The sequence below is a fragment of the Hoplias malabaricus genome, chromosome 3 (genome assembly GCF_029633855.1).
Source record: "Hoplias malabaricus isolate fHopMal1 chromosome 3, fHopMal1.hap1, whole genome shotgun sequence".
Taxonomy (NCBI): Eukaryota; Metazoa; Chordata; class Actinopteri; order Characiformes; family Erythrinidae; genus Hoplias; species Hoplias malabaricus.
In genome coordinates, this window is record NC_089802.1 from 68,939,372 (window position 1) to 69,008,818 (window position 69,447).

General features: G+C 40.6%; 2 protein-coding genes across 2 annotated transcripts; one reads left to right on the forward strand and one right to left on the reverse strand.

Annotated features, from left to right (window-relative positions):
• The first annotated feature begins 18,279 nt into the window (after window positions 1-18,279).
• igfbp5a (insulin-like growth factor binding protein 5a) lies at window positions 18,280-30,236 on the forward strand. Its single transcript, XM_066665204.1, has 4 exons — window positions 18,280-18,907; window positions 24,135-24,340; window positions 24,566-24,685; window positions 25,453-30,236. Exons 1-4 carry the CDS (start codon window positions 18,544-18,546, stop codon window positions 25,588-25,590), a joined length of 828 nt encoding a protein of 275 aa, XP_066521301.1. The 5' UTR covers window positions 18,280-18,543; the 3' UTR covers window positions 25,591-30,236.
• A 4,735-nt stretch (window positions 30,237-34,971) lies between these two features.
• Window positions 34,972-57,520, reverse strand: igfbp2a (insulin-like growth factor binding protein 2a). The gene is made up of 4 exons (XM_066663539.1): window positions 57,063-57,520; window positions 43,847-44,022; window positions 37,228-37,368; window positions 34,972-36,522 (listed from the first exon to the last, which is right to left on the reverse strand). Exons 1-4 carry the CDS (start codon window positions 57,415-57,417, stop codon window positions 36,364-36,366), a joined length of 831 nt encoding a protein of 276 aa, XP_066519636.1. The 5' UTR covers window positions 57,418-57,520; the 3' UTR covers window positions 34,972-36,363.
• Between the last annotated feature and the right edge of the window lie 11,927 nt (window positions 57,521-69,447).

Sequence of the window (69,447 nt, forward strand, 5' to 3'; positions counted from 1 at the left end):
AAGTTGCATATTTTTTCCTTCTGTTCCACTACCAGGAAAACAAGGTCATACACAAATGCAGGTACAAGGTGACCACCATTTTGTCTTGAGGCCAACTTTTGCATACTGTGCAGAAGTTAGAGACCATTTCCAAATGGAGTTCAAAACTGGTATAAAATATATAATAATAATAATAATAATAATAATAATAATAATAAAGGGTAATGGGGATGTTAATGACCATGTAACAAAACATAGATAAACCAGAAGAAGTTTCCATTTTTAAACCCTATTTTAACCTATAATTTTTAAAGCTAGGACCAAGTTCAGTTCTGATATTAAGATCTGAAGTAATCCAGTGTTTTTTCTTTCTGTCCTTTAACTGTGAGAAGACTGTGGTGATGGTGGTAGTGGTAGGGGTTAGTATATAATATAACATAACAGAATTTGTATAAAAACATTCATTCACTTATTCATTCATTATCTGTAACCCTTATCCAGTTCAGGGTCGCGGTGGGTCCAGAGCCTACCTGGAATCATTGGGCGCAAGGCGGGAACACACCCTGGAGGGGGCGCCAGTCCTTCACAGGGCTATAAAAACATTGGTCATGTTTAATTAAATAGTACATTCATTCATTCAATTGTCATGTGTAACTACTTCATCCTGATCAGGGTCATGGTATTTGGTATTTCCAAAATCTACCTGGAATCATTGGACATTAGGAAAAAAGACACCCTTGCCGTAATGCCAGACCATCACAGACCATCACACACTCACACCTGCAGACGATTTCATACAAATTTCAGTGAATCAACCTACCAAAGTGTGCTTTTGGATTGTGGGAGGAAACTGGAGCACCAAGAAGAAACCCACACATACCCAGGGAGACTCCTCAGAGACAGTGACCCGAGACATGGATCAAATCTAGGACTCCAAGACCCTGGTGCTAGACTTCTGGATTTTAAATATTGGCCTAAAACCAAACAGACCTCTCTTTATGTTCTCCTTTGTGACACAAATAAGAGATTCAGAATTTTATTCCTACCATAACTGTGGAAGGGCTGATTGAAAGCTGGCCCAATTTTTCCATTTGTGCTCAGCTTTCTTAGGCTAGCTCAGGTTAACTGAGAGATGGAGAGGAGATAAGCGAGCTGGAGGTCTTGGAAATGCACCGGCAAATGAGAACCGTGAGAAAGTCATGGCGCACTGTTGTTTCACCAGCTCAAAAACATTACACAAGCCACATAACCAAAAGAATTATAGTGCATGAATTTGTCAGCATGTCATGACACACTACACCTTTATTGCCAGGCTAGGCCACAGAGCTGTTTGGGGTGTGAGTTGGTTTTAGAAACTAGGTGCATTTGTGTTACTGTTAAACCCAATTATAGGTTGCTATAATACAAGTTTGTAGACTCGCCTTATCATTAGTGAATTCTTGTACTTTAACAGCTTATGTAATCTCCGTAGAAAATCAGGAAATGAAGAACTCTGGAGCAGGCAGAGTTCATGATGTCAGTTTAAAAGGTCTAAAGCAACCAGTACTGGGCAGTGGGACTTCATCTGTACCTCTGAGTGGATTTAAATTACCCGTCAAAATTTGGACGCACCCACTCAGGGAGGGTTTCCTTTGTTTTGGGCCATTTTCCGTGTGTTGTAAATGTACTATACCTGTCAAAAATTTGGACATCTTCCCATTCAATAGCTTTTCTTTGTTTTTTATTATTTTCTTCATTGTAAATGAATATGGAAGACATTAAAACTATTAAGGAACACATATGGAATTGTGTTGTAAACAAAAAAAGTGTTAAACAAACCAGAATATGTTTTACACTTTAGATTCTTCAAAGTAGCCACCTTTTGCGTTAATGACAGCTTTGCGCACTCTCAGCGTTCTCTCAGTCAGCTTCATGAGGTCGTCACCTGCAGTGGTTTTCAGCGACCAGCTGTGGCCTCATCAAGAGTTAATTAAATTAGTAGAAGTGCTCTCCTTCTCAATGTGTTTGAAGCCACAACTTGAGTTGTGTAGAGGTAGGGGCTGGTAGACAGCTCTATGCAGTGAATAGTCCTATTCCACCAATGACTAATGAGATGACGTGTCCAAACTTTTGATGGGTACTGTTTGTTCAAGAACTAATCATTTTCACTAAGATCGTTTGCCATCATACCAGCACAGCAATGTTTTTGCTCCCCAGAAGAGCAGAATCTCTGGCAAATATATTGTCACTGTTCAAAGAAAAACAAGTATCTCTTAATTTTTGTTGATTTTTATCTTTTAATTTTGTTGATCATTTGAACTCAGCAGCAGTTCTTCACATTTTCTGAACATACCGTGATGAATGGACCAATAGAAATGTTACAAAATAACTTGGTATTATTAAAAATAATATTATTAATATATTTATTTTGCTTTAACATAGACTTCTAGTGAAAGTTAAGGAAGTTTTTCCTTCCCCTATAAAGTTACTATTTTGGAGATACATGTTTGCTTTGGAAAGTGATAATATACAGGCTACTTTTTTATTAGAGTATAAAAGAAATATTGGTCGACCAGGTGTCTACAAGCTTTTGTTCATGTGCATTGACAGCAACATTTTGAGATTTTCTTAGACTGTTTGAGAGAGACTGTGTGAGTTTAGACCAGAGCGAGAGAGAGAGCATTCCTCTGATTTTACAGAATGCTCCTGGGTATGCCGGCTCTTCCAGCACATAACAGAAAGGCCTATAAACTGTTATAACATGTGATTTACTCAGGGAAACGTCTGACATACAGAGAAATAAACAAATCTTTCCAAATGAGTGGTATACATTTACAAGAGTTCACAGTGACACATTTACTGCCATGATTGTGGGGCTGTTCATTTTTGTACTGATGAAGTAAAAACTGAAGTATTTGGCATGTGCACCATATGCAAAGTGCTGGGCGCCATCCTTGTTTCTGCAGACTGTTGGGGGGTCGAAAAGAAAGAGGAGACCTAGAAGAGATTCAGAAAAAAGAACGATGAATGGAGTTTGATGCGAGCAGGTTTGCTTTATTCTGAGGTTGTAGGGTGAATGAGTGTGTATGTGGTGGTGGTGGTGGTGGGGCGGGGGGTCACTAAGAAAGTGGGTCATGTTTCCTCCTGCCTTTGGCACTCAGCCTCTCCATGAAAATTGTACGACGGGTTGGCCTGAACTCTTAGCAGAAATACTCGACCTTGTCAGCTTTAACTGTTCACCTCTAATGCTGTTTTGCGGTCTTTTACTGTCTCTGCAGGGCTGGGGTTGGACACAAACGCAGTTTAGGATGACCCAGACGTTATTGTAATGTCTCCCCATGGGACGGAGTGAGAGATGCTGAGAAAAAGAAGAAAAAACACCAACTGGATACCCATTGAAGTCAAGTCTCCCCTGGGACCTGCTGCGGTTTTCATACACTGCGACCAACTTAAAAGGAGGATTGTGTTTCAGACGTCCTGTTTACAGTGTGTGTGTGTGTGTGTGTGTGTGTGTGTGTGTGTGTGTGCGCATGGGGGCTTGTTTTCATACATTTTCAGAACTTGAAAAACAGGCCTCAACCAAACACGGGTATAACCTCCAATGTCAGGATTTTCAAAACGTTTTTTGCATCTAGCCTTTCTTTCACACTAAACAAGTTCATTATATGGCTCAATGTGGATCCAGGTACATCGAGGTCAACCCACTGTGGACAGAATCATTCAGAATTATACACCAATCAGCTACAACATAAACACCATGGACTGGTGAATAACACTAAACACTCTTTACAAGAGTACCTGTCAAGGGGTGGGATATATTATGGCACTTTTCCACTGCATGGTACCTACACTATTCTGCTCTACTATACTCACTTTTTGGTCCTGGTACCTAGTTTGTTTTCTACTACCACAGCCCTGTTTTCCACTACAGCTGTTGTTTTCATCAGCCACAAATCCATGAGCATTTGTACCTTCTCCAAAGACCAAGTGGTAATTTTAGAGCTTCCGCTCTGAACTGGATAAAAACAAATGTGATCGCTACTGTAGCCTTAATATTTTACAAATTCCTAGTTTGTGTTGGATGTTGGCATTTCTTTGTTTAGAGTGATGATTCTTTCTGACTAATCAGTCTTCTGCAAGGTTTACATGTCATAATTTAAATCACAGTCACTGTGAATTTTGTACACGTTTAAACAAGTTTGCGTTGAGTTGAACTTCGACACTTAAATTTGAGTCCCCAACCAATAACACAGCTGCTCTGGCTGTGTGACCTCTGACACATTCTGTACAGTCTGCTCTGTCTGAGCCAACGTGGAGTACTGCTGCAGTTTCAAAACTGGAGATATTATAAAACATGTTGCGCAGACATTAAAAAAAGTGAGAGTAACAGTGAAGCAGAGGTAACAAACCACTTCTCAGAGAGCTTCTCATTTTCACCACAGCTGCAAGAATACCAGCGTTTTTTGGTATGAAACTGCTAAAACAAAATGGAGGACTGTTTACAGCACTGATTTCCAGCCCCACTCACAGCCACACCCAGTGTGACCAGGGCTTTAGCATGGAACCACGAGTGAGCCTTCTTTAAAATTTGCCTATTAGAGAAGCAGAAAGTGTAGTGTATAATGTTAAAGATAAAGGGGCTACAAAGAGTTATTTGAACAATGCCATAAGAACCACTTTTGATTCCATAAAGAACATATATATATATTTTTTTTGCTAGCAGGTTTAAATAGGCAAAGGACCTTAACATTGAGTGATGGATTTTTAACCCTTTAAAACTCTCACACAGCTTTTAAAGAAACATGGTTCTTTTATGGCATTGTTCAAAGAACCCTTTGTAGCACCTTCATTTTTGTAGTGTGTGTGTAGTGTGGTGCCATGCAGTGGAAAAGCACCATTAAGCAGCAAAGTGAACACTAAGTTCTTGATGTTGTTATTTTAGAAGCAGTAAAAAAAAAAAAAGGGGGAAAGTGTAAGGGTCTGAATGATTTTTTCACCTGGTCCAAATTGCGATGGCCAGAAAACTGGGTCAGAGCATGTGTACACTGGCAGGTTTTGTGTGGTGTTCCTGGTATGCAGTGGTTAGTATCTACTAAAAGTGGTCCAAGGAAGGACAACCGGTGAACCAACAACAGGGTCAGGGATGCCCAAAGTGAAAGCAGGCCAGGCTGGTGCAATTCCAAAGAACAATTTAATGGCTATTATAGAAACTCACCAGAACACACACATCATCACAGTTAGTTGTCGCTTTAATCACAGACCACCTTAATACATGTCCAAAACTCAGCGTCCAGAATTCTTGCACATTTATGAAAATCGGCCCACATTACTCCAAATCTCTATCAGTTCCACTGCTTACCGATCTCACAGTGCATTCAGTTTAAACTCCTCCTGTTCACATACAAATGGCCTCGTTATTTAGCACCTACACCCTTACTGCCCTGTCCTCTGGTGCTGGTATTCTTTCCATCCTTAAATTCATACTGATCTTGTATCATGGTCCCAAACCTATGGACCACATCTCATCTGAAAACACACCTTATTTCCTACATTCTTTTTTTCAGCTCCCTACTGTAAACCACTTAATGTTTTCCCCACCCCCTCCACCTCCTGTATTGATGTAAAGCGACCTTGAGTGTGAGAAAGGTGCTATATAAATGAAACCCATTTTTCTTCTTCTTCTTCTTCTTCTTCTTCTTATTATTATTATTATTATTATATAACATCATTAGTTGACCTCATAAATATGCAGTCACATCCACACAGAAATGTTCCAAAATCTAAAACCTTTTGGCCTATTGACAATATTATACCCACATCCTTCGACATTTTAGAGTATAGTTATGAAACCGATGTGTCAAACACGTGTCAAACATGAACAAATTAGGGATTTCACTTTCCACATAATCAGTTACCCATGTTCGTCCATGTAAATGACCCCTTGTCCCAAAAGCTGATAAAAACAAGTATGTGTGTGTGTGTGTGTGTGTGTGTGTGTGTGCATGTGCATGCAAGCCTGTGTGTGGAGCTCCTCTGAATGGTAAGAGGAGATGTCTGACCCAGTTAGAAAACCAGCATCACATATACAGTAAGTCTGCCTGCTGGCTTAATGTAACATAGAGTAGAGCCTATACGCCAATAGCACCTCTATACTGGTTTGCATTATCTCAGTATGCTAACGTCATCACATTCAGCGTGAACATATGCTGCTGCTGCTGCTCTGAAGAATAACAGCTTCTGTCCTGCATGTATAAGCTGCACACAATTTGCCATAGTACTCTCTATGAAGCCTGTATTCATAATGCTTAATGAAAAATGTTGTGTTAAATGTCATATTTTAACGTAAGGCATATACGTTGTTAGCACTACATGCATGGCATTTTATCAGCTCAGAGTATACAACTTCATAACACTAGGTATTATAATTCATTCATTGTCTGTAACTGCTTTTCCAGTTCTGGGTCACGGTGGGTCCGAAGCCTGGAATCACTGAGCGCAAGGCAAGAAAACACCCTGGAGTTGGCGCCAGTCCTTCGCAGGAAGACACACACTCACACATTCACTTGCATATAAGCACAAATTTGAGCACCCGGAGGAAACCCACGCGAACCCATGTGCTTCTTTTGGGTAATCCAAAAGTGTCCGTAGCTGTGAGTGAATGTGCGAGTGTGTGTCACCCTGTGAAGGACTGGCGCTCCCTCCAGGGTGTGTTCCTGCCTTGCGCCCAATGATTCCAGGTAGGCTCTAGACCCACCACGACCCTGAACTGGATAAAGTGGTTACAGAAAATGAATGACTTAATGAATGTAACGTTGTCACTAGAGTTTAATTTCATCAACTTGCTGTCTTGTGTTCTTTGCGTTTCCACGTCTACAGAATCTGGAATTTGTCACATTTCAATAGCACAGACACTGGGAAATATATCTTGTAATTTCAGACATCTGGAAAATATTTTTTTCATTATGTATTATAAACATATTTATCTATCATTGTGTAATAAGCGTAGAGATGTCTCTCAGTCTTGGTCTTAACTGGGATTTGATGACCCCATTTACACCTGGTCACTTCATGTGACTTGGATCTGTATTGAATCCTGATAAGATTTTAGCCACCCATATTTACACTTGGTGGTAAAATGACTCTTCAGTTAGTCAGGCTGAAATCGAATTGCTGTGTGGTTACTCAGCAACCAGCTGTTTATCCCTTCAGCCTGTTCCTGTGCTTTGCCAAAGGTGATTGCTGCCTTGAAAGTCATAGTAGTGTCCATTAAGCAATATTTTATTTTGTCCAGTCCCAGTCCAGATCATGTGCGTCCTCCATGATTCTCGTCCTTGCAGACACAGATCACGTGTCCCGTGACATACTGCATGGGGCGGAGTTTTGGTAGTCAAATGCGTCTTGGAGAAAACTATATAAATGCATTTCAGACCACTACCTAAAAAATTTTTTGAGAGCGTTTACGCTTGCATTTTTATGTGGCTTGGCCTTAATTGGATATAATCCTCCAGACGGATGAAGTGACTCAGTGTATACACAATCAATATGTCCTGGTATTGGTTTTGACTCGGCTCCACATGTCCTAGTCTTGACTCACAGTGATTAAACTCATTGTACACACTACAGTGCACTACTACTAGGTCTTTAGACAAATGTTATCATTAACTATAGAAGCAGCCTTTATAAAGTCTTACACTCTTGTTTTATGAAGTGTTATGCATGTATATATAACTAATTACAAACAATTTTGTGACATATTATAAGCCTCTAGGATTACCATATAATATCTTATAATTGCATTTATGAAACATCTTGAATATAGGGTTCAATGGATGTGCTACGTCAAATTTATTGAACCTTCGTAGGTTGGAGCCTCTATTTCTTCAGCATGTCAAACAGAAGCAGAGGTTCCTGCAGAATATTGCCAATCACGATAAGGAATTATGTACGCAGTATATATAAATGACATTCATGAAGTACTATAAACACAGGATTCCTAGAAAGTGTTGCCAGAATTGCTGTCAAGAAGAGTCTGGAATATTTTCACACATGCTGACTGTGCAGAATATGAACCCAGTTCTTAGTGTAAGCAGATTGGAGACTTATCTAAAACAATATGCGGAATACAGCATTGGCGGCTGTTATCGTTTGGAATTAGCAGAAACAACGGCTGTTTATTTGGACTTCAAAAGATGTCATCGTTTTCCACCACAAAGGGACGGATTCTGGGAAATATCTCCACAAAAGCACCATCACTCAACACATACACAATGTAGCAGCCAATGAGAAAACACACTGGCCAAAGAACAGCTTGACCCCTTCTGCTTCACATGAGCCCTGTTTTCTCTTCGTCTCTCTCTTGCTCGCTCTTACTCTCGCTCTCTCTCACACACACACACTCTTTTCTCCATGGCCTGTAAGAGGAGTTCAGTGAGGCATCGGAATCACGCATGGAGAGGATTTAAAGTGCTACAGCCTTCGAAAGGAAATGAATTATGAATGTCACTTTGTGCAGAGCGTTCCATGATGCCCTCGAGCCAAAACTTAGACAATCAACCACCAACAATTCTGGGTCAATTGAGTCTTTATTGTAATGTCGGTGTCCCCCTTCTACCTCTCTCTCTCTCTCTCTGCTTCATGACTTAGCACTCATTTTTGCCAGGACACTCTAGCTGAGAATCCCTCCTTGACAAATGGTGAGATCTGCACCTCTCAGACCTTTCGCCAAGGTTCTGCCAGTAACCGATCCGAGGTTGCGGTCATCCTCATGCCTCCTCCCGGGGATTCATCAAGCCTCCTCTGATTAGATTAGTCCAGTCATGTCTGGAGTTGGCCTGCAACACCGCAGAGTAGAACCCAGAACAGAGCTGGCATGCGTTCCTCTTTCACGCCGCCACAGCGATAGGCACCAGCCTTCCCTCCTTCTGAATCCTGGCAAGCGTAATTGGGGCTGTACGGTATGAAAATTGCTCAAAGCCCTGAGGGAGGACAGATCTGAGGTTAAGGTTTGTGTGTGGTATGAGGTGAAGGATAGGTTGAGGTTGTTACTGGACTCTCTTCACTGAATGAACTCAGTACTATGATCTTGTGTGAGGCCTGAAGCCCTATGGAACCCTGTATTGTCCTTATAGACAAGTCTGTCCCTTTGGCAGCCATTTTTACAACAGGTAGTTATTTCCAACCACTTAAGACCAAGCTTCTATATCTTTGAATAGAGTTATTTCTTTTTTTGTTGTTGAAAGGTGTGAATATGATCTTCATTCATTCATTCATAGTCTGTAACCTCTTATCCAGTTTAGGGTCGCGGTGGGTCCGGAGCCTACCTGGAATCATTGGGCACAAGGCAGGACCACACCCTAGAGGAGGCACCAGTCCTTCACAGGGCGACACACACACTCACACGTTCACCTATGGACAAATTTGATTTGCCAATTCACCTACCAATGTGCGTTTTTGGACCGTGGGAATAAACCGGAGCACCCGGAAGAAACTCCTCACAGACAGTATTTTGTGATGTCACTACATTTACAAATACATTCAAACCAAAGCATACACAATTTATAGCTTCACCTATTCTCATTGAAATTATAGAAAGCATTGAGACATGTTTTTCAGGAGGCACAAGGGCAGCCAATCAGAACGGTCAGCCTATCTGTCTTAAAATCACAGTTTGATTTCAGTTCTATTTCACTGTTAAAGCTAAAGAAAGATTAGGAAATACTCCCCCTAATGTTGGTTTTCATTCAAAACCTCCGCACCTATTTTTAAGTGGCAATGTATGTTTGAATAAGAAGCTGTCTGCAGCTTGCTCCTGTTTGACATTTTACTTTTCTGTACGTTTTTATTCACTGTTTGATTTACCACAGAAGCTCATTTGTAACTTGAGCTGTTAAGTTTTGTAACATTCTCAGTCTATGTTTACTTTCATGCCCTTAGTCCAATCCACACAAATTTATAACTGTAACAGTAAAAATAAGTCAATGTTGTCCATCTATGGAGCAGGAATAGAGCAACATCCTCATCTCTTCTCATGCTTTTCAGGCTTCAGAGGTCTCTCCACCGTCCACACACCTCCAGATGTTGTTTCTCTGCCATTCCTGAGCCAGCGACACAGTCAGAGAGCTTCTGAACCTTTACAGACTGAGACAACAGGCCTTTTTCCAGCGCACAAACAGAAAGGAGAATTAGCAAATGGTGAGAAAATCATTTTTGTAAAAGTGTATTGGATTAAAATCAATACGACAAAAGTACAACATTGGCTTTTTTTTTTAAATGTTTCTAAATGGAAATACAGGACTGCAAATGACCTTTAATTTGTATAAAACATGTGCTTGTTTAACATTTTTGTAAAAGCTTCTTTACAATCATAAGATTTTCAAAATAAAAAATTCCATTCAGTTCACTAAAGAACGCATATTCGTTCTTATATGGACCTTTTTGGACAATTTTATTTTCAGAAGTGTACTGCATTTCTGTCCTCACTCTTTTGTTTGTCAGAAGATAAAGTCAAATTTGGACAAGCATAAATGGCTAGAGCCCCGACTGTAGCATGTAAGGCTTTATTAAATGGTTATATTTCACATTCAGAGCTCATAAACCTGTCTTATGATACATAAAGTTAGAGTAACCCAGTCCTCATGTCTTTCATACCTGGGTACACTAATTTGATGTGGCCTGTGAAATATGGCAGGAGAGGTCAAGCGAAGACATAAACACTGGAACTGTTTCATGAAGGCCTCATCAATGCCAGGAGGCCATTTGGAAGAGGCCCAGATAAAAAGGATCTTATTAGGCTGCTATACATTAAGGGTCTCGTGTGACTAAGACACAGAAAACCAGCCCAAGCTCACATCTGATCCAGCACTAAATGCTTTTAGATGTGGAAGAAGTTTGCTGTTTCACTGAGTCCAATGTTGCTTCCCACATCCAAACACACCTCGCAGTAAATCACCGGTTTCTGCACAGACATGTTCAGCGCTCTCAGGGACTGCTAAATAAGACAAACCAAGACTTTGTGGAAAAAACGGCAGTGTGTTTTCTCTGTGCTCATTAGCCAGAAGTTTTTGGACACCTGCTCATCCAACATTTCTACTGTAATGAGGGGTATTAATAGGGCGCTTTTCCGCCTTTGCTAAAGGAACAGCTTCTTCCCTTCTGGGAAGACTTTAAACTTTAAAATATTGCTACGATGATTTAATGGCATTCAACCACATAAGAATGAGTGAGATCAGGTACTGGATGATTCGTTCTGGATCACAAACGTCACTCCAAATCACCCCAATGGTGTTGGCTTCAAATTCCTGTGCTTGGGTTTTTGTTTATACCCCTCTGGGAAATATTTGGCATAGATCAGTGACTTTAACTTTACCTGCAATGGCTGTGTGGCATTCTTTACTAGGTGCTTTTCACGCATGACTGAAGCTGTATGTCCACAATGGATGCACCTTAAAGGCACCAAAATAATTCTGGAGAACTACTGTTTTCACAGCAGAACAAACTCCCCACCTGTTTGATTTCATTCAGAATCTCTGCATCTTTTAAGGTGTAAAGGAATGTATGAGTAAGAAGCCAACTGTACCTTGTTTGTGGCTGATGTTGCACTTGTCTGTTTAGGGTTTATTCACTGTTTGAATTATCACTTAAATTTTTTTTATTTGAGCTGTTTAGTTTTGGGCGCAGCAGGTTAGTGTTGCAGTCACACAGCTCCAGGGGCTTGGAGGTTGTGGGTTTGATTCCCGCTCCGGGTGACTATCTGTGAGGAGTTGATGTGTTCTCCTCGTGTCTGCGTTGGTTTCCTTCGGGTGCTCCAGTTTCCTCCCACAGTCCAAAAACACACGTTGGTAGGTGGATTGGCGACTCAAAAGTGTCCGTAAGTCTGAGTGTGTGAGTGAATGTGTGGGAATGTGCCCCCTCCAGGGTGTATTCCCGTCTTGCGCCCAATGATTCCAGGTAGGCTCTGGACCCACCCCGACCCTGAACTGGATAAGCGGTTACAGATAATGAATGAATGAATGAATGTTTAGTTTTGTTGCACTTTTAGTGTGTGTTTACTTTCATAGAATGTTAGCTGTCAAATGTTACCCGCCTATGAAAAAAAGTTACCCACATATGTTGCAAAATTTGAACAACATCCTCAACCCTTTTCATGCTTTTTAAAGTTCAGTGGTCTCTCCACCATCCAAAAGCCTCCAGGTGTCGTGTTTTGATCATGGCCCACCCAGCGACACACAGAGAGAAAGCCTGAGCAATTTTGAACAATTTTTTGCTGTTTTTCCACTGCATGGTACCTGGTCTACCTGAAACGAATGGGCTCTACTCGCTTGGTCCGTGTTGGGTTCCCCACCTCAAAATGTACCCAGTGATGTCGCAAAACCCCATCTTTGACAGGAACCGCTGGCTTTAGAAACCGCAGCATCGGCATCGGTAATGTTAAGCATTGTTTACTTGTTGTGTATTCACGTGTAGGATAAAATTGTGTTCACAGCTGTAGCTTGGAGATTCACAAGCGGCTAGTTTGTGCTGGATGTCTGCACTTTGTCACATAGATTAGCCTCTCTGGTCAATCACAGCTCTGTAATGTTCACACATCTCTTTTAGTCCCTATGCTCCCAGAAAAACTGTCACTGTGGTGGTACCTTCAAGGATACATATTTAATACTTTTAGTTATGGGACATGATTGTGCTATATTTCATACTATAGATTTTTAAGTTGATTCATGTGCCTCATTTCATCTTCAAGACATATATTTTATTATTTTATTTTGCACAGTTCTATAATGAAAGCTTACAAATAGTGCCCTCTCCTTTTGGAGAAAGGGAATGTGATGTACCTTTAGGGAACACAACTGGACTTTAAAACCACCATTGTACCTTTTAAAGGAACATGTTCAATGTTTGTACCTTTAGTGACAATAATATACCCGAAGAGTACCTTTGTTTCTGACAAATAGTGGTTTCTGACTTTTGGACAAATAGTGCATGCCCTGTTAGACAGATGCATACACCTCCTAGGCTGGCCCCTGATGAATGGCTCTCTTTGTTTACGAGGTAGACAAATTATCATGTAGCCAGATGAAGGGTCACAGAAGTAAGCGACTTTGACCTCCTGACATGAGGGTGACGTGTTCTTAATCGATTTTTGTCAAAGGGCACCGGTCGAAACCAGATCCGTGTGTTGATAGGGCTCTGCTGTGACCTCAGCTCTGACGTGCTAAGATACCCATGTTATTGGACATGTTAGAGAGAAGAAGCATGAAGAGATAATAAGGAAAGGTCAGATCATAAAGCCATCAATAGTTATTCAGTCTATGTCTGCCCAGCTGATCTCGTGTTCTTCTGGAACCATCGTTCAGACCACAGTTTCTTCTTGTGAGAAGTGTTGGTGTGGATGGAATACATATATCTATATGTTCTTGTAAAATGAAGGGAATTAATAGGAGTTTTGAAGGCGTACATCCACAAGAGCACCCGTGAAGCCAGGTAGAGGTGTGGGATGATGTAGTTTTGAATCACAAAGTCCAATCCAACCTGGACGTATAAAATAGTGCTTCATCACTGAGCAGGTCCACTGTTAATAAGCCCTATGCTTAATTTTGCATTGGGCAAGATGACCTTCTGAACTTCTCTGCAGTTGTTCTAGTTTCATGCTTTCCTGTGGATAATATACAAACACTTACACAAAACATTGTGTGCATACAACTAAACCCCTTTGTCTGCAGTGAGTGCATCTTTAAGGTGACGTATTTTATCATTTCGATAAGTTAACATATTTCCTTAGGGTCTCAAGGAAGCATTTGTGAAATTCTTTGATCAAATGACCACAAGGATTCAACACAATGGCACAATTCATAATCTGTCTAAATAGCCATGTTCCTTTAAATGATAATGAGCCACGGTTTGTCCAGGCGCGAGTGCACAGGAGTAAGAAGTGAGCAAGCAGAAGCTTTTGTGTTTAGCCAGGTTTTCTTTTCATTTTTGCCATTTATGTTCAGTACTTTGTTCATTGTGCCTGTTTCAGCTTGTAATGCCTCTCTAAAATAAACATGGGTCCACTATGATTAGAGATACTCAGACCAAGGGGGGGGTACAAGTGTAAAGTCTCGGTGCTTGACGAAGGAAGGGGAGCAAAATCAAAATACCTCATTTTGTCCTATGTTTTCTGACTTACACAGCCTGCAAAAAGCTAACTACATAGTTTTGTCTTATAGTTTGTGGGTTGATAGGCTCCAGAAACCCACACTAATGTGCAAATGCACTGGAAAATTTGTTCTATTCAACTAGTTGAAAGAAGAATAATAGATAATTACATGGCCTCCGTTTGTCCCAAATGCCTAGAAACATATCTATCTTGTTGTGTTCCAAAAACCCACATTATGGTCATCATGTCAATGCATACTAGCTTTCAAACCCCACTGCCTCTTTTTTTTAGTCTATACACCATGAAAGCATGCTTTACAAGACTTCATTGCCAGCTGCAGACCTCATACTGACTAACTTTTGGCTCCCACCTCAAAACAAAACTCACCTCAGCCAAACCAGGCTCCTGAGGCAGGGGGGATTTTTAGAGGAAGCCTCCCTCAGCTGATTTGAAAAATACATTCAGGGCACTGTATGGCATTCTCAGATTTATTGCTAATGTAAAACAACTGGCAGCGGAGCTAGAGCAACTGTTTTGCAAAAGAGCAAGGCATCTGTCATCTCCTTCCCAGAGCCAAACCAAGCAGCTCCTGCACTGATTCTGAATCTGATAGCCTGCTCTAATCAGGCTCTTGACTTTGACGCTTTTCTGATGGTGTTTTTGGGCACATCTGTCACTTACTCACAGCAGGGGAAAAATACATGGCTCCAGCCCACTTGGCTTCGTCTTCAGAAGTCGTGTGTCAAGCCGTGTCACGTCACGAGATGGCTGTGTACAGAACTTGGCACACATCCTGCTACTGTTGCTCCCAAAGAAGAAAACACTGTTGGGTCTTTCTAGGTGAGCGGCACATTAATGACATGGAAAATATATCAGTTTTAGCTAATACTTATTTCCATTAAGTATGCCCTAAGGTTTTAATTACTGTAACAAACCCGACATGAAAATTTGTATGTGTTCCAAGCCCATGTTCATTTTTGAAGGGATGCCACAGGAGAACCATATTTGGTTCTTTTTCAAGGGATGCTTCTTTATATAACCATTTCTGTAAATACCAACAATGAGAGAAGTCCAGCCTGTGAAAGGCAACTTTGGACATATATGCCCCAGAAGATTTGTGCACTCTGAAATACTCATTCATTCATTCATTCATTATCTGTAAGCGCTTATCCAGTTCAGGGTTGCGGTGGGTCCAGAGCCTACCTGGAATCATTGGGCACAAGGCAGGAACACACCCTGGAAGGGGCGCCAGTCCTTCACAGGGCAACACAGACACACACACACACACGTTCACTTACACACTCACACCTACGGACATTTTTGAGTCGTCAATCCACCTACCAACATGTGTTTTTGGACTGTGGGAGGAAACTGGAATACCCGGAGGAAACCCACGCAGACACAGGGAGCACACACCACACTCCTCACAGACAGTCACCCGGAGGAAACCCACGCAGACACAGGGAGAACACACCACACTCCTCACAGACAGTCACCCGAAGGAAACCCACGCAGACACAGGGAGCACACACCACACTCCTCACAGACAGTCACCCGGAGGAAACCCACACAGACACAGGGAGAACACACCCCACTCCTCACAGACAGTCACCCGGAGGAAACCCACACAGACAAAGGGAGAACACACCACACTCCTCACAGACAGTCACCCAGAAGAAACCCACACAGACACAGGGAGAACACACCACACTCCTCACCCGGTGCGGGACTTGAACCCACAATTATTACAAGTGACATGCATTATGTATCTCATTGATTTGCCCCGCAACAGTTCCATTACCCCATAAGGGGGCGCACCCCCAACTTTGGGAACCACTGAACTACACTTGTTTTTAATGCCTCTTAACACTAATGAACACAGCGACTTTAAGATGCACTTAGACATCCATTCATTTTCTGTAGCTGCTTCACGGTTGAACTAGTTTCACAGCCTACCTGGAATCACTGGGCCTAATGCAGGAACACACACTTGACAGGACTCCAGCCCATCACAGGGAAACACACACTCATGCAGTCACATCTATGCACACTTTTAAACAATTAATCCACCTACCAGCATGTTTTTTTTTTTGGACTGTGGGTGGAAACTGCAGAACCCAGAGGAAACCCATGCAGACACAGGGAGAACCCAACAAACTCCTGGACAGTGACTCAAAGTGTGGACTGAACCCAAAACCCCAGGGCCCTGGATCTGTGTGACAGCGACACTACTGCAGCACCACTTCACTACACACAGCCCCAAGACACCTATCTCCAACGGTGACAACAGCTTTTGTATAATCTTCATAGAAAATCTTTACCTGACATGGACATCGAAGGTCTAATGTCGGTGCCAAGCATTGGCTAGAGGGGTATAGAGCCCCTCAACCTTATGTTCTCTACAGTTATGGAGTGATAGATGAACTGGAGTAGTGTTCCTGTGATCCTGAACTAATCCTCCAACATCAGCACCTGACCTCAGTAATGATCTCATGGTCATCAGAGACATGTTCCAGCGTGTAGTGTACAGCCTTCCGAGAGGACTAGTAAGAAGATGTTGCTGCAGCAAAGGGGAACAGAGTCCTGATGAACATTTGATTTCTGAAGAAATGTTGGATGGACAAATATAGTGGGTTTGTACTGTCTGAATAGACAACCAAGCTCTGTTTAAAGACCCACTGTAGTGAACATGCCTGTGTTTTGTTGTTTACGTGCTAGAAAACGTATGATGAGTGCAATAATGGGACTTTTTTCGACTGCATGGTACCTACACTACTCCATTCTATTTGATATTTTGGCACCTGATATCTGGTTCCTTTTGCAAAAAAAAAAAAAAAAAGTAGCTAGTGAAGTCGCAAAACACAATCACTAATGGGAACAGTGGGTTTTGGAAACCACAAAAACAGTGGAGGTAACAGTAAACATGGTTTACTCACTGTGTGTTTGTGTGTTGTTTCTTTGTTTTTTGGGACTAAACACAGCTTAGCCGGATCAGTTCAGACAGATCAGTAGTTTTTCACTTCTTTTTACACCCTCCAGCTCTCGCTGAATGTTTTTTTATCCGCCACAAATCCAAGGAATGTTTGAAGCTCTTCAAAAGTCCATGGCGTAATTTTATAAGCTGCTGTTGTGAGTCGGATTAAAAACAAATGTGATCTCTACTGTAGCTTGGAGATTTTACAGATGGCAACTTTGTGTTGGATATCTGCATTTCATCATGCAGAGTGACAAGTCTCTCTGGACAATCTGCGCTCTGCAAGGTTTACATCTCATGGTTTAGCTAGGAACCATGAACCAGGTGCTAACAAAAAGGTACCTAGTACCAGGCACCAGATTTGCCTCTTGGAAAAGCCAAGTGGAGCCGAGTAGGTACCAGGCAGCGAAAAAGTGCCATAAGTAGTCAACACCAGACAGCCAGGGTTTCCTATGTCATAAACCTATAAGGAACCAGTCCTGTCAACTTGTATGGGGCTTTTGAGCTGCATTTGATAGAGGCAGGGATTTGTGTATGAACAGAGGAATGGAAGCGAAGATGCAGAGTCATATCTAAAGGCATTTTCACGTATGACGTCCAGAAAAGGTCCAGAGAATTAGGTCTGGTTATTTTCCACATCTGACACATTCTCAAAGCTGGAATGTTTGGCGTGCTTTAGGCATGGGGCAGTGTATATGTAGCGGTGCCAGTGTGGCACAGTACTATTTTCTTTAGCAGCTCTATTCACACATGTTCTCACTTGGACATTTTTGAACTAGGGGGCTGGCAGGAAAACGTCTGAGTAATGTCCGGTACAAATATTACGGACATTTAGCTCCTCTGGGTAAAAATCTGCATGTGAGAGTTTAAAGGCTTGCATCAATGGTCAGTTAAGGGTGTCTGCTAAATAGCATATATGTAATTGTAAGTGATAAGCTACTATTAATCAGCAACAAAAGCATTTCATACTGGTGCCCATTCAAATCTTGCAATTTCAGGTTCTGGTCAGTGTTGTCCTGCGTTGTTTGTTATGTGTGAGCTGTGTATGTGTTGATACTGTGTGTGAATGTGAGTGAAGTGCTGCTCTGTCAGGGTCCGCCCCAGGACTCAGTAGCTTTAAATGAAGGGAAGCCTGCCCTCACCCTCCCCCTCCCTTCCCTTGCTCTCATGCTTAACATGTGCACGCTGCTCGCCTGCTTTGCTGACACTTTGCTAGAGCTCGAGCGAGTCTACGTGCTTGGGGCTCGCGCGTGGAAGAACAGACAGCGCGCTCCCGCTGCTGCTGCTGCTGAGGACTGTGGAGAGGAAAGGGCGCGCGCACAGGCTGAAGTCGACCCTGCGCCGTTCTGTTGCTCAAAGGGGAACTCGTGAACTGTGTTCTGACTGCGACGTTTCCAAAGCGCTTCACCCTGGACAGTGGATTAGTGTGACCTCAAGCGCTTTCCTTTCACTAGCCTACCTTCGTAGCGCTCTCCGGATGATGCTCGTGCGCGTGTGCGCGTGGCTGGCGCTCGCCCTCTCGTGCGCCGTTCCCCGCCGCCTGCTGCTGCTCGCCTCGTACGTACCGTGCGAGCCATGCGACGAGAAGGCGCTGGCGCTGTGCGCGCCTGTGCCGCCGGGCTGTCAGCTCGTGAAGGAGCCCGGCTGCGGCTGCTGCACGACGTGCGCGCTCGCGGAGGGCCAAGCGTGCGGCGTGTACACGGGCACTTGCGCGCGAGGACTGCGCTGCTTGCCGCGCGCCGGCGAGGAGAAGCCGCTGCACGCGCTGCTTCACGGCAAGGGAGCGTGCACCAACGAGAAGCTGTACAAGCTCACGCACAAACACACATACACCGCGCGGGGTGAGTTACCAACTGGGGACGGGAGGGGGGAACGGGGGTGGTTTGGGTGGAGTGGATTGGAACCCTCGCGCGACCCAGAGAAGAGACTGGGTTTAGTTTAGTGATGCACGTGCAGGCGGTTCACGCGCTTCATCAAAGAAGATGGAGACTAGCATTGCTTTGATACCTTTAAAACATAAAGTAGGGCATTCACTAAATAATTTCAATTACTAAAGCAATGATTACAACCTTAAAGTAACCTGCTACTTCCAGTAACTTCTAAAATAAAATATGTAACAAACACAGTACTGTTAAAGTATCAAAGTATTAGTTCAAATATTAAAGTAGATCTACAATTTACAGTGTTCATCGTTCACTCATAAAAAACGAGTACAATAGTGGCTTAATTGCTGTTAAAAAGTAGGACAGTGCTACTGTTATTATATGAAATACTAAAGTACAACTAACACCACACAAGTACTACATTAAAATATTAGTAAAATACTAATGCCATTGACACAGTGTTAAAGTAATATTTAAAGTATTATAGTGGTAATATAATGTGACAGTACTCTTGTAGTAATATAAAAAATGCTAAAGTACAAAATGCATCGTAAAAGTGCAACCTAAAAATGTAGTCGTTAAAAATATGATAGTATTTACGTACACAAATACTATGTACAGTACCACATACACTATTCAGTTAATACTTAAAACTAGCAAATTTATTAAAATAGTAGGAAAATGTTAATGTAATAAACACAGTATTAAAATGTTACTTAAAGTATGACAGTACTTGACTAAGGCATAATACTCAGAGTACTAAAATAGAGTTTACACTCTTCAATTAGCTACGTCTTAAAGTATTAGTTAATGTATTTATTAAAATATTCATGAAACAAAAATGTAAAGTATGTAAGTATTACGTGGTATTAAATTTGGTTGGCAATGCCATTAAACTAGAAATATATTTCTTAAAATGTAATAGTATAAATACCAGTGTTCATGAGCTAGTTAAACACTAAAGTAGCAATTAAAGTACTACAGAAAAATTAGTAATGTATAAATAGGTATAAACAGGTACAGAATTAAGTTCTGTTCATTTGAACTATTAAAGTACTACACTGACTTTTCAAATTGTAGTTAACATGTTTGTGGATTAGAAATATATTCATTTACACATAGTTTAAGGTTAAATAAGTAAAATTACATACTAAAATGTCAAAGTATTAATTTGAGATATAAAAAATTTATTTAAAAGTTTAAGTACTAGTTAAGTACTAAAATACCATGAAAGTGTAAAAGCATAGAGTGATAGATAAAATATCATGAATTATGGTGATTATAGTAATTACAGAACTACTGGGTAAGGTATTAAAGTACTAGTGTACAATGTTGTATTGTATAATGGTATGTTCTCTATGGCAGTGTGTTAAAAATGAATACACTGGCTAAAATGGGTATTTTTTGACAGTTACATGGTATTTATGTTGTATGGGACATTTTGAAACATGCATAAATAGACTGCAGTATTTAAAAATAACTAAAAATTAAAAAAAGGTTAAAGTTCTATATCAGATTATTTTCTTAAGAGGCAGTGTGAACTGTGTGATTGTTTGTATAGAGAATACAGTCATGATTACTGTGCTCTCAAATGACCTTGGCCCTATATAATAAGGTTTAGAAACATATAAGATCAGTCAGGAATTTATAATGCATAGGTATCTTCCTCTAAATTTGCTTCCTGTCACTGTACCTCTCTTTGAATTTATGCAAGTTTGATGACGGCTGTGTGGTGATTCAGCAGAATCCTTTAGTAAGAGGCTGTGTTGCACTCATCATGTTGCACTCCTTCCTGCTCTCGCCACAGATGGTGAGAGAGAGAGAGAGAGAGAGAGAGAGAGAGAGAGTTAATTGCAAATATATAGAGAGAGAAAAGACATGGTGGTTTTATTTAACCTCATAAGTGTTATATTTAGCAATAGAAAAGACAAACTAAAGTAAACAGAAAAGTTACTTTTCTGGTTCTTTTCTATGAGAGAAAAAACTCAGAAGCCTTCAAAAAAGGGAGAGAAGAGAAAAGAAAGGCTGAAAGAGCAAAAGAAGGTGCAGGCAGGAGATCAAGGTCAGGTGTGAGCGCTCTCGGGGCATGGCCGAGCTCAGATTAGCATGGATTCCCAGAAGACCGCTCTCAGATTAGGAGCCCCAGCCTCTCACAAGTGACATCCCTCAAGAAGAAGAAAATCATCGTGAACTACGATCCTGTTAACAGGATTTCAAAGAAAGAAAGAAAAAAAAAGCGAACTTGCCAGATGATACCGCAACAGATTAAGAGAGAAAAGCGGAAGCCCAGGGCTTGATTTATTGCGTCGGTTTCTGTGGAATCAGTGTCAGAGGAATAGCCTCTGCTGATTCGCTGGTGATGGCGTCAGGAAGGGCTTGGGAGATTTGCTTATCCGGTGTGACCCTGTTTCCCCAGCCGCTTAGCTCCTCTGCAGTGGACGGGGGAGAGCCCAGGAGGGGGTCAGTCCCAGGGACCTGATTACTCATGCTATACAGCTGGACACAGCACTCAGGCAGGAGGCTAGAGTCGCCTGGGAGAGGAATTGAAGTGGGCATATGTCATTTCAGTGCTCAATTAAAAAGCCATGCGCTGTATCACTCACTGGCAGTTGGGTTAAAGTGATTTAGGGCCTTGTCTTCATTTGAGGAAGTGCTAAAGTGGAAAAAGTTGGAAGATTGCAAAATGTCATAAGCAAAACAGGAAAACTGAGTTTTCTTTTGTCATTCATGTTCCCAGTTACTTCTCTTGCAACTCCATGTGACCAAATGGCTCTATTTTTTTCCTTCTTTTTTTCCTTTTTGGAGTTTATGTCTGCGTCTTTTACATACGCAGCACGCCAAATGAAATATGCATGTCAACTATTCCTCTGGCAGCCCTGAGTGATTTCTCCTAATAAAGTTTTACAGCAAGTCATACCGCTTTCACTTGGCTCTCACATGTGGAGAAAGTGCGTCGCAGCTGGAGGAAAGAAAGGAAGAATGAAAGAATGCAAAATAAAGCCTGAGTCATATTACTACCATCTCATAGTTAGTACAATAAACCTAGGCCTTCTTTAATATAAAACCCAATGTTGCTTACATAAAGAGGCTATTCAGAAGAATTGATCTAATCTGTAATCAATGCCAAAATGTAAGAAATGATTAACCTATTATTCTGCTTGAGGTCTTGGAAGGTCTAGGGATAGCTTTCACTATTGTGACACTTAGCTCACTGTGAAATCAGTCAGTATTTGTCTGTTATAATTGAATCAATCATATGTCCAAAGTTTGGACGTATAATATTGGAGTTTGTTCTCTTCAGTGCACCAAACTTTGGGATGAACTGAAATGGAATCTATGATCTGGAACTAATCATCCAGCATCGGTATATGATCTGATCTCACTAATTATCTCATGGCTTCCATCAGATCTTCAGAGCAATGTTCCAGCATCGATTGTAAAATCTCTCCTAGAACAGAAGAAGCTGTTACAGCAATAAAGCAAAGAACAAACTCCCTGTTAATGCCTTGATTTTAGAAGAAACATGGAATAAACTGGTATCCACATTGTGCATAAACACACATGCATCTGAGACATAGGAACAGAGAGAAAGACTGACAGAGACAGAGAGTAGAGGGGAGAAGAGTCATCTACACATGACTAAGCACTGTTGGCTGCTTTCCAAAGGCCTGGCTGGCTGTCAGATGCTGAACATTAGTCTTTCTAAGCCTCCTCTACAAGGGGGACCCTTGCACATGGAAAAACTGAGCTGCAGCATCTACTCTGCAGATACAAGGCCAGAATGAGGGAGGAGGAAGGCCAGTGTCATGAATGAGGGTGGCAAGCGTTAATGTAATCAACCGATTCAAAGCAAAGAGCAGAACGCTAGCATTTCGTGTCAGAATTATGGCAGATAGCAGTCAATGTGTAGAACATCCCGGTCATGCTCTGAAGACTCTTTTGTGTCGTGTTTATGCAGCTGGGCTGGATAAAGCCTGTCTGGGTCTTTAGGATATCATTCATTTTGTGTAACTTGTAACTCCTGAATGCTTAACCACAGTCTTTTTCAGCTGAAATGCGCACCTACATTCATGACCTAGCAGTCTACATTTAAGAAGCTAGGATTATGCTACCCTGAGGGAGCTAACATAAAGCAAATTCCAGGAGTGGGGTTGGGTGAAGTTTACTTCCAGAAAGGTTCATCTGCTTGACATATTGCAGCATGTCTTCAAATTATCATTAATACAAGAAGAAAGAGGTACCCCTTTCTTTAAAAAAAAAAAAAGATAAAAAGACATTGGACTTGGATTAACTTATTTTATCTGTTGTCAATATGCTGCAATAGTATGTAATTTGGGATTTAAAAGGGAACATCTATGATTATGGAGAACCGCAGTTCTGTCTGGTTTGTTTACGTTCAGAAGCTCCACATCTTTTAAGGTGGAATGATATGTTTGAAAAAAAAAAAACGACTGTTGTTTATATGTGGCTGAAGTTGAACTTCTCTGTAAGTTTTTATTCATCTTCTGAATTTTATTCCAATTTAATTAGTCGTGAACGTTGCCTTTAAAACATTTTATGACATTAGATGGTAAATGTAGAAAGAAGTTGGATAGCTAAAATTATTACAGGGACACTTAATATTTTACCTCATAAAACCATAGCTGCTGTCTTTCAATCACTTGCAATGAGGAAAACTCATTAGCAGAGTTAGCTACTGGATAGCTTACTAGACATCTTTTCCCTGAAAGTATAAAAATCTGGTGCCCTTGCTAAAGGGGTTTCTCTGAGATTTATTTTTTTTGTCTGACTCCAAATGCAAAACTTCCACTAATGTAAACTGGTTTTATCCTTAACCAACAGTTTTGGGTCTAGGCTAGCAGACTTAGCAAGGTTGATTTAGTTCTGAGATTCTTAACATATGATGTAGTGGTGTAAAGCATTCTCAGATTTCTACTAATAGTACATTGATTAACAAAAACATGAAATGTATATTAAATCCTCAATTCTGCAGGCTGTTAGACACAGTGGTATACTGTAGATCTCTACACAATACATTAGATGACTTATAAACTACGGTGGATTGACACTAAGCAGCAAATTAGATATGTACACACACATAATACTGCTGGTCAAAAGTATTCTTATGTGTTAAAATAGTGAAACATATTCTAGAAGTTGTTGTTCTGGTTCTTTTTATCTGCAGATCGTGAGTCACAAGAGGGGGTGATTTTAGAGGTGACAGACGATTTGCTTCCTCATGTCAGGGTTCCTTTGTTCCCTCGGGACCATATCAACGATAAGAAGGCACACGCTGTTCGCAAGGACAAGAAGCGAAAACAGGCAAAGCTTTTAACGATGGGCAACACGGACTACTCACCTTTCCGTATAGACAAACACCAGTCGGAAATTGTAAGTCCTACAGATCATGCTAAACAGGCAACAGAGAATCCTGCTCTATCTAAGGGCATAGATAGAATACATGGTATTAAATTGTGATAAGATCAAATTTAATCAGTTTTTCTCTGATGTTAAAAGACCATAGATTAAAATATACGGCAGTGTGTGAATCTTCTTTGTTGACTTTTTTAAAATGATTTGTTATGTATTTGTTTATTTTCCCTTCTGTTACTGAAGGGGCCATGTCGAAGGAAGCTGGATGGAGTTATCCAGAGGATGAAGGATGCCCCAAGAATCATGGCTCTGTCTCTCTATCTGCCCAACTGTGACAGGAAGGGCTTCTTCAAACGCAAACAGGTGCAAACAAGTCATACGCAACCTTAGTCAGCTTAGCTTCTCTATTGAATATGCTGCAGATAGAGATAGCTAGTGCTAAGCTTATATATTCTTCGCAACATATCTATAAATATTCAATTGTTGGAGGCTGGCTGGGAACCTTGTAAAGAAGGGGTGTCAAACTGATTTCCTTCTAGACCAGCTCTGAAGAGATTTGGGTTTAGTCTCTTAGCACACTTAGAATTCAGCTTATTGTCTTGGCTGATTAGCTGATAAGTTAGCATTTAATGAAGCTAAATGTAAACACTGTGAAATGCTATCTAGAGACTTCCTCATTAGCCCATTTTGGTCAGATATCCCAAAGAGGTTATGACCTCCTATGATGGGAATAATTACAACTGTTGGACTCATTCTTTCCTCTTCAGTGAACAATAAGGCAATGTGTTTATTAGTCATATAAATGTTTGCAGTGATCTTGACCTAGCTGTAGTGGTGTGCCTAATCAGCAAAATAGTGACATCAGCTTTACCTCCTCTGTCAAGTCTAACATTGTGTCTTTGGCAATGTGTTGCTGTCTGGACACTTGTGTTTAATTGTAGAGTAATATAACAGCAAAATATGATGTATATACTCATAAGTACATGCAAATTTATCAAATATTTCAGAAATAGCCTGTGTGTTTTCTCTGTTCCCCTAATACCCTAACAGTAGTTTCAATATTCCATCACTGCATTTGGAAGGATTTTTTGGACAGCAGTAATATATCCCCATCTTTTTCTGTGTTACAGTGTAAACCCTCAAGGGGACGGAAGCGTGGCATTTGCTGGTGTGTGGATAAGTATGGTGTAATAATGCCAGGTACTGACTACACCGGAGGTGACATCCAATGCAAAGACCTGGACAGCAACAGCAATAACAATGAGTGAAGGTTCTCTGCTTTGATGACATGAAAACAGACCCCTTCTCCATATTCTGCCATATTCCATCCACTGCCAATCACTTTATAAAAATCAGAATACATTAGAGGCTGTGCTTAAGCTCAGGACAGGCCGAGTTAAAAAGTAGATACCGCATTATAACGCACCTCATTCATATCCATTTGACAGCTCATATCCCTTGACTCAAATGTCACTCATCTCAGCGACAAACTGCCATTACATGTTTAAACGTCTACCCACTGCTCTAAGATATTGCATATTAGAACAATAATAGAGTTATGGGAGATCTTTCACTACTATTGGTATACAAGCAATATTAGGCACTATTTTGAGGTCTGTAGGATTGTGAGGGGAGGCTAAATTCCATTGTGTCTGTCCACTTTGGAGCACTTGTCCACTTTTTTTTTTTTGTACTTTTCTTGTTCATAACTCATGTCGATGTGCAATGTGAATGACTGTCAGTGCTGGTTTTATCAGCCCCACACTTTCTCCTACAGTGACTGTCAGCTGTAGCTGATTACAGAAAGTAAGCTTATCTTTTTGAAATGCCTTCTGGCTTTCCGAACTCAGTTTTTTTTTTCCTTATCTTAAGAGCACAGCACAAGTTAGAATCCTAGGCAATTGTGAAGAACTGTCTGGCCAAAGATTTGTAGACACCTATTTATGTTTATTTTATTTATTTATTTAATGCAATCAAGGGTATTAAAGAACTTGTCCCACTTTGCTGTAGCAACAGCCTCTACTGTTCTAGGACGGCTTAACACTAGATGCTAGAAAACTGCTGTGAGCATGTGGCGCAGTGGCACAGTAGCGCAACATGTAGTGTCACAGTCACACTGTTCCGGTGGCCTGTTGTGGGCTCGAGCCCTGCTCTGGGTGATTGATGAGTTTGGTGTGTTCTCCCCGTGTCTGTGTGGGTTTCCTCCGGGTGCTCTGGCTTCCTCCTATGGTCCAAAAACACATGGCAGGTTGGATTGGCTGCTCAAAACTGTCCATAGTTGTGAGTGTGTGAGTGAATGTGGGAGTGTGTGTTGCTTGGTGAAGGACTGATTTCCCCTCCAGGGTGTATCCCTGCCCTGTGCCCAGTGATTCCATGGTTACAGACAATGAATGATGTGATGGCATTTGTCAACATAAACATTAGTGATGATTTGTTGGTTGATTACTTTTAACCACATGTGCCACTCCAGCTCAACAGGTCAAATCTGGGGGGCGTTATACTGCTTTAACCCATACTTAGCATTGTGCATTTAGGTGGCTTTAGGCTAATGTGCAGCTGTTTAAAATAGCTAAATGGGTGTCTACACAGCTTTGGACATATAGTATATTGTCTACATCTCAGTTAAAGCTGACACTATCTTTTGATATAGGCTTTAACATGTATGAATATGCAAATGTGTGGTATACTCCAGTGGCTTGCCATAATGTAGAGAGACTTACCCATTTGAATACAGGATGGGACAAAAAACACCTCGCCGTTTCTCTCTCCCCGGCAGCCACTCCTGGGGGGGGCCATTGGCTCTCATGGAAATCTCAGTGCCTTTTTTTTTTCAACTCTAACACATTTGAATTCTCATTTACATCAAGATCACGAGAGGAAAAACACACACTCAAAGTAGAACCTCTGCAGTTCACGAGTGCATTCAAATCCATGGTGTGTTTGTATGCAAAATGACAGGTGGGCGATACCAAAAACACAATGAGCTTTCGGCACACAAATAGATTTCATAGTGCTTCAGCAATTTGTTTTAATGAATATTTTGTGTTGTTCTTATAAAGCGTACCCGACACCTTGCATTGAAGTCATGTGTTATTGTGTAGTCTACGTCATGCCCATATTAGGATTTGTGAATGTGATAAAGAAAACGTTTCCAGTACATTTTGTCCTTGTTCTGTAGCACTCAAAATATCTATATTTATGCTAACACTTCTGTGTACTGAAATAATGTTAAACAAATTTAAAGGAACACAATCTGGTATTTTTGCTCCTCCTACTGTTGCAGAGTGTAATGCACTTTTATAGCACTGTCCTGAAATTATTAATGAGGAGAGGGAATGGGGGGTTGGTTCCCTACTTTCCTCCTTCCTGTTACATAGTGCATTTTCTGCAGCGCTGAGTCTGGAGCAGCAATGACAATGGCCTTGTTCTCCTTGTTACAGGTCAGTGGAACATCACAATGATTTTGAAGCTGTAATATTTAAGGTTAAATAATACTACCTAGAGTTAAAATAATACTACCAACAGCACTAGCTCCTCAAACAGTATCCTACTGCTGGTAGTGCATCTGATCTACTACTCTGGACATCGCTGGCTTATTGTTATTGGTCATTTTTCCAGTCTTATGTCAGTTTGATGCATAGTACTGTCTGCTCACACGTCTTATTCTGATGCTGTAACGCAGTGGAAGCATCAACATTTACAAAATAAATAAATAAATAAGTTGTTCTGACATAATGTACTGGATTTGAACTGTTACCACAGCAGTGATTTTCCAAAATGTTATTAATTTGTCCCATTCAGAAACCATTTGTAATTCCTAATATGGGCATGAAGTCAACTACAAGGACAATGGCATGATCTCAGTGGTCTTTTATCACCTCTGGAGAACTGATCAGTTCAGGAAGCAAGCAGGCAACGTTTTGTAAAACAGTTGTGAAACAGAGCTCATGTCAGCAGGTTGCGTGATTGTACATAAAGCTTTTGATGTTCTTTTTTTTCTTTTTAAGCCACTCTCTATAAAGATTCTGGCACTTTAAGAGACTCAAATGTGATTCACAATAAATGAAATCCCTCTAATGATAATATTTGTATGCAGGACGATTCCACTCCACGTGAGGGAAGCTCACTGTAGCGGGAGATCTGTAGCATGTATAGTAACCTTTATTTTGAGGACCAGCCTGACAGGGTTTATGGCGTGCCTATTTTAGAAACAAAATTTAAGATGAATAAAATATTTGAGGTCAAATTAAATATATTCCTGAAACCATCTATGTGCAAAGTTCATAGTCATACCAAGCGAATAACTCCTTTTGATGTCTTTATAAAAAACGATTAAACGTATGATTTTTCTCCCCTCTTCTTGGAGATGTTCTTTCAAGGAAAGGCTCGTTTTCTTCAAAAAATATTCTTGATAAAAAAGGGTAACTGTTTTGCAGGTCATTGTTCAAAAACATAACTACTAAATTAGCTTTTTATGACATCACACATAAACTTACATAAACGTCTATAAAGGTGTATTCTGACATGAAATTCACTAAAGCAGCCTTTATGATAAATGGTGCTTGTTCGAATGAGCCTTTTATAGACGTTTACACCGATCGTTGTTTCTCCACTCATTAACCTTTTAATTAACTGCTCTTACTAGTAGGGTTCATTGTGTGGTCCTAATATTACAGACTACAGTCTGCCTTTTATTTGCATCGGTTGCTCTGCTAACATTGCTAGCTCCCTTTCTCCATGTTCGTCAATAGTCAGGGTACCACAGGATATACTAGGGTGACCAGACGTCCTCTTTTTCCCGGATTTTGTTTTTTTAGAGCTTACATAGAATTTAGAGAAGCGTTTCGTTCACAAACTAGTCCCGCCCTCCCCTACTCCGATTGGTTCACTTGAGTGAGAAGGGGGCGTGGTGAAGTAGCCTAAAGTCTTCTGATTGCACAGTCTGACTGTAGAGCTACCGTTATTGGTCGATAACCTTCTCTGTAAACATTTAATTGGTCAGTCTGCACGTCAGTAGTCTTCGTTTATGTCAGACAAAGCTCAGGTACCTACCCTCATCTCGAGCAGCTATGCCGAAACGTAAATGTAAGTTTTCGGATGAATTAATACCTGCTCCTTCTTGACCTTGTTGGGGTAATGACAATTTAACCTTCCTCTTGTTTTACACCAACAGCCTACAGCTAGCTCTTCCTACAACTACTTCAGCTTCAGTTAGGGGATTCTATCTTTGTCTGTTTCACAAAACAAGGAAATACAGACATGTCCAGACATGTAAGGCCAAGTCAGTTTAGAGTTTGTGTTTTGTAGAGTGTACATCTCCAGTTGACAGTCTGCAACAATGAAAAATTAAAACCAATCCTTTCATGGATAATGAAGAATAACAATGTAAACAAGAGGTAAGAAACAAATTGGTTGATAGTGAATTGTTTTTAGGGGGGTCTTATGGCTGATTTAAGACACGGGTCAAAACCGACCCATTAACATAAGAGACAGTAGCAGAAAGCTAACACAGGAGGAAGGTTAAGGGTGTGAAGGGGGCTAATAAAATATGCAAAGCAACAGGTAGGACCACATAATCAGTGGAGCTGATAAATCCAACAGTGAGTATAGAAACAAGGAAGTAGTTTTAATGTTGTGGCTGATCAATGTATATCAAGAAAATCTTATATAGCCTTATGAACGATGACCTACATTAAAGAGTTACCGAAAATGTAAAGCATTTGGTAACCATGTGTGACAAGAGGTTGGATTTCTGCATAAGACATCAGAATATTAGTGTGTGGTATTTATTCACTGCATAATTTATGTACTCTTTCCTTTGTCTCTTTTGTAATGAAAAAAGCATTTATTTAAATATAGCTATGTACTCAATTATGAGAATAAAAATCATGTGGCTATTTCTGTGCCATGTGTGAACTGTGTTTTATGACTGGGTCAGCGTGTCACTCATTGTGAGGTAAACTTTGAAAGAAGGAATCTTTATTAAAATTATTAAACATACATTCACCGGCTTTCTGCAACTGGAAACTAGTCTGACTGCAATTGTAAATTATTCAAACACACGCAAAGTGGACACACAGGTGTGTTAGGTCATCTATGATGACCAAATACATATTGGGACACACACACACACACACACACACACATTTCTGTGCACAATTAAACTACAAAATTAAGCATTCCCAAAATTTGAGGAAAACGAGAATCACTTTTAAACTGTGAGAGCAAATAAAAAAAATGGCCTTCAAACGAACAAAATGTGCATGTGACGTAAAGTAAATTAGAAAATGGTTTCCAAATTGTGGCAATTAGGATTAAGAAATAGCAGCCACAAATTATGATAACCTGCCCACACACTTCAAATCCTTCCCTCACTTATTAAATAGGAAATACATATTAGATTGTTCTTATACACACAGGGCTCTCTGTTCAAGTGAAACATTTCTGTCAGAATGCCACCTCCAGATTTAAGCCCACACGAGGTGGCACTATTAGCAAAGACCACAAGATGGCAGTATTAGCAAAGATTGCATATATCACCTAGCATTCAGGCAGGTTTGAACGCTTTAATATCATTTTTATTAATTCAACTTATAAAAGGTTTGGAGAACTTCCTATCATTCCATATATATTAAATAATATTAAATAAAGGTTAACTAATGGTTTAAAGGGTGGCCGGGGGCGCAGCAGGTGGTGTCGCAGTCACAAAGCTCCAGGGGCTCGTGGGTTCGATTCCCGCTCTGGGTGACTGTCTGAGGAGTTGGTGTGTTCTCCCAGTGTCCGCGTGGGTTTCCTCCAGGTGCCTCCCACAGTCCAAAAACACACATTGGTAGGTGGACTGGTGACACAAAAGTGTCCATAGGTGTGTTTGTATACACTTCAGAGTGTATTCCCGCCTTGCGCCCAGTGATTCCAGGTAGGCTCTGGACCCACCCTGCGACCCTGAACTGGACAAGCGCTTACAGATAATGAATGAATGAATAATGGTTTCAGTGAATGAATTCAATGGAGCTATATGAAGCCAAAAAGAAATGCAGTTCCACTGCTCCACAGTCAGCTCCTCATGGTCTTTTTACCCCTTCTAGCCACCACTTGCTATTTGTCAAGGTGATTATATGACATGAAGACGTGTTCTGACAGAAGCTTTTTTAACTACTGTTGTTTCTTGGAAAGAATGCATGAACACTGCAATAACCAGAGCTCAAAGGCTCATCAGTAATATGATACGAATATAAATATATAGTGATGATATTATTCATTCATTTTCTGAAACCGCTCCAGCATGATCAATGTCATGGTGGTTCCAGGCCTACCTGCGATCACTGGGTGCAAGACAGAGTGCAGGGCATCACACACTCACACTTTCACACCAGTGGTCAGCTTCACGCATCCAATCCACCTACGAAAAGACACAGAACACACCAATCTCCGCACAGGCAGTGAAACAAGGCCAGTACTGAACCCTGGACCCAGAGATTCTGGAGCTCTTTGGCAGCAACACAACCTGCACTTATTAGAATAGTTTGAGAAATATGATCAATATAAATGCAATAAATATATGATTAAAATTAATGTTAATTAAAACTTTAGCTTATAATTACAGTCAGTGACCTGTGAAAGGGAGAATGGAGCCTCTGTCACTGCGCTGAAGCTAAGAATAGATGCATTAGAGCATTTAAGGGTTACAAACACAACCCTTCAGCTAATCCAATGGCTCTCCTGGCCAAGGTGGTGTGTTGAATTGGGAATCTACATTCATTGCTGCAATTTGGGCCATGCTACAGTCCGTTTGGTGTACTAATGGACTGTGGACGTTCTGGGGCTAGGCCTTCATACTGAGAACGTACAATGAATCTGTTCGTACTTGTCATGATGGGTTACTTCACAAAGTGGCCTGAGCCAACTCTACAGTACCTGCACTCGACATAAAATGCAGCACAAAATTTGATCTTTTATCCCATGCTTTCAGACTTCAGTTCACAAAACACTGAGTGGGTTGATTTATTTAAACAACACTTGATTGATTCCGAAGGAAACTGTAGATTATACAGTCGGTAGTCACCACAGATCACCATTTTTATGTGCTAATGCGCTCAAAAGGGATTTTTGTTTTCATAACATGTCCCCTTTTATGGTTTAGCACAAAAAGAAGGATGACTACACCGAAGAACAATGAAGAACCTAATGTCCACTATGTTGAGGGTCTGTGATGAAGAAACAAATGGGTCGTCAGTTGATCTGCCAGCACAATGATCCAAATCAAATACATTGTTTAACACAAAAATTGTTTACTGAGCACAAAGTCAAGCTTCAGTCATGGTCGTCTGAAGATGTGAATATTCTGAATATTCTCAGAATTATTCCAAGATTTTTCTCAGAATTATTCAGAGAATATTCTCAGAATTCTGACTTTATTCTCAGAATCTTATTATTTTTTAGTTTTCAATGCCGTGGCCCTAAACTCTTTCGTATGATTCTGCAGGGGAACAATCTCTCAAATTCCCTGCTCTATTCTCCAGTGCAGGTTTATTGGAAGAAAGTGCTTTTATAACATAATTAATCAAGGGGCGTCAAAGATTGCGGCAACCAGTTTTGTAAAAAAACAAACAAACGGAGGGATCTCAGCATACATTTTATTGTGATTAAGCTAATTCACCAACAAATGGATTTCTTGTGGTCTGTGCTCTATTGGTGACTGGATCAAATTATGACTTTAGGTCAAAGTGTACATTGTCAACACCAAGTAAACCAGAATGGAAAGGTTAATATTCATTTTAATGTCATATTGCAAATGATATCATGCTCTTGAAATACAGAACACCGTTCCTTTTGTATAACTTGTACATTCAAAACACAGGGTCTGAAACAGCTTGTGAAAATGGTACATTAGAAGCAGAAGAAATAAAATCATGAAAATGCACCTATACTTCACAATGCCGAGCAGTTAGTGAGCAGGCCTAGCTGTCTCTATTAGTCTGCGTATTTTACTAAGACACAATTGATATCTTCATGAACCTTTTCAAAGCATGATATCTATTATAAAGTTTTCTCTCCTTGGCTATAACCACTTGGTGATGTGCTGCATTAGGGTGGTCATCCTAAACTCAGGGAGATTTCAATTACTGTATTGATGTGTTTTTTTTTTCATGGAATAGTTTCAAAAGCGTCTTTACATCATTTCAGTACTTTGAGGACTGCATGCAGGTTGAATCTAAAATGGGGGCAATTCTGCTGAGTGTGTTTACAACAAAGCAGCTGCAATATGATGCATACAATACCCTACATACGTTTGTAAAGCCAAGCGTTTCTCAGATTTATGCAGCAGCCCCATTGGATTGGAAAGGATACTAAATGACAAATCAGAGAGCACCATCAAAATCATTCGGTAAGGCACTATATCAGTGAGCTTTTCTATGACCTACTGACTGCAGAAGAGCGTATACTCTTATAACTGTGTGCAACACTAAGCACTGTAATACTTGTATGTAGGGCTACGGAATACATCGTTGTATAATCCTAGCAATGGTGGTATCGCAGAAGGCTACAATTACTGCAAAATGCAGCACTGTGCAGTGTGAGAATCATCATTAATAATGGGAGGTTAAACCACTCATAGCTCCTGTTATTATATAAAGCTAATTGTTGAAGAAATTAATGGTAAGTGGTGTAGCATAGTGAGTTGAGTAACACCGCTGTGTTTCACACACCATACTAGGATTCAATTCCCAGTGTGGGCAGGAACACCGTGCTGTGCCAATAATTGTCTTTGGGCTAAATTCTGCATCACCCTACGTCTGTTAAATGTTGTAAATATTATTTGGGGAGAGCAGGGCACAACCTGTTGTATGGCGACACTTTATGTGGTTAAACAAGAAAGTCATGCTTAGATTCAACTTCATGCTTTCCCACAGCATCATCGTCATCTGTGAATTTTCACACTGATCAGACACAATTTTTACGCAATAAAAGTACGCTATGTGTTCAAAGGTTTGTAGACACTTCTATTGAGTTATTCATGCATTCTTAAGCCAATTCTCCATAGAAAAGCTTTAAAAGGGATGAGCAGCTGCACATGTGCCTAAGGTCACCATTCCCAATGCAAAGCATAGACTCGAGTGGTGTAAAGCCCCCCAGAGTCAGGCTGTGGAGCAATGGACCTGTGTTTTCTGGAGAGCTGGAGCTCCATCCAAAATATTTGGGATGAGTCGGAATGGCTTTAGTGATCTAAAATGTATCATTCAACATCAGTACTAACACTAATTGTGGCTGAATGCAATCAAATCAAAGTGGTTCCAACATCTAATGCAAAGCCTTCATAATTTACTAAAAGCTGTTTCTGCAAACTGCCAATCAATACCCTTCATTTCAAAAGACATATCAGGTGAACATGTATCCACAGAATGTTTGGCCATATAGTGTAATGCATTGACAAATTGTGTGTATTGGTCACATCTAGCAAAGTATTTACTGTGTAAGTTAACTACACCGACAAATACCTCTCAAAATCAGTTCTTTATGTACAGGGTGAGTCAAAAGTCAGAGGACACCCTTTTATTTCAGAAACAAAAGGGAAAATGACATATCTGAATACCCCAGCAAGCAATGAGTGATGGGGCCAACCTTTTAGGCTATGTCCGTAACATGGCTGCCATCTTGAAATCTGCCATATTGGATCAAGGGCAAGTTTTTCCAATGGTAATGTGGTCATGTAGCATATCAAAGAAGACCAGACTTTGACTGACGCAATATCTCATGTGGTTCAAAAGTTTTCAACCCAGAAATTTCAAATCTTTTGTTGTTCGTTACAGGCTCAACCAGACTCTAAATGGATGTGAACACTGTTTCCTGTAGCATTGTCAGGTAGCGCTGAGCATTTACAGTCTGGTCTTCTTTGATATGCTACATGAACACCTTCCCATTGGAAAAACCTGCCCTTTATCCAATATGGAGGCTTTCAAGATGGCGGCCATGTTACGGACATAGCCTAAAAGATAGGCCCCCTCACCCAAAACTTGCTGGGGTATTTGGATATGTCATGTTCCCTTTCACTTCTGAAATAAAGGGGTGTCATGCGACTTTTGTCTTACCATGTAGATCTCATAAATCACAGATTCATTGATAATATGCCATAGATGTTGTTTATATAATGAATTTTTCTGTGTAAAAATTTAATGATTTTTCTTTTGGTCAAAAATCATTTTCTACCCCTTTTTATTTTCATTTATCATATTTATTATGGTGCATATGTTTTATCTATGTTGATGAGAAAGTTTGTCTGGTTAAACAACATTAAAATTTAAAACCTGCCCCAATTTACTAGATGTTTCTAACTAAATCTCAGTCTTGAAATATTCGGCTCACAACATTCGGCTGAATGTTTCACACAGATGACGTCCTTGCTTAAATACTTTTTATTATATGGCCACCAAAGTGTTGGCCTGAACTCTACCTTCACTCAATGTATTACAGCTACAAATTGTAGCATTGCGATTGCAGTATATTTTGATCTATATCATGCAACCCTACTTGAATATGCTGTACCCTTACCTTAGAGTCATCATTGCAGGTGAAAATTTGAAAAGATTAAGAATAGCACCAAAGAGAGATAACTATACATTCTAACACTTCAAGTTTGCACATAGTCCATACAAAGGATGTGAAAGAGGGTTGACTGTATGTTTACAGTCTCATGGAATCAACGTTTAAATCCTGGAATGATAAAATTAAAACAGCTTCCATGCAAGTTTCAACCAAGTCTTGTGTAACACCCACAGTAACCTCCCATCATATGCTGGCGTTAAAGTCACTCTAGCTTGAACAACACTGATGCTGCTTTGAGTTACATTGCATACTATGCAAAATCTACTAAAAAAAAACATAAAGAAAAAAATCACAAATACACACACACACACACACACACATGCACGCCCACACACACACACACAAACACACAAAATATATCGGTAGCTTGTTTAAGGGGTTAAAACACTGACTCTTCAGGGTCCTCTTGGACCTCGGCTCTTGGCGTAGGGATTGGTGTTTTAATTTTGTGTTACCGGTGGGGGCTCCACCTCCTGGGTATCAAGGTACTGGCTGCAGTTGGGGTCCCCTCTCACGAGTGGGGAGGTGGGTATGGATCGGCCTGTGTGAGGGTTCACACACCAGCACTCACCCCGGTGTCCATTCACTGACATCTTGCACTAAAATATGGAAAACAATACACAATGAAACCGTTGAGTATTCACTGAGTATTCATGTGTCACATAAGGCAGCAATAAACTAGCAATATCTGCAATTTTTCATATCAATAGCTATAAATAATCATAAGTATTACACATTTTATAACGCAGTCACAATTGACCAACACAATGTCGTCTTAAGTTTGTGATATTAACCCAATAACACAGCAAGTATGTTACACCAATCAGAAGCAATCAGAAACCCATGAGTTGTGACATACAACAATCCTATTAGGCTGAAACATTAATTCATTATAAAGTAAGGGCAATGTTAGTCTGAAAAATCACTTCAAAATCAATTAGATATCAGCCCCAACTGAGTATAACAGAGGTTTATATTTTATCTGTTATCTTTTATGTGGGGCATTTTTACATTTTGGCTGTAGGGTTATGCCTGAAACTTCTCCAATTGCAATTCCCATCAGTACTAGGTTTGGAAATCATTTTTGTATATTTATATGTCTGATATATGCTAAGAAATTGCACTCTTATACCTGTAATACTGATTTGTTGCTGCATCACACAGCACCAAACATATAACACGTCTATAAAAATACCATCTCTGTGCAGTGTTGGACCTTGTCAGGTTGGTTTCTTTTATATGAGATCAAATAAACCTCCCTGTAAGTATAAAGGAATCCGATGTTGTCTTAAAGAGAAAATTACCTGTTTGGGGTTGTACTGCCCCTTCTTGTCACAGTTAGGTATGTGCAGTGAGTACAGGTCCTCTAGTGGGCCACGGTTATCTCTGAAGGGCATTTTGGAGATCTTCTCCAGCACCTGGTCCAGCTCCTGCTGACACTGACTCTAACACATAAAAAGAAAAGCTTTTAAATGGGATGGCTTAGCATTTTATTCTCAGTCAGTTAAACAAACTGATTCTTTTTTCTAGCAGTGGGAGGATGGCAGGAGCATTTAGATTACAGTAGCGTGAAACTGAGGCCTACAGGGATGACCAGCTAGTTCCCCTTATAAGGATGCGAGTTATTTTGAGAGACTGTACTGGCCTTCCAACATTGTCAAGAACCTCAGTGACTTGAAGGAGGGAGATGATCAAGGGTCATTATCCCACTATAAGACCTATTTTCCTCTAAACATATGACCACAGAGTTGCAGACTATGTACACATATTAATATTATTTGGCTTATCATTTTCTGCTTTCTATATTTGTGGTTCTAATCCAACTGATATGTGACCCAACACAATGCCAAAAATTATAGTCTCACTCTGATTCAGTGCACCAGAAAATAACAGGCAACCAAAAACTTAGCACTAATCTTTAGAATATCCCACCACAAAGCTCCCAAAACAAGCCTCTACCACATTAGAGACAGAAAAAAATCCTGTGGTGAAGAGTGAACAGTAGATGCATGTCAGTGTCTCATTTTAAGCAAATCTCTTTATTACGGAGCACAGCTAAAACACCAGCTTGGCAGCTTGGTGTGTGGTGTGTATATGTGTGATTCTGAGGCTTGGATTTGGCTTTTATTTCTGATGTTTAATGATGTAAAGCATTGGAGATTGTCTAGTATTATTTTAACAAAGGTCTCCAGCAATTATTGAAAGGAAAAATACATGTTTAAAAGATTTATAAAAAAAAGTAGTGTGTAGCTATTTTGCCATATTTTACATAACCAAGTAAAAACATTCATGAATCTGAATCATGAAAAAAGTAAAACAGTAAGCACTTTTTTTGTTATACAGATTCCAACAAAAATAATATTGTGTTCTTGCAATTAAAAGAATTACACTGGATTTCTGTTGTGTTCTATTGTCTGTGTGCTCTGAGTGTGCCCCCTGCAGGTCAAGCAGATTATAAAAAGAGAGGAAACTTCATGGTGGTGTGGTTCAAATGGAAGCTCAGACCTTTGACTACCTTTGCCTTCATATAATTAATTAATTTTTCTATTTAAGAGGCTGGCACACTGCATGTGTTTTTAAATTATGATATAATTGGGGGCTTAATGTTACACATTAGTTACACTCCAACAATTTGCACAATTTTTTATATATATATAATTTTTTTGTTTTGTTTTGTCATGCTGGACAAAAGCATTGTGGCCTATTGTTTGGGGAGCAGATTGAGACCACAGACCATTGTCTGGTGAACAATGAGGAAGGCTGCCATAAAGGAACTTGAAGCAAGGTATGTAAAATGATTTTTTTAACTCGTAAAAGAGTTCCAAGTACGAGCAATAATTTAAGGACTGGGATTGTATTGTAGCTCTATAGGATTATTGGAAAAAAAAAGGTACTGTGTAGCTGCTTCATCGTATTTTAAAAACATTGGTTCAACTTCTAAACAATCCTTCATCTAAACTGAAGTACCAGGATTAGCTGAATGTTGAAGGGAAAATAAGTTTTTGCTGTGTCACGGAGCTGTAGCTAACAAAAAGGAACCTGGGGGCAAAATAAATATATAATGCGTAATGCCAGAAGGAGGAATTGAAGAAAAATATTGTCAGGTATGAAATCATTTGCTGAATTCAAATGCTTTTCAAGATTAATTGACTGATGTTTAATTAAACTGAAACAAAATTGCCACCTTCTTTATAACAGTGGTTGCATGAAGCAGGTCCAGACAGTTGCAATCAGTTGTCTTCTGACCTGCAAACTAATGTTGTTGTATCCCATGAGTTTGTGTCTGAAGTGTCTAGTGGTCAATTATCATAAAGATCACAAACATCCATGTGTTTTACTACCTCTGGCTGTATATGAGCTGAGGCAGAAAGAGTAGCCATTGTGGCTAAAGTTGAAAAGCAGAAGGAAACCTATAGACGGCAACAAGACGTCCGGGATTTTGTTTTTCTAGAGCGTTTCGTTCAAACTAGTCCCGCCCTCCCCTGCTCCGATTGGTTCGCTTGAGTGAGAAGGGGGCGTGGTGAAGTAGCCTAAAATCTTCTGATTGGAAGGTCTGACTGTAGAGCTACCGTTATTGGTCGATAACATTCTCTGTAAACATTTAATTGGTCAGTCTGCACGTCAGTAGTCCTTGTTTACGTCAGGCAAAGCTCATGTACCTACCCTCATCTCGAGCAGCTATGCCGAAACCTAAATGTAAGTTCTCGGATGAATTAAAAAAGAAACTCCCATGTTTTGTGTAGAAAATAAAGGTGTAAAGGACCTAAAAGCACACCTAGGTTCGGCTAAGCATACAACGCCTGCCCCCCCAGACGTGTGCTCTTTTTCACCATCTTAGATCTGGTCACCCTACGACAAAAAGAATTAAGAAAGAAATGTGACATATTATAGCTACAAACTGAACTAGTGGCAACAGCAGTTGAAATATGTAAAGCCAATGAATATCAAAATAATTATACAGAAGGCAAGAATATGTAGTATGAGGCTACTTTTTACTCATATATTATGTTTATGGTCCTCGGGCACCACACTCTGCTCCTAAGTTATTTCTTGTCTAAGTCAAAGTCAAACACCAGTGTAGCATCAGCCAGTTTGAAATGTTCTAAGCCTAGTTCAAAGTCTAAGTCAACAAGAAGTTGGTCAAAATGTTACAGCTATTTCGGTAAGAGCAAATATCAAGCAATGATCATGATGTGGGACCCAGAGAAGCTTAAAATATATCATTCCTGTGTTCCACATTCGTTTATAATTAAATTACACACAACCATTTTTTTGTATCAGGTACTAAGATATAGTATTTCACATAATAAAACCCTTTTGAGCAAATGTGGCCACTAGAGGTCACTAGAGTATTATGAAGGAGCTTAAACAACACTTTCAATAATATGAAAAAAAACAAAAAAAACATTTGTCTAATATTTTGAAGGTCCTCCTCTTGCTGCTAGAACAGCCCTGATCTATCAAGGCATGGACTCCACAAGACCTGTGAAGGTGGAACCAGTATATTAGTGGCAGATCTTTAAAGTCCTGTAAGTTGCAAGATGGGGCCTCCATGGGTCTGAATTGGTTTTGCAGCACATCACGTAGCTGCTTGACCAGATCAATACCTAGAACTGTACTTGGTTTTACTTGGTCTGTAACAGTGTTTAGGTAAGTGGTATGTGTTAAATTAAGATCTGCATGAATGCCAGGACCCAAATTTAGCCAGGCGAACATTACCCAGAGCATCACACAGCCTCCACCAGCTCACCTCCTTCCCATAGTACACCGTGGTGCCATCTCCTCCCCGTGTAAGTAAAGCACATGAACACAGCTATAATGTAAAAGAAAATGTTATTTCTCAGACCAGGCCATCTTTTTGGGTCTATGGTCCAGTTCTGATGCGCATGTTTCCAGTGTAGGATCTTTGACAGTTTGCAGCATGGGGCATTCTGACTAGTCTGCAGCTACACAGACTCAAAGTATCAAGCTGTGACGTTCCCCATGACCCTGCGCATGTTCACAAAGTGTGCTTCCTTGGACCAGTTTGCTAAGTTCTAACCCCTGCACGCCCCATAGGACCTGTCATTTCCTGAAATGCTGTCCCGATCTAGCCGTTATAATGTGACCCAGGGCTGGTCGATATTGACAAAATTTATATCACAATATATTTCTTAATTTTTGTCGATATGATATAATTCCAATGTCGATATGAACAATATAATAGCCACAAAAAAACTGTCAAGAACAAATAAGAAACATATCAAGGCCAAATATAAGCATTTTGGCTTTTTCAATGTAATATTTTTTAACTAAATTTAAAATTGAGTGCAATGAACTGAAGTAACCCCCTGTAATTTGTCAGTCAGTGTAAATAATATATAATGAGATATTAAAAATGTGTTTAAGAATCATATCATTGTTATTGAAACCTTTAAAATTGCAATTATATATTGATATTGAATTATTGTCCAGGCCTAATTCGATGCTTTTTAGAGCTGCTCAGATCTTTACTTTGCTTCCAACACATCAAGTTAGAAAACTGTCTGCTCACTTGCTGCTTAATACAGTGTAAAGTAGACTTTTTCTATGTACACTAAAGGCCTTTTTCTCTCAAATATTGTTAGTGAGCACTTCTCCTTTGCCAACATAATCCATCTACCTCACTGGTGTGGCATATCAAGATGTTGATTAGACAGCATGATTATTGCACAAGTGTGCCTTAAGATTTTATCACACAGATGAAGCCATACAATTGGCATGCTGACTGTAGAAATGTTCATTTCTCTACCATAAGCCGTCTCCAAAGGCGAGTTAGAGAATTTGGCAGTACATCCAACCGGCCTCACAACCGCAGACTATGTGTAACCACAGCAGCCCAGGCCAGTCCTCCAGCATCTTCACCTCCAAGATCGTCTGAGACTAGCCACCCGGACAGCTGCTGCAACAATCAGTTTGCATAACCAAAGAATTTCTGCACAGACTGTCAGAAACCGTCTCAGGGAAGCTCATCTGCATGATCGTCATCCTCTATGGGGTCTCCACCTGACTGCAGTTCGTAGTTGTAACCGACTTGCTCACATTCGATGGCGTATGGAACATTGGAGAGGTGTTCTCTTCATCGATGAATCCCAGTTGTCACTGTAGAGGGCAGATGGCAGACTGCATGTATGGCATTGTGTGGGTGAGCGGTTTCCTGATGTCAGCGTTGTGAGTCGAGTGGCCCATGGTTGGCGGTGGTGTGACATTTTGAATGCACAGAGATACCTGAGATGAGATCCTGAGGCCCATTGTTGTGCCATTCATCCACAACCATCACCTCATGTTGCAGAAATGATCATACACGGCCCCATGTTGCAAGGCTCTGTACACGATTCCTGGAAGCTGAAAACATCCCAGTTCTTTCATGGCCAGTATACTCACCGGACATGTCACCCACTGAGCATGTTTGGAATGCTCTGGATCGGCGTATATGACAGAGGGTTCCAGTTCCTGACAATATCCAGCAACTTCACAGAGCCATGTGGACCAACATTCCACAGGCCACAATCAACAACCTGATCAATGTGAAGGAGATTGGCCCTGTGTGAAGCAAACGGTGGTCACACAACATACTGACTTATTTTCTGAACCCCCGGACCCCCCAGTACAATAAAAATAAACTGCACATTTTAGAGTGCCCTTTTATTGTGGCAAGCCTAAGGCACACCAGTGCAATAAGCATGCTCTCTAATCAGCATCTTGATATGCCACCTGAAACTACGGATACTGGCAGCCTGTGCTAGCCTTTCTCTTGCGGTTTTGCTATCAGTGTGTGAAGAGTGAGAGAAAAGGGTTGCATTGATCCAACACAATGGGCAGCACTTTGAACACATTTTATAAGTGGTCAGAAACTTGTAAATAACTAATGAAAGAATAAAGTTACCCAAAAATTCCCAATAAGTTTGTGTCACATGACCCTCTTCCCATTGAAAAAACAAAAGTTGGATCCAAAATGGCCGACTTCAAAATGGCCACCATGGTCACCACCCATCTTAAAAAGTTTTCCCCCTCCCATATAATAATGTGCCACAAACAGGAAGTTAATATCACCAACCATTCCCATTTTATTAAGGTGTATCCATATAAATGACCCACCCTGTATGTGTATGAATATATATATATAATATTTTATATACAGGACTGTGCAAAAGCTTTAGGCACCAGAGATTATGAGATTTAAAGCTATTCATCTGAGCAGTAAGAGTTTATTGGCCCAAAATTAGAATAAAACCAAATATATATGATCAGTATAAAGGGGCTTTCACAATAAAAGTGTTTGAGACATTTCACGTTTTTAGATAGTTATTATATTTATAACAAAACACCATTAGACCAAATGTTTGGTAAATGTTCAGCAGAGACAACTCCTGTACTCTGAGTACTGTGGTAGATTATATTTTGGAGGCTTCCTTGCCCCAAGGTGAAACTGACTCATTTTAGTTTTGTGTACTTAATCAGAACATGGGAAAATGACGTTCAAGTGGGGCTTGTACCGTAAGTGCATAAAATAAACTTTTTGCTTGTATTTGGATGCCAAGCACCTCATTGTCTTGGCATGCAGCTCAATAAAATTGGCCTAAGTTTTAAATGCACCTCTTTTGGTTTTGTTTTTCCCACTCAATGGCATCATATATTTAGGACCAGTCTCACACCATCTCTTTTATGTCAGTGATATTTAATGGTTTTTGACCATTGACATCCAATAAGGAATTAGTAGGAATTAATTTGCTCTTCTAATCGTCTGTGCCCAAAAGTGATGTTTAGGTCTCCATGTTTGGCAGAAAAGGAAATTGCCACAACTGCTGCCAGCCCTGGATCTCAGCTTCTCAACACAATCTCCCACACTAAATTCATGAACTGTGTTTTGGACATGCTCACTGATCCTCATTTGTCACCACTTACCGGCTTGGCACGTGGCACTTTAGGCTCGTCCCCTTTGTACCTCATCTTGGTCTTCATCTGCAGGCGGTGATGAATGACTGCGCTCTCCTTAGGTCCGATCCACTGGCTGTCCTTTGTGGGTTTTCTTATCGGAGGCACCTCAGTCTGACCCACTTCCACTGGCTCCAGCACCTCGCCTGCTCAGAAAGCCCATAGGAGCAATTTTAGAGGCCAGAAAGTGACTCAAGAGATGACGACTCTCAGCAGAAAGCAAACAAAGGCCTAACAAATGAAACACTTTTGTCGCAAAACCCCTCTTTGCGAGCCGTCCAAGAAGACCTTGTCAGAAACTTGGCCTTGGTTTAAGGCTTCCATTAAACAGACGCACGCGGGCGGCTCTGTCCGTGTCAGTGTCTGTTTAATGGAAGATGTAGGCCAAGATTCTGACAACTCTAAGGGTTCTCCTCTGTTTCTGTGCGGCAAAATCTCACAAACAAACAGAGTGGCCGGCTGTAGCTGGTGACCTGTCATGAACGTCATGGAGGAAAAATCAGTACTGGCCACAACAGACACAAAGGTGGCGGGCATGAGGTTACTTCAGTGTTACACAAGACCAGAGCTTGAGCGAGAGAGAGAAAAAAAGAGGGCTAGGGGTGAAATTTTGCTCCATGGAGAGAGAGAGAAAGAGAATCCAATCTAGCACGCGCATACCACTGCGGCAAAAACACTTTCCTCCCATTCTCCTGTGAGATGGAGGGCTAGCCATGTGCTGAGAGATTTACCGGCAGCAAAAACATGCAGGGGAAGGATGCTGGGTCAGATAGAGCCTCATGGGCTTTGTTTTAAAGGGAAGCAGGTACAAGTGAAAGAGCTATTATTGTAAAGGCCAAACAGTACTTTGGCTACACGTTTTGTGCTCATTCACCTACATCAATGTATCCCGACCAAAACAATGTGTTTGTTATGGGGGTTTGGGGGGGGGGGGTGTACAGAGAATTTAGGGAATTGTGTGTCTCCTGTGTAACCTGAGAACCGTCTGATTTATTCACACTCTGGAAGTTGGCGTCTTCTGCATCCATTTTTTGGCCTGCATTACACAGAGAGAGGATGTGGCCTTTAATCATTTATGAATCTGCGGCTGCTCGTAGATGGGATTTGAGACTATCTCTCCCAGTAGAATATCCCTGTCCTTCTGCTTGCCTTTCTTTTTCATCCGCTTTTTCCAAGCTTCATTGTTTTTCAAACTGCTCCTTTGACTTCGAAAATTAATTTTGGGGCATATCGCAGTCTTCTGCCAATTTGTTCATGTAGCAGTCACTATATAGTTGCACGATTCAATAGTCATTAGGTAACAGTCTTGTTATTCATTATTGTAGGAAGAGAAGTTAAATAATGCATGTCTGCTGTGCTTCAATCTTTCTAGCATTATTTGCTACAACTGCAGCAAGCAAGATTTTACAAGACAGAGCATTGCAGCACAGCTATTATTGCAAAGAGGCTGCGAGAAAAAAGAGGGAGGCAGCGAAACCCTATATAGTGTCAACCCTAGCTGACAGGACAGGGCATTCTCAAAACCAACTAGTTAATATTACGTAGCCATACAGCTGCTGGAGCCCTTATATCTGGAACAAATTATGAAAGGCTGTAAATTCAATGTTTTCTGTTCTCCATCCTAAAGCCTAATAAACATACATGTAAATATACAGTACCAGTCAAATGTTTGGACACGCCCACTCAGGAAGGGTTTCCTTTGATTTGGGCCATTTTCCACATAGTGTGAAAGTACAGTACCAGTCAAAAGTTTGGACATCTTCTCATTCAATGCTTTTTCTTTGTTTTTATATTATTTTCTACCTTGTAAATGAATATGGAAGACATTTAAACTATGAAGGAACATGTGGAATTATGTACTAAACAAATAGTGTTAAACAAACCAGAATATGTTTTACACTTTAGATTCTTCAAAGTAGTCACCTTTTGTTTTGGTGACAGCTTTACACACTCCTGGCGTTCTCTCAATCAGCTTCTTGAAGTCGTCCCCTGCAATGGTTTTCGGTGACCATCTGTGGCCTCGTCAAGAGTTAACTTGTAGAACTGCCCGCCTTCCCAATGCATTTGAGACCATAGCTTGGGTTGTGTAGAGGTAGGGGCTGGTAGACAGCTCTATGCAGTGAATAGCCCCAATTCCACCAATGACTAATGAGATGTGTCCAAACTTTTGACTGGTACTGTACATTGAATGATTACTGCATTAGGAACACCTACCTTGTATTTACACTCATTGCCCGTATTATCAGTACCACTGACCGTACAGGAGCACTTTGCAGTTCTACAACCACAGACTGTAGTCCACCTGTTTCTCTGCATACTTTCTTATCCCCATTTCACCATGTTCTTCAAAGGTCAGTACACCCAAAGAACACACAGAAAATTACTAGTGTTAAATCAGCACTTTTAAAGTAAATTTTTAACACACACATTAAATGTAACACTTTCATTGTTGATTTAACACAAGGGCAAATTTGCTATGCAGGTATGATTTGGGTGGTGGTGTGTTAGTGTGAGTTGTGCTGGTACAAGTGGATCAGACACAGCAGTGCTGCTGGAGTTAAAGACTGTTTAAACACTGGGTCTACTCACTGTCCACTCTGTTAGACACACCTACCTCGTTGGTTCACCTTGTAGATGTAAAGTCAGAGACAGTAGCTCATCTGTTGCTGCAGAGTTTGTGTTGTCGTCCTCTATCCTGGTTATTTTTGGTTGGTGAAATATTCTCAGTCGCCCTGCAATGGACTGGAGCCCCTTCAGGATGTGTCCCCACATTGTACTCAGTGATTTCGGGTAGGCTCTGGATCCACTGCATACCTTTATTGGATAAGTGGCTACAAGCAATGAACGAATATGAACTATTCTTAGTCTAGAAATGACACTGAAGAGTTTAAAAACTCCAGCAGCACTGCTGTGTCTGATCCACTCAGACCAGCACAACACTGAGTAGTGCTGAGAATAATCCAATGTGGGGATCCTGACCATTAAAGGTTAGGGTGAAATGGGGATAAGAAAGTATGCAGAGAAACAGGTGGACTACAGTGCTCCTGTATGGTCAGTGGAGCTGATAAAATGGACAATGAGTGTAGATACAAGGTAGGTGTTCTGAATGCAGTGATCATTCAGTGAATATCTCCAGTAATATCAGATAGTTTGATAAGATTAAAGTGCAGATAAATGAGAAAATCCCACTCATTATAATGATTATCTACCTGAACAAGCACTCATTGTGGACACAGATGTTAATTTGCATATAGCACGAACAGCTTATATAATTTTAATGCAAAAACGCATGCCACATATGTGCCTAAAATAATCACCCTCAGTGCAAAGCTTAACCTACATCAGAGGTCTTCAAATCCAAACTTTGGATCCAGGTTCCAGGCCGGGATTTTGAAATGTCTGGCTGGTGTGACGGCATAGCGGCAAAGGCAAATGCACCTGACAGGCCAGGTGCAGTGTCATACCAGCCAACCATTGGAAATACCAGCCTGGAACCTGGATCCAAGCTGTGGATTTGAAGACCTCTGGTCAACAGGGTTATAGAGCTCTCGATTGTGAAGCATTCGAGACCAGACAAACTAGTAACCTTTGGAGTGGATTTGTGATCCAAAAGGGGTCATCCAACATCAGAACATCACCCAACAAACACTTTTATGTCAGAGTTCAAATCAGAGCTTAAATCCTATTGATTAATAAAATGCCCTCCATGATACTGCCCTTTAAACGGTAGACTAGAAGGCCTCTGACATATTCCACATGTCTGAGACGGCTTGGACTTCATACCAGAAAGAGGAAAAGGGGAAATTGGTTTCTTTTTTTCTTGCCAAAACATGCATTGTTTAAACAACACAGCCTCCAGTGGTAGCAGAGTGCCTCTTCATTGTGTTCCCACAATTTCAGAACAATGTTCCAATCAGAACTCGCAAACAGTGCATGGTAGGCTTTGAATAATGAGTGCTTTTACACAGGAAAATGTGTAATACCTTAACCACTGTTTCCCTGATGAGCCTAGCTTACACAGCCTTTGAAATATAGCCCTGAAACAATGCACGTAACGCATTTACATTTTTTTCTCAGGCACTTCACCATAAGCTGGTCTAGAAAAATGATCACAGGCTTAGTAACGTGCTGTAGGTAACTATGAGCTGAAAAAAAAAAAGAAAAAAGCTGCTCTTCATTTCCCTGCGCTTTTCTGAATGCTTGAGCCCTCAGAGATTTCTTTTGGTCTAGCCTCCTTAAAGAGGCGTCTGGGTGGGGTGTTCTCTTTGAAGCCAGCATCCCAGCAGGTCCTACAGATGTCAAATGAAATCAGGTGTGCCTGAGAGACGGGCCGCGGAGCTTTGTGTTTTGCCTCTATTACATAATCTCTTTTCCACTCCAGGGGTGAAGCATTCCTGCCTCCCCAGGGAGAAACCTGAGACAGAAGGTGTCTGCACAAAAGAGGGAGAACAGCGAAAGGGGGCAATGGGGCACCAGGTTTACACACCACAGCCCAGTCGATTGAAGCACTGTTGAACGCCTTAGTGTCTGGTTGACTTTGCAGCACCAGAATACTTAACATACTGTTCGTTTTTAGTATGAAATATTATTAGTGATTTTTTTTTCGTTTTTGCTTTTTTTTTTGGCGTCCTGCTTGGTTGTGTAATCTGTTGTGGTTGTTTTTTTTCCCCTCCATTGCTTACCTTCTTAACCACAGAAACATGGTTTAGTGATGTACACAGAAACCACATCATATTGTTGTAATTATCACAATGCACCCTGTGTATTCCAGCCTCTTAGAACAAGTTTCTGATCTAGGACCAGTCTTTCATGTACAAATGACGAGGGGGAGTGTAATCCTAGGCCATTGCTCTTTTGCTTAGATTAAGTCTTACAGGCCTTGGACAGTTGTTGGACACTGTTATTGTGCCATAATGCGCTTTAGCCAAACTTCGGTCACATATCAGTTACAGATGATTTTCGGATATTAGCAACACTGTGTATATCCATCCAAAATAAAATAAAAAAGTCTCACTGGCTATGTCTAATTAGATATGTCTCAGGTATGTTTAAGCCAACCTTTCACTCATCTTCTGACATGTAATTTAGGCAGTCAACTTAAGACCATTGCTGCATAAAACATTACAAAAACCTCAGAGCTTAAAAAAAATGTTACCTGTTTGAGAACCACAGGTGGTCTATCTTTCATTACGTCAGTTCTTCCATTACTTCTGCATCCACTGAGGGGGAAAAAAAAGGCCTGAATAATGCCCTCATGAATTCTCACTCTGCTGTGCTAGGAAAGACTTGGAGCCACGGACTCTAACATGGGGCCATGCCCACAACCTTAATCACAACCAGCTTATCTGGCGCCATTCTGTGCAGCCTCCTCTCTGGAACCCTGGCATAACCAGCAATGGCTTAATAGAGGACACAGTGAACAAAAGTTTCCTCTCTCTCTTGCTCTCTGACTGAAATTAAAGATATAATCCCCCGTCCTGTTGGCTGCAAGCAAGACGGCAGCAGAACCAAGCCTGAAATTTATTTTATTGACTCAGCACTGATTGAGTATTCAGGCAAAGATGATGTCTGTGCTTCATTCAGAAGAGAACGCTAAAGATATTGTCTTTGGCAGAAGTGCGTGTGTTGCAGAGGACTAGCCTTCTGGGCTTGTTCTTACATGAAGGTTATGACATGAAATTTCTTTCTATGGGAATTAGGAACTTTGGCAGGGCTGGGGAACAAAAGCAAATCTCTGACACCTTGGACTCCATATAACACTGTTGGAATACTGGACCAGACAGTTTCTAGAGACAAGCAGTTGATCATGTGTTAATGTTTATAAGGAGTGTCTGCTCTGAATAAATGCCAGCAATGTTGTAGAGTTACGTACAGTTGCATGTGAATGTATCCAACAGTTTTGCTACAGCCAAATAGATAAGAGAGGGTCTGGAGTTAAATATAATGAATTCTTAAAGAGAAGAATATTAATATTTTATATTGTTTTTGTCATATTTGCCATCAATAAAATCTTTAAGCAAAGAAAGCCAAAACCAACTGCTAACAAGTGCAAATAGTGTCTGGAAAAAACTACCTGAACACTGCAAAGATAAACCCTTGTATCAATGTTAGCAACAGCCATCAGAAACATCTGAAGTACGCTAGGCAACATCTAAATCAGACAGAGGCATATAATGTTTTAAATATGATTGGCTGTGGATTTAAAATTAAAATGACCAAATCACCAAAACCACCACTGAAGGAGGAAAAGAAGCACTATATTTTATGAAAAGGGCACTGCACCAACTATAAAGAATGAGATAGATCTATTATTCTATGGTGTATGAAAGCAAGGGATCAGGTTAATGAAAGTTTCTACTAAACTTAAAGGTACTGTTTCATGGTCTTTGCAGAATCTGAAGCTGAATTGCTTGCTTGTTTAATAGGACACTAGTCCAAAACATACCTCTAAATCTACCACAGAAAATTAAGAAAATCCATAGGTAGATATGAAATGGTGTACATGCAAGACAATGTGCATATTCTGCACATTCTGTAAAGCAACACTGATTAAAAATGACAAATAAATGTTTTATGCGGTGTGTATCTGCTGAAGCTAAAGTACTTGTATGAAAGGATATCCTATTATTACTTTTAATTAAGTGACCTTACATTAACATTTGGAGTTGAAAATACAGTAAAAAGGTTTTTGTTATTGATGGCTTTAGTTATTTGCACTTCACAAATTACAGAATGACACTGAGGGATGGGTAGTATAGGAAGTGGAAATGTTAATTTATTTCTGTGTGCTTTTTATTGAAACATACCTGACCAAAATAAGGAATGTAACCATGGGCAGATCTGTTTTAAACATGTTGGCTTGTATTTTAGAACAGTGCCATGGTATTCTCATGAGTTCTGAAATCCCCTCTCAGGATGCATCTGGATTTTTAGGGGTGAACTGTTTGTATTTTTTCCACACTAGCTGGCCAATGCAGAATGCAGAAATGCAGATACTTAACATATCTGCTAAGATTCTTACTGCAGCCCTAACTGTAGCACCTCTCTTCAAATTGTCATTATTATGGAGAGATTGAATCACTCAAATTACAAATACGTACTCAAATGAGGCTTCCAAACCAAAAGATAAACTTAGTAAACTACCCAGTCTGGTTTCTTTTTGTCTCTGGCTAAAATGGCAAAAATACTGTCTCTGAGATTTTTGTGTTAATATATTATTTTGTTTCCTGACTGATGTTACACAAGGGCTAGCTTAGTTTTATTGTATCAGCTAACAGAACAGTTGCTAAGCTAGTAGTTAGAATTGCTGGACACCTAAATGATTACCAATGGTTGTATTATACATCTGAGTACTGAAAATATGAAAACACAATGAAAATATGAGTATTGTCCAGCTGAGATGGAAAGAAAAAATGCTGTGCTACAGAATGCACCAAAACACAACAGTTAGCATATTAGTTGCTAGTTTTAGGTAGAGAGAAATTTCTTCATACATTTAGACCAAGGGAGCCTTGAAATACATGCCACATAATACCTCAGTCTGGCTTCTTGCCTCTTGCTAAAAGAGTAAATACCTCTGAAATGTATTTTGTGTAGAATGTGATTTTGTGAACACAAAGTGCTAGCTTAATTGTAGGCTTATTTATTAGTATACAGAACAGTGGCTAGACTAGTACAACTGTTGAAACTTTCCCAATGGCTGCATATGTGTGTACTGAAAACATGAAACACTAAATATGTGAATTCTGTCTAACTAAGATGGGAAGACAAAGTACTGTACTGGAACAAAAGCAAAACATAACAGTTAGCATACTAAATAGTAGTTTTAAGTACAGAGAAATATGTTACATTTTGACCAAGATACCCTTGAAATACATGCCACAAATAAACTACTGTCATATTTTTGAAGCCTTCCAGTTGCTTAATATGTTTTTTTTTTCAGAGCAGACAAGGGACTTGTTCAAGTCACCATAAATGAATGTGCTTAAGTAAGTATGGCAGCACAAGAAGCAAGTGCCTGACTTCACTTTCTAGCTTGCTGATGATACAGGCTTGGTAGTGCTAGGTGCACTCTAGAGTTTAACGAAACAATAGATGCTATGTTAAGATTAGTGTCCAGGTTTTTAGAAAGCGTGATGAAGGCCTGCATCAAACGCTTTTATTCCCTGGAGGAACATGCCCATCCTCACGTCTCCAGCCTGGCCCTAAAAAAACCTTGATTAGGGATCGCTCAAGAAAAAAAGGGGGTAAAAAAAGACCACCTCCACAAATTCTGTTGAGCTCTTAAGACCCCTGATGCTCTACACTCTCCCCCTCCTCTCCACCCCCAACCTCACTCAGCTCAATAACATTTCTGACATTGTTTGTGTTATCTCCAAGCTGCTGCAGGGAGCTCGAGAGTTTATTCTGGAGCCCGACACGGTAAGATGTTTGGCATCCAAGTTGCGAGCTGCCCTGGGGGGATGGCAGCCGTACCCACTCTTGCAGAAAGCAGGGGGATTATTTGGGTCTATTTTGGTCTGACGGGTACCCTTTTCATTCAGCCCTGTACGTATAGCTCATAAGCAGGCCATTTATTTTCAAGCCAGGTGGCGAGGGGCTTTGTGAGGCCTCTCTTTTGGAACTGGAGCAAAAGAGGACAGCATCACAGTTAGTATCCCTCTAGGTGAAGATGAGGCCCATTTACGAGAACCTGTATCAGCAAAAAAAAAAAAAAAAACAAGGATACAAGACACTAGGAATATTTCCTTTTAAAAAATTGTGACCACAAAAGTAATTATGTATAACACAAAAATAAATTTGGCATTGCTGTTGCTGGTTAATAATTTACTTACTTACCTAGCTAGCTATCAAACATGTGAAGTACTGGTTCTGTAAAACTATAAAGGTAACTTATAAAATCTTTACATGATATGGGTAATCTTCATACACACATATCTCTATGGGAACCAAACATGATATATCTATTGCAGAGAACATAGAACCATATTCATGTTTATTAGAATCACATGTCTGTACAAAAAGACTTTTAGCTAACTAGCATGTCTATTTTTTTAGCTATTTTTCATCTTAAAGTTAAAACAATACACTGATTCAAAGGGAATAATATTTCATAGCATACGTATGGACATGTTATAAAACCCAACTGTACCAACTGTTCAGTGTAATAACTTTCCAAATCTACAATTTAATTATATAAGGTTTACATACAGCATATGAGTGGGGAAATCAAGTGATTTTGTTTTATTCTAGCCAGATTAAAAATGTGATATTGGAGTTGGAGGCAAGATTGGAAAGGTTAATATATTGTTTCTGCTCAGAGCAAACCCACTGATCGTTTTGTTCCATTTTTCTGGCCCTGCTGCATGATGAGGGTTGTCTTTGCGCAATCAGGCTTTGGCTTCTTTGATAATCAAGGCAGTATGACAAGGTCGTTTTAGCAACTAGTACTGTACAAAATTTGCTTAACACCTTGACTATGTGAAATAAACCCTGATTATATAAAGACTTTTAAAAAAAAAAGGCTAAGTGGAGCAAATTACTTTGGAGCAATGTTTTTTTTTATCCTTGTTTTGTTTTAATTAGCTCTACATTTTGGTCTGAATATAGGAGTTTGATGTTTCTGTAAAGAACTCCCCAAACCCAGAACAGTCCAAGAGCACACTTTAAAATGTTCTTTGAAGCAAGGAATAACAAATTGTAATAAGTTTAAAGAACACTGTGTAAGGTAAAGGTTCTACACCATATTTACTCTTGAACCATGCATCCATGCCAAGAACTGTTAAGGAGCATTTATTTTTAAGAGTGTACTGTACATGGAGATCCAGCTGATCTCACAATTGCCTCTAGATTTATTTCATGGGTGGCTGTTAAAATTATGAGCTTACTTTTAAGGGCAAACAAGGTACAGAGAGCAAATGCAGGGGAAACAAGCCTGAGCTCAAGCCTAAGGCACTTTAAAAGTTAATGGGTCAAAAATGTATCAACATTTTGACAAATGTGTGTCAGTGTTATTACAAGGGCACGGTTGCAATGCAAGCGGTCCAGTCTGTCATTCTCAGGAAGCGTGGATTTTCCTGGCTCTGTCTCTCTAACATGCCCTCCACTCGACAGGAGCTGAAGAGCAATGTGCTAGGGATCCCACCAAACAAATTCAGGCCCATCCTTTGACACAGGCTGTGAAAAATTTACAGCCAGACAGGGTCAGAGAGCAGAGTCCACTTTGCTAATCATGAGAGCTTTGAAATAATCTTCCCTGTTTTCCTCTAGAAAGACAGCATTTCTGAGGGCCCTCAAAAAGCCTTAGAAAAGTCAGCGCCTGAGAGATTTTAAAGTCATACCGCAGCAGGCCAGACTGAAGCATGCATACGTTTCTGGCACGTCTACAAACACAAGCGCTGCCTTTAAGGTGTCGAGACTGCCTCAGCTGCTGAACGTGCCTTGCATAAAAACAGCTGGGACATGTAGGTCAAATCAATGCTCTGCTTATCAACCTCCTCCTAACTGAAGCTTGCACTGTTGACATGGTCAGTCTTTCCCAAGTGCAGAACTGAGGCTTTAGGTTTCGAATGCGCAATACAGAAAAACTATCAGCAAAAGTCTTCATATAAAGACTTTGTTCTATTTCATGAGGAGAATTAACCTTGGCCTAATATGTGGTATCATTTTGTAGGCAGTTGTAGGGGTGATCTCAGCATACCAGCACACACCTCTAATGTGTACTGTGGCCAACTAGAAAATACAAGAAAGCTCCAGTATCAACTGATGCTAATATTTCATTCTTTCAAACAGGTAGAAGTTATTGATAGTATGCTAATCACATTAAAAAATCTCATTTTATTTTGGACATATTTGCCATTATTATATTATAAAAGCAGGTGGGATTGTGTGCTGTTATGGTATTACAATATGACCTTACAAAACTTTATGACAGATTATTATATATAAAAATACAATAGGGCTGGGCAGTATTCCAAAAATATATGAGATGTATCAAAATATTTCAACACATTGCACTTGTAATGCCTCGTGTAAGCTGAACACTTCCAACAAAAACTCACGTGGTACTATGCTAAATTCAGTTAAACAAACCTAATATACATCTAATTTTTTAATGTCGGTGCAGTTTCAGTGTTCAGTCTCGCTGTACAAATGACATCCATGTGTCAAACTTATTTCTTGAGGAACGGCTTCATAAAAATACTCTAAAATTACTTTATAAAAGCTTGAAACTAATTAACTGCATTCAATTGATTCATTTCCTGTAAACTTACTTTTTGTAAAGCTACTTATTGCTCATGGTGTTTACAGAATGAATTACGACAGTTATAAAATATTGTGATGTTGGCCAACTCTACTATAAATCTAGCCCTTGATATCATACACCTTTGTGCTCTATTTTATCAAAGTGACATGACTTGTAATACACTATTATCATATGTAACTCTTGGTTGGGATACAACAGGACATAATACCATGTTAACAGTGTGTAACATGTTATTACATGACATATGATATATATTATTACACTGGAATAAGGTATCATGACACACAATATGCTGTTCTATTATGTCCCTATAACAAGATAACATAATGCCACCGTGCATTAAAGGAACAGAGTGTAATTAATTTTACAGCATTGTTCTGAAATCAAGGGGGTGGGGGATATATTTCCTACCCTCCTCCAAAGTTACATAGTGCATTTTCTACAGTGCTGAGCCTGGAATAGTAACAGCAGAGGCTCTGATCTCCCTATTACAGCTCAGTGAATCATCATAGTAGTTTTGAAGCTGTAACTTTAAGATAAAAATACTACCTATGGTTTCTTTACATGGTTTTTAATAGAAGTAATAGGTTATTACCTTATGACACATTGTGTTAGTTTTGCATAGCAATACATTACTATGAAATGACATGACACAGTGCATCTTAATGTCATATAACCCATGTTCATTGACACCAAAGGTGGGCACTTTACAACCTAAAGTTTGTAGACACTTGCTCACCGTAATATACTAACGATATCCCCTCGTTTGCTGCAGTAACAGGTTCAACCTTCCTCTGCAGGCCCAGAGATGGGATTTTGCATCATTGCTGTGAGGGTTAAATGGTACATTTAGCCACAATGTAGCAAAATTAAAATGGATGAATAGTTTTGGATCACAAAATCCACTCCAGCTCATTCCAAAGGTACAGAAAGTTGCTGCATCCCTCCAAAGAACACCATTCTACTGCTCCACAGCAGTGCCTTGGGGATTTTATCCCTTTAATTAACGGTTGGCATTGAGCATTTTGACCTTAATCTCATGTGCACTTGCTTCTGAGTCACTAGTTTCAGGCTTTCTTCTGAAGATCAAACAAGCCGTGCATGCACAACTTAATGTGTCCACAATGAATTAATTCATAATGAGGGACATATGCACTGATCTGCCAAAACATTATAATGACCTCTTTGTTTCTACAATCCCAGTCAATTTCATAAAGTCTACTTACCATATAGGTGTGCTTTGTAGTTCTACAGTTACAGACTGGAGTCCATCTGTTACTCTGCCTACTTTGTTAGCCCCCTTTCACCCTGTCCTTCAATGGTGGATAATTCTCAGTGCTGCTTTGTGTTAGTGTGTGTTGAGTCCCCTCACTGGTCACTCTGAGACACACCTACCTTGTTGGTCCACCTTAGTTATCAAGTAAGTGACAGTATAGCTCATCTGTTGCTGCAGATTTGTTTGGCTATGCTGTAGTTCTTCAGCAGTGGTCACAGGACTTTGCCCATGGGAAGCTGATTGCTTCATTTTGTGTTTGTGTACTATTCTCAGTCTATCAGTGACACTGAGGAGTTTAGAAACTCCAGGAGCACTGCTGTGTCTGATCCACCCATGCCACCACCACGTCAGTGTCACTGCAGCGCTGAAAATAGTCAATCACCCAAATCCTACCTGCTCTGTGGTAGTCAGCTAGAGTCAAAGGGGACTGCCAGTAGCAACAGATGGACTACAGTATGTAATTGTAGAACTACAAATTGGAGCTGATACAGGGGGCTGTTTTAATGATTTGGCTGATCGGTGTATAGCTTAGCATTTCATTAAAGCACATAGACATTGTCCCATGACTGGACATCTATATAAGACACAGGCTACTTTCCTCATTCTCCACACACACAGCACGCTGTCCCCCCACCGGCGCTTACCGCTCAGCTCGGCGCTCCCCGTGGGCTCCGCGTCCACTTTGCGCGCGCACCGGCCGCGTCCCTGCACGAGTTGCTCGAGCGGCAGCTCGGAGTCGGGGCGCGGGTAGCAGCGCAGTCCGCTGGAGCAGCGCGGCGTGTACACCCCGCACGCCTCGCCCTGCTGCCGCGCACACACCGCGCAGCAGCCGCAGCCCGGCTCGCGCACCATCTCCGCGCAGGGCTGCGCGAGCACGGGGCACGCCGCCTGGCGCTCAGCGCTGCAGCTCGGGCAGCGGAACGCCGGCTCGGCGCGAGCGGCCGCCGCGAACAGCAGCGCTAACGGCAGCAAGGCGCAGCAGCTCGCGCGCGACATCATCCTCGAGACGGAGACGATAGAAGCACTGAGAGAGAGAGAGGGAGAATGAGAGAGAGAAGTGGAGTCCTCACAGGTACACGCGGAGGAATGGGAACGCGCACGCGGAACAGGTGAAAGGGGAGGGGGGGACTGTATGGGAGGAGGTGGAGGGGGAGTTGGGGAGGTTGGGGTTGGGGGGGGGGCTGCTTCGGGGTCCTATCAGCGCTCAGGTCGCGCTGACATCACGGGGGCGCGAGAGCTCTGTGAGACTGCATTGCATGTGGCATGTTTATGCAGACTGCACGCGCTTTATTAGGAACGACTTTATGAGCAGCTACTTTATAGTCCACTCACAAGATGAAGAGTCACTGACTGCTGTCCTGTGCCTTTAAAGTTGGTTAGATATACTCCAAGCGATGCCCTCCAAGGAAAATGAGGTTTTTAACATTGTTAACATGCCTGTAATGTAATGAGTTGTTTATTCGTTGGAAGGGGTACCATGATTGGAAAAAAGGTCAAGGCTGCAGTTGAGCATTTCCACTCTGTTTCAAAAACTCTGTCTCAAAAGGGCGAAATGAGACAGCCGGGGTTTCTTATGTCACAAACCTAATGAACCAATCCTACCAGGTGAGTGGTGGAGAGATGAATGGGGATAGAGGCTGGGAATAATTGAATATACATATAGACCAGCTCACTGAATGAAGGCACAGAGTTACAACTTTAAAGAGCAACACCAGCAGCTGTTTTGTCTCACTTCACAGGGATTATGTGTGTGTGTCTGGAACAGCTGCAAGTGAGTCATAATATCCAATGAAAATCTCGACAGGTATGTATGTGTGTATATATACAGGGTGAGCCATTTATATGGATACACCTTAATAAAATGGGGATAGTTGGTGATATTAACTTCCTGTTTGTGGCAAATTAGTATATGGGAGTGGGGAAACTTTTCAAGATGGGCGGTGACCATGGCGGCCATTTTGAAGTCGGCCATAGTAGTTTCAGTTGCTGCACATCTCGTATATTCACAGCATAGACAATTGCCTTCAGATGACCCCAATGATAAAAATCTAAGGGGGTCAGATCGGGAGACCTTGGGGCCATTCAACTGGCCCAAGACGACCAATCCACATTCCAGAAAACTGCTCATCTGGGAATGCTCAGGCCTGAATTTCTTGTGAAATTCCCAATAAGTTTGATGTGTCGCAAGACCCTCTTCCCATTGAAAAAACAAAAGTTGGATCCAAAAGGGCTGATTTCAAAATGACCACCATGGTCCCCACCCATCTTGGAAAGTTTCCCTCCTCCCATATACTAATGTGTCACAAACAGGAAGTTGATATCACCAACCATTCCCATTTTATTAAGGTGTATCCATATAAATGGCCCACCCTGTATATCCCCTTGTGGAGCAGTGGAACTGCCTCTGATTGATTAGATCAGTTTACTTGGAGCTCTGTACTTGTTGTTAAATGCAAATTCTCACAGAAATTTTATCATAGTGTAGAGAATGTTACTGTGGCAAAGGAGAACAATATGCCACTGATACACATGGTTTCAGGAGATTTTTCCTAAGAGGATGTCCACAAACTTTTGGTCATATAATGTCGCTTCATGTCACTAAATAGCTGCACAATTAGAAAGCATAGTTTCCTGTGATACTGAAGAATAGAGCACCAGAGGAGTTGTACATATGAATGCAAACATCTGTAAAATTTGTCCCGGACATTACCCAGACTTTGTCCTGCTAATGGCCGAGTGGGTGCATGTGTGAATAGAGATGCTAATGTTTCAGAGATTTGCACTCTAAAGCACACTGAATATCTCCCACTGTCCTCTACATGAATGAAAAGACAGCTCCGGAAAATCTATGGACCTGATTCTCGGAGGGTTCTCAAGGATATGTGAAAACGGCTTAAAACCGTTTTCATTCATTCATTCATTTTCTGAAACCACTTATCCAGTTCAGGGTCGTGGTGGGTCCAGAGCCCACCCAGAATCACTGGGCACAAGGCGGGAACACACCCTGGAGGGGGCGCCAGTCCTTTGCAGTGTGCCCACATATCATATCCCACTTTTTCAAATCAGATTTAAAGCACTGTTGTGTGTGGTTTCTGATTGGATACATATAATAGTTGTGGGCATGTGACATGAATGTGAACTATCTGATTGGATTTCATGCGTTTCGTGTTAGTGTCGTCGTCATCAGCCAGCACATAGTGCACTGTGCAGGTGATGAAACTTCAGTTTCTTTCCCCCAAAAAACACACTGATCACTACAAAAGGAGCCCCACAGCTGAAAGCTGAATATAAATGTATTTGTGTTTGATATATTGTGCAGTACTTGGTGTAGAAGCCATTATTCATGGACATACACTATGCACTACATAGGGCTTAGGGACATATTTGAGCTGGATAAATGTATGAATGTGCTCATGTATGTGCTCAAAATGTTCATGTTACAAACAGAAACAGTCTGTATAGATTCATAAGACTGTTTATAATACTATTATGAATAGGAACAGTCAGGATCCTATATGAGTTAAAGGAACACTAGGTATTGGTTTTTCTGCTCCTGGGCTCCCCCTAGAGTTGCAGAGTGTAATTCACTTTTACAGCACTGACCTGAAAATGAGGGGAGGATTCGACCCTCCTCCCCAAAAGTTACATAGTGCAGTTTCTGCAGTACTGAGCCCAACAACAGAGGTTCAGTTCCCCCTGTTACAGGTCAGTGGAGCATCACAATGATTTTGAAGCTGTAATTTAAAGGTGAACGTTACAAACTTTAATGTGAATGTTTGTCAAATTGGCTTATTAACACCAGTCCTCTCAGGTATGAAATACACAAGTCTCATGAGTGTCTGAATTCTTGTCTGCTCTAGCCCACACTTCCATATTTCACTTTTAGCCAATTTCTGTGTTTACAGGTATGTATTTTCTGCATTCTAGCCAACTCTCCCAAATTTTGTATTTCATGTCCAAGTGCAACACAACATTGACACTCCCACTCCCAGAGTTGGGTATCTCTTGCTGTATCCTAAAGCCAAGTGTGTTCAGCCAAGGTAGGACAAGTCTTTGGCAGAATCCTTACTAACTATGCTCCATGGTGACATCTTTGAAAAAGAACTGAAAGTTCTTGAAGGACACATGTCTCAGCTGTATTTGAAGAATCCTTCTGTTTGGAAAAAGCCTAATACACAGATCAGCCGTAACATTATGACCCCCACTTTGTTTCTAGACTCACTGTCCATTCTCTCAGCTCCGCTGACCAGACAGGAACCCTTTGTGGTTCTAAGATTACAGACTGTAGTCCATCTCTTGCTCTGCACACACCCTTTATTCCCTTTTACTCTGTTCTTCAATGGTCAGGTCACCCACAGAGCAGGTTTGGTTTTGGGTGGTGGATCATTCTCAGCACTGAAGAAGCACTGATGTGGTGGTGGTGTGTTAGTGTGTGTTGTGCTGGGATAAGTGGATCAGACACAGCAGGGTTGCAGGAGTTTTTAAACAACTGTGTCCACTTACAGTCCACATTGTTGATGTAAAGTCAGAGACGGCTGGATATTTCTGGTTGGTGGACTAGTCTCAGTCCAGCAGTGGCACTGTGGGCTTTAAAAAGTCAAGCAGCACTGCTGTGTCTGATCCACTTGTATCAGCGCAACACACACTAACACACCACCAACACCACGTCAGTGTCACTGCAGCGCTGAGAATGATCCGCAACAAAATTATACCTGCTCTGTGGTGGTCCTGTATCAGTCCAGAGCATTAAAGAACAGAGTGGTAGGAGGGTAGCAATTTATGCAGAGCAATAAATGTACTACAGTGTGTAATTGTAGAATTACAAAGTGCTCCTGTATGAGAGAATGGACCGTAAGCATAGAAAAAGGGGGTGGTCATAATGATATGGCTACTCTGTGTATGATGTAATAGCCAAGAAATGTAGCGTAGGCTTTGGGATTCTGGTTAGATGTGAAATAAATGAATATGGAACAGTTGAGTTTGACTGACCAGTATCACCAGGCTGAAAGCAGCTGGATCACAGCTGAAACAGTCACAGTCTGTGAAGAGTCGGCAGGAATCTCAAGACACTGGCATAATCCTTACCTCAAAACACTGACGCTGTCATAAGGGAAAGGAGATATAACAAAGCATAAGGAAGGAACTGGTGCATAGGACTAATTGTCTGCTGAAGTTATGCTGCAGCCAAAATACAGGAGCTTGAATAAACATTGGCATTTCAAAAAAGTCATACATTCGCCTTCCACTTTATTAGGAACACCTACTGTGCGTTTCCACTCGCTGACTGTTTTATGAGCTCCACCTACTTCATGGGTTCACAGTATAGGAGGTCAATTACAGACTGTAGCCTGTCTGTTTTCTAGCACTATTTGTTTTTTTTTAGCCAGCTTCTACCTCACAGAATATGTTCCAAGTCATGCTTTAAGATCATCTAGTGCTGGCCTTCTCTATGTTCCACTTACGGAATTTAAGAAGAGTGGAAAGACAGCATTCTGTTTTAATGCACCAAGGAGCTGGATCATATTACCATTAAACATCCATCAGGCTCTTTCTGTCAATATTAAAAAAATAGTATTTATTGTATTTTTTCTCCCTTTTCTTAGCACTAATATTACGTTTGCACTCATATTTTATTGCAGATTAATACATATACATTTGATCTTTTGCGTTTAGATTTTATTTTTATATTAATATCCTTTTCTGCTCTTTTATTTTATTTCATTACTGTTTTTACTTGGTGCACTTTAAGCATCCTAAAATATGAAAGTTTCTTTATAAATAAAGCTTTATATTATTATTGTTATCTTGTTTTAATTGACATCATTGATCAGTTTCTGATCACATTTCACTAGTTGTTATTTTAATGACATTCTATTTTCAGCGCAGCAGTAATGTTGGCGCTGTCGTGTGTGTGTGGTGATTGAGTCTACCAGGGAGTGGTGGTGTTGAAATTTTTACGCTTATTTGTCCGCTGTCCAGAAATATCCAACCAAGAATAGTTCTGTTGTTAAAAACTGACTTTTGTCGAAACGCTTGACACAAGTTGACCATGGGATGTGACAGGCCTCTATATGTGACTGACCTATTTGTGAGTTGTCGGTACTTTCTTTAAAACTGTTCAGTTATATATGCAGATAACACTGATGCTACTGCGCTTGCTTTGTCATAACCTCCAGCAAGGAGAGAATGATTATCCTTGTGTGACTTGCTCTGCTAAAATAGGCATCGTACTTCAACCTACACTGTACTGATTCAACCTGATTAGCCCAGTAAAACAAACTGCACCCTGGAAGCCTCTCAGGTCTCACATACTGCGCATTTATGTTCATGCCGTTCCCTGTTTCCACGCTGAGACGAAGGCAACGAGGTGAGGATAAACAAACAAACAAGCCAGGGCTTCCAAAGGGGCGTTCTGTGTTGTTATGGACATGGCCGGCCCCCATGTGTCGACACACAGTTAGGTCAGGACGACTACAGCCCGAATGTTGTTCTCGTCTCTAAGTTGCCTATTGATTACGGGGAGGCTGGGAGCCGAGGTGTCATGCCTGCCCACCAAACAAGCTCCCATTAACCAGTCTGGAGGCCGCGCTTCGGTTGGCCCAGAGACTAATCGTTGTTTATTTAAGGGGTACAGAAATAGCCACCCCCCATGTGAGACCTTCGCCTGCAGTGGCTGTCCGGGACGCATAGACGGGGATTGTTTGCGCTTTGTGGGTGCCCTCTGATTTCATGGCATTTTACGTATTTCTTACTTGGCAGGCCTCCTCTCTCGCCTTGGAGAGTTTTGATGGAGAGAAGGGGACTTTTGAAATGCCAGGCCTTTGGGGGTGGAGGTGTGCGGGCATGGGGAGAGTGGGGGTGGGCAGGGCCTAGCAATGAAGCCTGGGGGTGTTTTTGCAGAACCTCATATGTCACTTTTGAAAAAAGGAACCAGCTGGAGGCCGGACCCACAGGCTCATAACCGGAGGCCTGTATGCTTGGAGTTTGTACAGCGTCTGGGGGCCTTCTGGGTGATGTGGCCAAGAAGCCACAGTATCTCCACTCGGTTAAGAGCAATTCCTATCAAGGACATTTCTCCGTAAACAAGTGAGATAAATTACACCTCAGCGCCGATGCCCCGCGGCACCGCCATACTGTATACTCCACTGTAAGGCCCTGGAACATACCTGTTAAAGAGGCCTTTTTTTCTTCATTAAGAGAGGATTCCACCATTAGGAGTAGCCAAACATTTACAGTACACAGTGATTCATTCTGTTCCAGTCAAAACCAGGCACGTTCATCTGCCACGGTCACGCCACACAAAGCCATAACGTAAGCACAGTGTAATAAAATGTGGCTGTGGTTTAATGGTGCTGAATATGTCTTGCATGTGAGTTACCTCTTCAAAGCTGCACTCTCAGCTACGAGTCATAGCGACTATTCTCCATACACAGGGATAATGAGCCATTTGGTTTGCTTTAGCTTGATGTATTTGTGCTACTTGTGCTTGAGACATTCATAATAAACAGAATTCCAGAAAAGCAAGTGACTCAGGGTAATCCATTTCCAAACCTCAAAGGAGTAAACTGAACTGTGTTGAATTTTATTATGACCGTACAAAGACCTTGTATTTCAAACCCGTTGCCAGATAAATACATCCCGATAAACTGGCCCCTTCCCTTGTCCATTTGTACTTTGTCTGCCTTTGTTAAAAGCCTAGTCTTCTGAAACATGGACCTTTGTTTATTCACTTGCCCCCATTGCCTTTAATTGTAAAATATTGGGCACAGCGTTCCCTTTAAGAGATCAGAGATAATGGAAATAAGAAGTGTTATTTTCTGGCTTTACTCATCTGTGGGTTTTCCAATCCGCTTGCGCAAAAGGAAGGGATTCCCCAGGGCACACAAAAAGGCCTTCACTTGTGGAAACAAATACCTCAGATTTAAGAAGTACACATTTGAGAATACAATGTTGGATTGTTAAATGCACAAGACTATCCCACCTCACCCCAAAAAACAAACAAAAAGAGAACCTAAAGCATCACCGTTGCTGTTGTTTTTAGTATTCATAGTAGTATTTAATCATTTAGTGGGTTTAGTTCTGTAGTTATGATTACTTTCATGTTACATACAAGAGTATGTGAAGGTTGGTAGTGTAGAGGGGAATGCCCATACTTTATACACTGGTATTTTGATCATGTTAATACACATGTGACAGAAATCATTAGGAACCTGTGTTTTATTCAGAGCATTCATTTGACTGGAATCAGCTTTTGACATTCGTTTCTGAATCGCTTTGATTTGCAAACAAGTAAGTTGCTTGATATTCATTTGACCCTTGCTGCCAACATTATCAAAAAGTTCAAAGCATAAGGGACTGCAGCCAACATCCCTGGATGCAGACAAGAGGAAAGCAGACTTTAGACTGAAGAGAACATTTCTTTGAATGTTGGAGAAAGAAGCAAGGAAAACATTAAAAAAAAAAGATCTTCAAGCTTAGACACTGTCTCAATGAACTGGGCCCCACAGTCGAAGTACCAAAAACCCCACTTCTAAGAGAGAGAAAAAACTTCCAGATCAAGGAAAGAACCTTCTGAGATAATGGTCTTTGGACAGACAAAACAAAATCAGAGCTTTTTGGGTAAATTATCCCAACTCTGTGTTCTCAGAAAAAAACAAAGCTTTCGAGGAAGAGAACATTATCCGTATTACGAAACACTCGCTAAAATTTTGGGGTTGCTTTGCTGCCTCTGGCACAGTGCACAGTGAAATCTGAAAAAATATAATCCATTTTGGAGAAAACGCACACAGCCAAGTGTCAGCGAGCTTAGTCTCAGTCACAGATGAGTCTTCCAGCAGGATAGTGATCCAAAACCTAATATACATGAGCACCCTTGAATGGATGAAGAGAAAATATTGGGCCTGAACTGCCATGATGTGAATCCTGATCTTTAAAAAAATCCCAGTTTAAAATATGCAGTTTCAACTCACACCCATACATTCAGCAATGCCTGCGAACTGTGCCAAAGTCAAAAACAAACCTTCATTCATTCATTCATTTATCCTCTGGAACCGCACTCAACGTGATCAAGTTTACTGTGGGTCTGGAGCTGGAGCCGAAATCCTTAGGTTCAAGGCAGGAGTAGATAGAGTGCCAGTCTATGATAGGGCAGCACATCAGTTACTAACACACCTACGTCTGTGGACAATTTGCATAGCCAGTCAACCTACCATTGTGGAAGGAAACTGGGGGTTATCCCTGTAGACACAGGGAGAACACATCAGCTATCTCAAAGACAATGACCCAAGATAAGAGTTTGAACCCAGGTGACTAAACTGCTTTAAGAAAAGTGACATTAAGAAAAGTGTTGTTAATTACAATAATTGGTTTAGCAGTGTCAAAAAAGCGGGAAACATCAACTTAAAAGAAAAACAAATTTATCTTGTCCCGTCTTTAGTTTACTTCCAGTTTAAAAATTCCTTCCTTCCATTGATATTAGGTTTCTCACCAAACAGATGACATTCATTCTTTCTTTCACTCATTGGCTGTAACCGCCTCTCCTGTTCAGGGTCGTAGTGGGTCCGGGGCCTACCCAGAATTACTGGGGGCAAGGCAGGGACACCCCCTGCAGGGGGTGCCATTCCTTCGCAGGGCGACACACACTCACACCTATGGACACTTTAGAGTCACCAATCCACCTACAAACGTGTGTTTTTGGGAGGAAACCGGAGCACCTGGAGGAAACCCACATGGACACAGGGAGAACACACCAAGCTCAAACAGATAATCCCAGAACCCTGGAACTACCTGTTGCGTCACTGTTTCACCAACAAATTGACAACATTCAAAAAAAGAGGAATCTGAGGGGAGTGCAGATGTGACATGAACCATGCAAGACCTCAAAGACCTCAAAGATCGTGCCTCCCCTGAGAAAATGACATTTTCAATTAAAGTTTAAACAGTATATATGGTTTCAAAGACATAAAATATTCTCTACATATGTCCACAAATGTCAACAATGCAGTTCAATGGAGGATCCGAGAATATTTTGGGATATATAACAATTTCTGGAATTAGTGATTTATTTTGATTGAAGGCACCATGAATGCTAATAAGCCTGTTTTTTAAAAACATTTTATTGGGAATAAATAAATAATAAAGCCTACTGAGGTTTAGCTGTTAGTTAGCTTTGATGTCCTTAAACTTTAAAACAGTTTCCCTTAGGTTTCATGTTTCACGTTCACAAACTCCAGCTTGCCTGTTTTACTGTTACTGGGTATATGAATTTATTATTAGCAATTAGCATTATGACCTAATTGCAGTAATCAGCTAGCATCACAATTAAAATGTCTCAAATATATCGGCAGTGCAAAACTATCAGTAACGTATTAAACATATAGAACGGTGTAAAAAACAAAACAAATAAAAAACTATCCGCACATCACATTTTTCTGGACGTGCTAAGAAAGGCTGTGTTTCCAGTTGTAATAGTTGTAAAAATGGTAAATGTGGATAATTTCCTACAAATATCAGTATGAATAAACCTAATCACACATCACAAACGTATTAGCTAACAAATTAAACAATAATAATTTAATTGTAATTATATTTCATAGTATGGTCTATAACAGTGAGGTTTAGCAAATAGATTAAGCTACAACAAACAAAAAAGTTGATCTTACCTTAGAATGAACAAAGGTCTTTCTGTTAATTGTCAATGTTTTTGACATTGAACTCTGAGTTCCAAATACCCTTTTCTGCTTAAGTAATTAAATAAAAACCATACTGCCAGTAACTTTTGGGTGATTAAGAGAGAGAGTACCACATCTTCTCTTTATCTCATTTTCAGAACTCTTAGCCCAAGAATAAACCACAACTGCCATTTTCACTCCAAAATGTGTTCTAGGAACTTCTATTTCATTCACTTTTCAAAGAAAGGATTTTAAACAGGTATCACATTTGATTATGTTTCAGAGGTGTGCTTGGGTTTTTCAATATTTTATTTCTATTTTTTATTATTATTTTTTTTTACATTGCTAGCACTGAGGTTTGTGTGTGTTGTGTGTGTTAAAGGCTATATATTCTTAGACATGATGCACATGGTGCGTGGAATGGTTAATGTAGGGTGGTTTTATCACTGAACCAGGAGTCAAACTATCTAAATGCTCCTGATATATTTCTGATTGATGAAGGAAGGAAAATTGTGGTGATTATTGATGTTGAATATTTTTATGATTGATATATTGAATTGTGCTACACATCAACATTCTAAAGTATCAATCACTGATGGGGATTTTAAATGCAAGTGTCTATTCATGTAAAGTGGTTAGTTAAGTATGTGGAAGTCTAAGGCAAGTTGTCTATGTGTGGCCTACAGATTGTAGGATTGGGAAAAGGGGAACGCTAAGCAGTGAGTTTAGTACCGCTCACTCTCAGCAGTTATAGGGAGCCTGTTAATCTGGAGAAGACACTGTTACCTGTATCTATTACAGATGTGTATTGTGAAAATGATAATAAATTATGTAATTTGTATCATTTGTATGGTATTTTATTTTATAGTTCAAATTCAAAATAAGGTATTTCAATGTGTGTGTGTGAAAGAGAGGGAGAGAGAGACAGTGGTCCAGGTTTAAGTCAGGTTGTGGGGACTTAAAGTCTGTTACAAACTTACGTGATATTTGTCCCCATAACTTTTCATTGTAGGTTGAAAACATAAAGGTAAATCTACATTTAGGGTAAGGTTAAGGGTTAGGCTTGAAGTAGTTAGGGTTAGGTTAGAGCAAGTCTCCAAGAAATGAGTGAAAGTCTATGACGTTCCTTGAAACCATGGAAACAGCAGTGTCTCTCTCTCTCTCTCTCTCTCTCTCTCTCTCTCTCTCTCTCTGTGTGTGTGTGTGTCTGTGTGTGTGTGTGAGAGAGAGAGAGAGAGAGAGAGAGAGAGAGAGAGAGAGAGAGAGAGAGAGAGAGGCTCCATCTGTTGGCCAACGTGCAACATGTATTTTGACTGATGATACATAGTCGTACACTAGAACCTATTCTAAATTCTAATTATGTTGCCCATTTCAATAATCCACACTCATGTCATACAAATGTTATACAAATGCCAGAGCATACCAGCTTTAAGAGTATAATGCCCCCCAGCACAAGACTGTTTGGTCATTCAACACCAGAGTTGGAGTGTCTTGTGTGATCCATAACAAATCACCTATCATCAGTACCTGAGCTCATTTATGTTTATGTGGTTAAATGCAAGAAATCTTCATAGCAATGTTCGAGTATGTTACAATGTCTAGGGTATTCTGAGAAGTTCAGAAGCTGCCACAGCCACAAAGAGGGGAATAACATTGGGTGAGGGAGTGTTTTTTCTAAAGTGATAGTTTCAAATCATCTAGCAGCACCTAATCTGCCTGCTGTCTCTTTGGGGATGTTAGACCTTTTAAAAAAAAAACTCAAAACACCTTAATGATTCAATTATAAACTGAATTATGCTGACTATATGATATTACAATATCACTGGAAAAATAAAAGTACGCCTTCTCTGGGTTTTATGTCAAAATATTTTGATGTAATAAAACATGTCAACAGAAACAGTGAACGAACAAACAAACTTTCCGTTTAAGTATATAATACATGGCCAAATGGACACCTGCTCTTAATAATAATTATTATGAGAAATTTAGTTTAAAATTAGTGGTGTCTTTGGTGTCGACTTTTGGTTGTGTTTTGCCCCCAGTCAGCTATCTCCTGTCTTACTGCTGGCTAGTTGTAGCAGTCAGATTTGAACTGGATATGTTTGCAAATTTCCATTTTCAGTGGGCAGCCATTGGGGCTGGTTCGACCCTCACGACCAGCAGGAAAATTGGGAGCAGGTGGGAGTGAAAGAACAGCACTATACTCCTCCCTTAATCCATGGCTAAAATGCCCTTGAGCAAGGCACCACCACCCTGCCCCCCAGACACCAGGGATTTCGGCCCACTGCTGTGGGTGTGTGAGCATGTTCACCGGGGATGGGTTAAATGCAGAAAAACACACTCCCTTGTACATTATACA

Excerpts from the sequence above, each read along its gene's own strand:
- igfbp5a (XM_066665204.1), top strand. The coding sequence starts at position 18,544 with ATGATGCTCGTGCGCGTGTGCGCGTGGCTGGCGCTCGCCCTCTCGTGC. Across the intron at positions 24,341-24,565 it reads ACAAACACCAGTCGGAAATT|GGGCCATGTCGAAGGAAGCT; the intron begins GTAAGTCCTACA and ends CTGTTACTGAAG. Across the intron at positions 24,686-25,452 it reads GCTTCTTCAAACGCAAACAG|TGTAAACCCTCAAGGGGACG; the intron begins GTGCAAACAAGT and ends TCTGTGTTACAG.
- igfbp2a (XM_066663539.1), bottom strand. The coding sequence starts at position 57,417 with ATGATGTCGCGCGCGAGCTGCTGCGCCTTGCTGCCGTTAGCGCTGCTG. Across the intron at positions 37,369-43,846 it reads AAGTGCCACGTGCCAAGCCG|AGTCAGTGTCAGCAGGAGCT; the intron begins GTAAGTGGTGAC and ends TTTATGTGTTAG. Across the intron at positions 36,523-37,227 it reads GGCAGTACAACCCCAAACAG|TGCAAGATGTCAGTGAATGG; the intron begins GTAATTTTCTCT and ends TCCATATTTTAG.